The following is a 58,168-nucleotide window of genomic DNA, read 5'->3' as shown; positions in this document are numbered from 1 at the left end:
GCCCCCGCGGTCAGCTCCGCCCCATGCCCCGCCCCCGAGGCCAGCTCCGCCCCGAAGCCCGGGCCTTCGAACCCCAGGGCTTAGAGCCAAAACTGAACGGCGGGTAAAAGTACCCGCGGGCTCTTCATGGGTGGGAAGACGGGCTGGTCCCGCAGCCCCGTCCGTGGGGACTGGGGCCCGCGTCGCTCACCGGCCTCGCTCTGGTTGTAGTAGCCCCGCAGTGTCTGCAGGTCCCCTCGGAAAGTCTGTGCGGTGTCCTTGGCGCCCCGCGTCTCCTGGTCCCAAAACTCCGGCCCCTCCTGCTCCACCCACGGCGCCCGCGGCTCCATCCTCCGACTGGCAGAGTCGCTGTCGAACCGCGCGAACTGCGTGTCGTCCACGTAGCCGACTTCCACGTACCGGGGCTCCCCGCGGCCGGGCCGGGACACGGAGGTGCCGAAATACCTCAGGGAGTGGGAGCCTGCGGGCGCGGAGGAGCTGAGACCCCGCCCGACCCTCCTCCCGCCCCGGGCCCGGGGCGCAGGTGGAGGCTGACTGGAGGGCAGGGGGAGGGGGCACCGAGTGGGGGAGAGCAGGGCGGAGGCGGGGAGGGACGGGGCGGGGGCGGGGCCGGGGGCGGGGGCGGGGGCAGCGGAGAGGCACCTCCCCGGGGGTCCCGGATCCCCGCCCGGCAGTCCCCTCGTTCCCGCCCCAGAGACACATCCTCCCGCCCCCGCACTCACCCGCCCAGGTCTCGGTCACCGCCAGGGCCCCTGACAGCAGCAGGAGGAGGGTTCGGGGCATTACGACTCGCATCCCTGGGGTCTGGAGAATGTAAGTCCCGGCAGGTCGGTGGTACTGACAGGCCGGGAACCGCGGTGACGCTGATTGGCTTCTCTAGAAACGGACACGCAATGGGAGTGCGCGCTGAGGCTTCGTCATGAGTATCCAGGCAGAAGGACCTGACACAGGTTGTGAGAGCGGGAAGCGAAATGCGCGGAGTAAGGGACTCGGCTTCCGTCCCCCAAACACCCCAGGCTCTCAGGCCTGGGACTTTCAGAGCCAGGACTTCCAGGAGACCCGGGACTTTGTCCTGATTCCTCTCCACCTGCACAGAGTGCTTTTTGTCTCACCGTCTCCCTGAGGCCTGGCCCATTGTCTTTCTGGGAGAGACACCAGGCTGAGATCAGCTCTTTTTTGTCCCTTTCGGTTCCTGGAATCCCTCCACTTGAGCTGAACTCCTCCTCCTTAATTCTCCTCCGGACCCTTCTAAAAGAAAAGTCACCCCCAAGAAATTGGATGCCAGAGAGTGAGCTTGCCTTGGGAATGGAGATGAAGGGACAGGGATTTTCTCTTTTAAGCCTGAAGTTACGATGATTGAAAGCGCCAGGTAGAGATTCTCATAGAGATCAGTTTCCTTTTTGTTAATTAACGACAGTGGTAGCACAATCTTGATAAGCCCTGAACATCAGAATCTAATTGGTAAAGTGGTTTTGCCCCTTCGTGCAGAAATGTCTAAACAACATTGCAATCAAGACTCACAAAGCTCCTAAATTGTACTTTGTCAGACAGCGTTACTGTGACTCCAAACTGTTGTTTTGTTTTGTTTCGGTTTGGTGTTTGAAGTGAGAAGAAACTCACTTCACATTTAATGACACAGGTAGGTTGAAAATAAATGGATGTTGGGGCACCTGGGTGGCACAGCGGTTAAGCGTCTGCCTTCGGCTCAGGGCGTGGTCCCGGCGTTCTGTGCGTTCTGGGATCGAGCCCCACATCAGGCTCTTCCGCTATGAGCCTGCTTCTTCCTCTCCCACTCCCCCTGCTTGTGTTCCCTCTCTCGCTGGCTGTCTCTATCTCTGTTGAATAAATAAATAAAATTTTTAAAAAAAAATGAAAATAAATGGATGTTTTTATATAGTAACACAGGTTACATGGAAACCAAAATTAAAAACACAATGTTATTTACAGTTGTTACAAAGAAATACTGTGTATACACTTAACAAAACACATAAAGGATCTGAATGCTGAAAATTACAAAATGCTAATAAAAGAAATCAAATTAAGTAGAGCCATAATATGTTCATGTATAAAAAGATTCAACTTGGTAAAGATGTCATTCCCTCCAAATTGATCTATAGGTTTAATGCAATTCTTGCCAAAATCCCAGTAAGGTTTTTTGTAGACATAGACAAGCTTATTCTAAACTTTATATGGAAAGGCATAGTACCTAGAATAGCTAACACACTCAAAAAGGAGAGATAAAGTGAAAAGAATCACTCTATTTGGTATTAAGACTTATGATTTAGCTACAGTAATTAAGACAGTGTAATATTGGGAGAGAAATAGACATATAAATCAATGGAACAGAATAGAGAACCCAGGAATAGGCCCACACATATGCTCAGCTGATTTTTGACAAAGGCACAAAGGCAATTCAATGCAAAAGGATAGTCTTTTCAATAAATGGTGCTAGAGCAATTGGACATCCATAGACAAAAACACATAAGCAAACAAAAAAAAAAAACCCTCAAGGCTAAATCTCTCACTTTATAAAATTAATTTAAAACGTATAATGGAACTTATGTAACATTTAAAAGTATAAAATTGTTAGAAAAGTGGTGTCTGGATGGGTCAGTTGGTTAAGCGTCTGCTTTCGACTCAGGTCGTGATCTCTGGGTCCTGGGATGGAGCCCAGTGTTGGGCATCCTGCTCAACGGGGAGTCTGCTTTTCTCTCTCTCTCTCCCTCTGCCCCTCCCCACAGCTTGTTCTCTGTCTCTCTCAAATAAATAAAACATTTTTTTTAATTATTAGAAAAAAAGACAAATCTTTGGGATATATCTTGACAGCGGTTATAGATAGACAAACCTACATATATGATAAGATTCCATAGAATCAAACACATACCCAGATGAGTACAGGTAACACTGGGGAAATCCGAATATGAGCAGTGGATGGTACCAGTGTTAGTATCCTGGTTGTAATACTGACGACAGTTTTGCAAGGTATTACCATTGAGTAAAAGTTACTCAGGATCTCTATTATTTCTTATAATTGCATGGAAGTCTTCAATTAGCTCAAAGTAAAAAACATTAATTTTAAAAAACACTTACAGAGCACCTGGATGGCTCAGTCATTAGGCGTCTGCCTTTGGCTCAGGTCATGATCCCAGGGTCCTGGGATCAAGTCCTGCATCAGGCTTCCTGTTCAGCAGAGAGTCTGCTTCTCCCTCCGCCTGCCACTCCCCTGCTTGTGCTCTCTATCAAATAAATAAATAAAATCTTTAAAAAAATAAAACACTTGCAAAAAAAAACAAAACAAAATCAAAAACAACACAACTCTCATGGCTCCAATTAAAGCCCAAACTTTTTAGTTTCATATTCCTAACTCCCTACAAACAGACCCCAAATTCCCTTTCACATCTTACCTTCCTCAAGCTGTCTGCACACACTGGCTTAATAATTGGATTTTCTTGGGAGTTCCGTATGTCTGCTTCCCCACTCAGCTCATCCCCCAACCCAGTCCCCTCATCCACACACCCCAGTTCTACTCTTCTTCAAGGTTCATTCCCAATGGTACTTCCAGCTGGAAGGAATCCCTCCGAGCTCCCAGGCCCCTTCTCACCGCCTAGTAAAGCTTTGTAGGTACTTGTTTTCTATTTCCCACAAAGCTCTGAGTTTTTGTCTCACAGAGCTGAGATAATTTAGCTCTGACTCCTCACAAGTGCTGGTAAGCACCAGCAGGTAAAGCTATTTTCTTTTCTTTAATTATTATTGTTTTATTTATATTCAATTAATTAACATATAGTGTATTACTAGTTTCAGGTAGAGTTCAGTGATTCATCAGTCTTATGTAACACCCAGTGCTCATTGCATCTCGTGCCCTCCTTAATGCCCATCACCCCAGTTACCCCATCCCCCCACCTACCGCCCCTCCAGCAGCCCTCAGTTTGTTTCCTAGAGTTCAGAGCCTCTTATGGTTGGTTTTTCTCTCTGATTCCATCTTATTTTATTTTTCCTTCCCTCCCCCTATTATCCTGTTTTGTTTCTTAAAACAATCTTCATTCCATAGCCCTAAATTTGTGTGAGTTCCTCTCATATCCTCAACACATTGAGGCACAGGGAAGCACAGATTGATACTATATATCTCAGCCGGGAGTATGTACAAACTGGAAGCACCTCGAAGTTGCCATGTTCCATATTCACCAGGGCTGCTGCATTGCCATTGGTATGCATTATTCATGCCTGAGAAGTGTGCATATTTTATCTAAACACATATTTTATCTAGATAGATTTTATATTTTATCTAGACATGTGTTAAACTGATTAACATAGGGAGGCAATTGGTTTTCAGGCAGCCCGACAGAACATAGTAAATACTAAATGCAAAGAATATCTTGCTAAGAACTGTAGATATAGATTTAATAAAAAATCTATATAACAACATATTTAAAACTGAGAATTACACCTTAGAATTCGTTCCCTTTGCTTCGCTTCCTCATCCTGCATCTCCAGCCCTTTCTGTGTCTCTCTCATCCCTCAGGCCCTCTCCTCCCCTCAGTCTCCACCACCTCTCAGTCCTGAATTGGGGCCCTGGTGCCTACCATCACCTGCCACCCAGGGCCCTTCTCCCCACAGGGGGCAGTGATTCTGCTCATGTGAGTCAGGTCAGGTCACGTCTTCACTGAAAATGCTCCAAGGGCTCCATCTCACTCTTGGGAAGCCTCTAGAATGTGAGGCACATGAGCACAGGGACTTTGGGCTATTTCTGTCTGTTGCATTCCTAAGAAATAAACCTGTTCCTGGTACGCAGCGGGAGTCCTCAAGCACAGTCATCCATCAGAGCAGCCCCTGTGTCCCAGAAGTAAGCCTGCCTTAGTTTCCCTCTGTGACCAGTCACTGGCTGGAAAGAGCCCATGGATGCAGGGCCTCTGCACAAATGCTTTGGAGATTTCCGGGCACAGGAGGGAGTGTCCTTGTGGCTGACTTGGGGAATATGACCTAAACCTTACGCCTAAGGAATCCGGGCCACTAGAAATCAAACCCTTCTCTGTTTGGTTGTTCGGCATGTCCGTTCACAGTTGCAGTGGAGCAAGGGGGAACCAGGAGACACCCAAGTCTTTCAGGATTCCACACATATTCCTCCTGTCCCCATGGGCGCCTGGGTGGCTCAGTCGGTGAAGCGGCTGCCTTCGGCTCAGGTCATGATCCCAGGGTTCCAGGAGCGAGTCCCGCATTGGGCCCGTTGCTCAGCGGGGAGCCTGCTTCTCCCTCTCCTGCTCCCCCTGCTTGTGCTCTCTCTCTCTCTGTCCAATAAATAAATAAAATCTTAAAAAAAAAAATTCCTCCTGCCCCCATTGCGGGACAACAGCCCCTCCCCATCATGCACACGAGGGTCAATAACTCCGACCTCAACCGGAGGGGACTCCTCTCCTCTGCTGATCCGGGCGCATGGAGTCCGAAGTGCCTGGAGACAACCGTACTGTATAGGACCATGGGACCCTCGTCATGTCCCCTTGTAAGAACGTCTCCCTTTTGGGAACCCGGACCTCTCACTTTACAGACTCCAGAATTGTGGTGACAGAAAGTGCAAAACCCTTCAGCGGCTGATCCCCCAGTGACGGGAATTCAGGAGCCACACCCCTTGGCCCTGGACGCGCTTACTCTTCCTGTTGGGAGCACATTACCACACGGAGGTCTCTGCCCCCTTGGAGTTATTACAGTCATCGTGGCCTCTGGCTTCACAGGTTAACTGTCACCGCTTAGCCTCTCTCTCTCCAGGGCCATACCCTCCCCGTGGACATTAATGAGTCAACTTTAGGACCCCCCTCTCCTACTGTCATCCCAGCCTGCAGAAGACACAAGACCCCAAACTCCCTAGTGATGCAAGCCCTCGTATGATCACCTTCCCGATGGCTGGCTTCTGTGAAAGGAGAGCCTCTGGGTCCTCTTGTGGTACATATCCTCTGGTGGGTCTTCTGGCTTCACACAATTCCTCCAGTCCTTCAGACTCTATCCCACACTCTACCCTCTGCAGGGCAACCAAATCACGTTTACCTCACTGAGAGTTGGACATCATTGTTTCCGGGCTATGAAGAGCCGCCCCAGCCATAAGTTTGCCCCACGCCCTGGGGTCCTTGATAAACCCATGTCCTGAGAAAGTACCTCCAAGCCGATGAATTTTTGTTTGTCCAGCCTGACATTCTCGCCCTGGTTCAACACCTCAAAATCCAGTCCAAGGAGAACTTCTTAGGCTCTTACAGGTATCAGCTGGCTAGTTCTTGCAAAGATACACATTGCCTCACAGAGGTAACCTTTCTGCACCACCTTCCAGCATAGTGAAAAAGCTGGCCATTACTAGAGAAGGGGGAGCCTCTATGTATGCCCAGAGCGTCCAGGATAACTTTGTTCCAGTTCACAGAATCTTGGGTTTTCCCCTGACTTTCACACAGTAGGTTGGCCTTGGCTGGGTGTCTAAATATCTCTAGAGCTCTGATCCTCACATTCTGTCTTCGGCTCCCACCCAACTCTATCTGACCTTCCTCCACAGGAGACAGAGGCCTCTCTGGCAGCTGTCCCTTGAGCCAGCCGGCTCTCACGTCTCCAGAGCATTCTTGCACTCTAATCAACTTTGCTGCTTGCACTGCTAAAAAAAAAAAAAAAAAAAAATCAAAAATTTAAAAAGCCACAGAAAAAAAAAGCCAGAGGCTGTCACACTAGCAGCAAAGCTTTGTTAAGAGCCCTCAGATTCCCGTGATCTTTCTATGAGGCATCACCGCTCCACTGATTCTACAGCCCCCCCCCACCCCATTATTTTCCACTGGCTTCTAGCATCCCACCTGCCACAGCTTTCCCCCAGACCAGGACAGTTTCTCAGCTCACCTCCAGCAACCCCTGCAGCAGCTCAGCCTCCCTTTGGAACCTGGATGGTGGCCTCCAGGCAGTGAGTGAGCTCGTCCCCAATCCCCATCTTTGTGCCTGCATTCTTGGGCCATTCCTCATGCCACTTGTGTTTCAGCGTCCTGGGAGGAGCAGACACCACTACGGCATGATAATGCCAGGAATTTGTTAGGAGAGACCCTTGTGAGAAGACATGGGGAAGGAGCCAGAAAGGCTGGGAGAACAGCAAATCTTGATGCAAGTCTGAATCTGAGGGAAGGAGACAGAGAGGGAAGGTTGGCTGGAAGCGTCCTAGACCCAGTGCAGAGTGAGGCAAGTTCGTCAGGGTGTCAGGGAGCCCCGGAGCCTCAGTCAGCCTGCAGAAGAGGAAGAGCCCTGCCTCAGTTTCCTCTGTTCTCAAGCACTGGCCGGAGGAATTCCACAGGAAGGGTCGTCTCAGAGCAAACATGGCATCAGATTTGAGAGCACACAGCTGGGGCCGCGGATCAGTCACACTCCCTCAAGCTGAGGGTCAGGATGTGTCTTCTCATGGCCCCCACAATAATCTAGTTGAGAACAAACAGTGATGATGAAAAAGAGAACAGGGGAAGAATTGACGGACCAGTACCTGTAAGTAGGCAAGAAGGCATGAGGTTAGGGGAGCAGCGGAGGGACAGGCTCTGACTGGCGCCAGCACGGATGGGTCACCTGTGCTAAAGAACTGGAAGGCTCATCACACAGGGACAAATGCTGGGACATGAGTAGATGGTGGGAGAAATCTGTACATTTGTCCTCTAACACGGTCAGTGTGCTCGGTGACGTAGAAACAAGATCATTAGCAGAACGAAGAATGAAGAAGGGGGTTGGATGTCCTGAGGGCACACCCACCTCTCAGCCCAGGGGTGCCAGGTCCATGGGAGAGGGGACACCCCGTGGGAGAGGACTGCACAGCGAGCCGGGTCCTGGGGGGGACCTGGGTTCTGTCAGAGCTGCGAGGTGAAGGGACCATCCTGAGAGGACTCTGGACATTTGCTGATCATGGCTGAGCATTCCACAGGACGCAATGGAAGTTTCAGGAACTGGGGAGGGGGCGTGAGAGGAGGCAGGACAGGAGTGTGCAGAGCCTTGTGGAGTGAGAGTGCAGGATATACTGGGGGACCAGGGGTGACTGACACAGGTGAGGAAAGGACATAATGACATGAGTCCTGATGGTCTCCAGGCAGATGGTGGTGGTGAGTATGTGAGAGGTGATGGGGAGGAGCTGGGGCTTAGGGTGCCCACTTGGGCTCTGTTCAACGGGATGAGGAGGTTTGGGTGGCTGGGTCTTAGTTCTATTATGTGGAGCTTTTCTCCACCCCCAGATTATGGGGGGCAATCCCTGGGGTCAAGCGAAGTCCATGGGTCCACTCTTGACCCTTGTGGGACAGGAGTGCACTCACACAGGATGTCAGCTCTGCCTGCCACCGGCTTTGGGAGAGAAACTTCTGGGGCCGGGTGTAAGCCCAGCACAGGTACCCCTCTAATGCCTTCCCCAGGGTCAGGAGGCCTGGAGGAGCTGGGATCTTAGTCCTGTAACCCTGCACATCCACACTGTGGAATAGGTATAGACGGTGAGCATCTGTTCCCAAAAAGAGACGGTTTTGTTTTTTAAAAAACTGAGTTTCAAAAAACTGAGAAGTAGGGAATAGAAGAAAATGCTTTTACTTTTCAGTTTTCCTGCTGTTACCAGCAAGGGCCTAGAGAGACGGCTGCCTGGAGGCAACGGAAACCTCAGCATGGGCCCTAGTGACCCTGAGCTCCCCTCTCCTCCAAGTAGAAGACTCTCAGCGGATAATTAAGAGAATTTTATATTACTTTGACATTTTATATTAGGGAATTACACTTATTCCCTTCAGTATAACAATATTGTGTGGAAAAAGTTTCTAAGAGATGAAAACGAAGTATTTAGGGATGAGGGTCATGATGTCAGCAAGTAATTTTCAAAAATTTCTGCAAAAATTACAGAAATATAATTTATTACATATATAAGGGAAATACTAAATTGATTAAATCTAGAGTGCCAGGTACTATTCTTTCAAACTTCAGGTATCTTCGAAATTTTTACAACAATTTGGAGAAACTTTTTAAAATAATGCGTAACGACATGGGACATGTTCACAGCATAATGCTGAATGAAAATTAGGCTTCACGTGCATGTGTGTAAGAAAGTGCTGTCAGGATGCTTATGTGTATGTATGCGTCCGGACCCAAGTTCAGCTGCTCGTAGACTGAAAGATCTTTACTCAAGACGGGAGTTCTGACTGGAAAGGAATTTGAGCTTTATCCAGGAGGCCGGCCACCTGGCAGAAGGGCTCTTGTCCAAAAGCCAGCTCTGAGGTTTCTGCCCGGCCCAGGGGTTTCTAAGGGGTTGGGACGGTTAGTCAGCAAAGGGAGTGCAGTGGCCTGCAGCATTTCTTGATCACGTGCGGACTTGAGACGGTCTCCGTGTGAGGAGAGGAGGTCGGGTGAGGGGGGCTGGTGCTTGTCTCATGATGTCCCGGGGACTCTGTTCTTTCTGGGAGGGAGGTCAGTAAAATCATCCGTGTGACCTAAATGAAAGAAAAACATTTGCTAAAAGAACTGCTAGGCTAATCAGAAAGCCAAGGCAGCTTCCAACACACTGCAGCCTGGGAAAGTTCTGGTCCTTCACTCCTCAAGGCCAGTGGTCTGCAAATCTCAAAGAGAGTAAATTAATTCTGTTACAGATCAAGGGCCTTAGGTCAGCAAATAAGGTGTGTGCTAACCCTTGAGACCGGCTGTGTGTGTGAGTGTGGGTGTGGGTGATGGTTTACGTGTGTTGGTATGTAGCAGTGTGTATGTCTGTGAGTGTGTCAGTCTGAACGTGCATTCACTAGTTCATTCACTCAACAGATGTTTTAAAATCAACAACCAGGCACTTTCAAGACCATGGAAATACATCTGTGAACAATCAAACCTCTATCCTTGTCTTCATAAACTTATATTCTCAAGGAGGGACGGACAATAAGCAATTAAATATACTTTAAAATGTGCTTCAGGGCACCTGGGTGGCTCAGTCCATAAAGCATCTGCCTCTGACTCGGGTCATGATATCAGGGTCCTGGGATCAAGCCCTGTGTGGGGCTCCCCACTCAGCGGGTAGTCTGCTTGTCCCTCTCTCTCTCTCTCTGCCCCCACTCGTGCTCACTCTCACTCTCTCTCAAATAATTTTTTTTTTAATGTGTGTCAGTGAGCAGGGTCTGAACAAAAGCAGGGCAGGGCAGAGGTGAGAGGGAGGCGAGAGATTCCACAAGCAGTGGGTGGTGCAGGGAGGGCCTCTCAAAGAGGACAGTGGAAGAGAATGTCAGGGAAGGAAGTGCTGCCTCTGACAGGTTTTCCGGCCTGGAACAGCACTGAAGGCCCTGAGGTGTGAACACCCTGGGCGTGCTGGAGGAACCAGGCAGTGGAGGGCTTAGATCTGGGCCCATCCCACAGACACAGCTGTGTAAACTGGATGTTAACTGGCAAAGGTCATGCAGATGAAAGGATTTTTTTTAATGTAAAATATTTTAAAGAGATCATTCAAGACATTCCAAAGGGCTTGCTGTAGGAAATTTTCCTCCCTTCCAAGACCCCAGGCGCCCAGGACCCTGCCAGAGATGCACATTACCAACTCCTCATGTATCCTTCCCGAGAAAAATTTATTCAGATGCTATTGTTGACACCAAGAAGGAGTACTGGAGGGGTGCCTGGGTGGCTCAGTGAGTTAAGTATCCAACTCTTGACCTCGGCTTAGGTCTTGCTCTCAGGATCGTGAGTTCAAGCCCTGAGTTGGGCTCCACGCTGGGCATGGAGCCTGATGAAGAAGAAGAAGGAGAGGAAGAGGAAGAGGAAGAAGGAGGGGGAGGAGGAGAAGAAGAAGAAGTAGTAGTAATAGTCGTAGTAGTAGTAGTAATAGTCGTAGTAGTAGTAGTAATAGTCGTAGTAGTAGTAGTAGCAGTACTGGAAAGAAATAGGAAAAGCAAATGTTTCTTTACGGTTTTCCTGGGTGTTGTCATCAAGTTGCTGGAGAGAGAGGTCACAGTGGAGAGGCAGAAACCTCATAGATGGCTCACCTGAGCTTTCCTCTCCTTCAGTCCTTGCCCCATTCCTGACCTTGCCACCTGTGGAGTCCAGGGCTGCTCAGAAGCTTCTTCGTACCCCTATTGATGCCAGCCTCCAGGTCAGCCTCCCCCAGCCACTTACAGCCCAGACCTTCCCAGGCTGCTCAGTCAGAATTCAGGAGCAGCGCAGCAGCGCCCTCGTGTGGTCACAGGGATGAGGTTGGAAGACCCAGCTCCCCTTTCTTTTGCTCAGACAGGACCTCCCAGGATCTCCCTCTACTCCCAGCACCAGAGCAAGGCTTTTGTCTTTGTCAGGTTGGGGTGCAAAATGTTTCCCAAAATCCAAAATAATATCGATGTTTCCATAGATGTTTCCCTTTCGTGACCCTTGATTCTGCTCTTAGGATACAGCAAGGTCTCCAGGCAATAACAGCTGGTTCCCGGGTCTGGGGTGGACCCCACAAAGAAACTGAGTGCCCTGTCTCCAAAGATAGGACCCAGGACTCCTAAGTCCCTGTCACTTATTTCTGCTGCTGCCTCTGGGGCTGGACTCAGTTCGTAAGTCTCAAGACATGGCATGAAGGATGAGGGGCAGAAGCCCACAGTGCACTGGGTCTAGAAAGGAGAGGATGCTCCTGGGGAAGTGAGGCTGGGGTGTAAATAAGGACATCAGAGGGGAAGAGGTTCCAAGGAAGGAAGAAGGAGTCAGGGAGAAGAGTGGCATGGAAAGGGCTAGCCTAAGGAACACCTGTTTGTTTTCGGAGAGGGCTCTCTGGGTACTGGACTGGGTACTAGAGAGTGAAGGGTAGATGCAGTGCCAGCCCTGGAGGGACCAACCCTGGGGTTTCAGGGTCCCACTCCCTGTGTTAGTACCTCATGACCATGGCTGAGGCCAGACCAGAGCCAGCCAGTTGTCATGGCCTTCAGCTGTCCCTTCCTCCTCTATGACAAGCTAAGGAGCCCCTGAGGACTGTGTGCTGAACATGCAGTGTAGGCCGGACACCAGTGTGGGCTACAAGGACCTCAGCAATGGGACCCGGGGTCCTGACCGCCCATTTCCCAGTAGCAGTCCTACCCCTTCCATAACTCACTGCCGAGGAGTCTGGTCCTGCATCTTTCCTTGCCCCAAGCACCCGGACCCTGAGACTGCACCCCCAGGCCCTGGTCTCTGCTACTCCTAACCCCTGCACATAGACACTCATGATGCACCCCCAGTCCCAAATCTCATTTCTACCCTGACCACTGACCCACCGCTACCGCGGTGCTATAGACTGGACGTGCACCACCCCCCAGATTCATATGTTGAAATCTGGTCCCCAGTATGATGGTATTAGAAGCTGGGGCCTCTCGGAGGTGATTAGATCATGAGGGTAGAGCCCTCATGAATGGGATTCAAGTCCTTAGGAAAGAGACTCCAGAGAGTATGTTGCGTAAGCCCCCCAATCTGTGGTGTTCTGCGATGAACACCCAAACAGACTGAGACAACCTCCAAAACCAAACACCACCAAGCTCTTTCAGGCTCAGACCCACTTTTAGGAATCTGGTCACAGCGTGTATTCATTTATTCACAAATATTTAGTGAATGCCTCTGTGCCAGGCATGATTCTAGGCCTGGTAATCATTTAATCAAAACAGACAAAACCCTGCTCTCCTGATGCTTACAGTCTGATGGGAAAGACAGACAATAAATAAAAACATAACAACAGCATTATTATGGTATTATATAGTATGTGTTCCTGTTATCGATTGCTGGTTAACAATCCCCAAATAAAGCTACCCTTTTATTAGCTCTCATTGTATGCATTGACTGGCCTCGGCAGGCAGCTCTTCTGCTCCATGTGACATGGTCAGGGCTGTAGTCATCTGGAGGCCCATCTGGTCCAGAACATTCAAGACGGTTCTCTCATGGGGCACCTGGGTGGCTCAGTCAGTTAAGCATCTACCTTTGGCTCAGGTCAAGATCCCGGAGTCCCTGGATCGAGCACCACATGGGCTCCCTGCTTCTCCCGCTGCCCCTCACCCCACTCATGCTCTCTCTCTCAAATAAATAAACAAAACCTTTAAAAAAAAGGAAAAAGAGGGTTCTCTCATGAGGCTGCAGGCAGTACTGTCAAGAGCCGGGAGCTTGCCAGGGCTACTGGCAGGGTGATCTAGGTTCTCTTCCACCTGCTTCTCCACATGGCATGGTTGTTCCCAGCTCAACACCTGGGTTCCAGGAGGGAGTATTTCAAGCAGCCAAGTCAGAAATCACGAGGCATCTGGGCACCTGGTTGGCTCAGTCGGTTAAGAGATGGACTCTTGGGGCGCCTGGGTGGCACAGCGGTTGAGCGTCTGCCTTCGGCTCAGGGCGTGATCCCGGCGTTATGGGATCGAGCCCCACATCAGGCTCCTCTGCTATGAGCCTGCTTCTTCCTCTCCCACTCCCCCTGCCTGTGTTCCCTCTCTCACTGGCTGTCTCTATCTGTCAAATAAATAAATAAAAATCCTTAAAAAAAAAAAAAAAGAGATGGACTCTTGATTTCAGCTTAGGTCAAGATTTCAGGGTCATGAGATAGAGCCCCACGTCAGGCTCCCCACTCGGTAAGAAGTCTGCTTGAGAGTCTCTCCCTCTGCCCCTCCCCACCCTCTCAAATAAATAAATAAAATCTTTAAAAAAAATCACAAGGCATCTTATGTCAGAACCTCTGAAGTCAAGCAGCGTCACCTTCTCATGTTCTAGTAATCAAAACTAGTCACGGACTAAAGAAGAGGGGATTAGGCCCCACCTTTAGACAGATGGTGAGGTCACATTGCAAAAGAGCATGAGGGGTGGAAAATGTTGTTGAGGCCATCTTTGAAAACGAACCCTTCAGAGTCTGTTAGATAGTGATTGGAGACGTAGAGGAAAAGAAGTTGACGATCAGTGCAAGGCGGTGGGAGAAGCGGCGCTATTAGATAGGGTGGTAATACAGAGACTGCCGCGTTTCTACACATTAGCAATGAAGCAACAGAAAGAGAAATAGAGAAAACAATCCCACTTACAACTGCACCAAAAATAATAAAATACCTAGGAATAAACTTAACCAAGGAAGTGAAAGACCTGTATTCTGAAAAGCATACAACGCTGATGAAAGAAATTGAAGATGATACAAACAAATGGAAAGACACTCCCTGTTCGTGTATTGGAAGAACAAATACTGTTTAAAAGTCCATTCTACCCAAAACAATCTACAGCTTTAATGCAGTCCCTATCAAAATACCAACAGTATTTTTCACAGAGCTAGAACAAACAATCTTAAAATTTGTATGGAACCACAAAAGACCCTGAATAGCCAAAGCAATCTTAAAAAAGAAAAATAAAGCTGGAGGTATCACAATTCCAGATTTTAAGTTATATTACAAAGCTATAGTAATCAAAACAGTATTTTAAAAAAAACAGCATGGTACTGGCACAAAAATAGACACATAGATCAATGGAACAAGACTGAGAGCCCAGAATGAAACTCAACAATTATAGAGCCAATTAATCTTTGACAAAGAGGGTAATAACTATGCAATGGGGAAAAGACAGTCTCTTCAAAAAATGGTGTTGGGAAAACTGACCAGTTTTTTTTTCTTTTGCTATGTGCAAAACAATGAAACTGGACCACTTTCTTTTTTTTTTTTTTTAAAGATTTTATGTATTTAGTTGACAGAGATAGAGATGGCCAGCGAGAGAGGGAACACAAGCAGGGGGAGTGGGAGAGGAAGAAGCAGGCTCATAGAGGAAGAGCCTGATGTGGGGCTCGATCCCGTAACGCCGGGATCACGCCCTGAGCCAAAGGCAGACGCTTAACCACTGTGCCACCCAGGCGCCCCTGGACCACTTTCTTACATCGTACACAAAAATAAACTCAAAATGGATTAAAGACCTAGATGTGAAACATGAAACCATAAAATTCCTAGAAGAGAGCATAGGCAATAATTCCTCTGACATCGGTCGTAGCAACATTTTTCTAGTTATGTCTCCTGAGGCAAGGGAGACAAAAGGAAAAATAAACTACTGAGACTTGATCAAAATAAAAAGCTGCTGCACAGCAAAGGAAATAATCAACGAAACTAAAAGGCCACCTGCTCAATGGGAAAAGATACTGGCAAATGACAGATCTGATAAAGGTTAGTACCCAAAATATATAAGGAACAGCTCGACACCCAAAAAACAAGCCAATTAAAAAATGAACAAAAGAACAGACATTTCTCCAAAGAAGACATACAAATGGCCAACAGACACATGAAAAGATACTCAATATCACTCACCATCAGGGAAATGCAAATCAGAACCACAATGAGATATCACCTCACACCTGTCAGGATGGCTAAAATCAAAAACACAAGAAACAACAAGTAGTGGGCAAAGATGTGAAGAAAAAGAAACCCTCGTGCACTGTTAGTGGGAATGCAAGCTGGTGTCGCCACTATGGAAAACAGTATGGAGGTTCCTCAAAAAAATTAAAAATCGACCCACTTATGATCCAGTAATCACACTACTCAGTATTTACCCAAAGGATACGAAAACACTAATTCAAAAGGATACCGCTATGTTTATTGCAGCATTATTTACAATGGCCAAATTATGGAAGCAGTCCAAGAGTGTCCATCAATAGATGAATGGATCAAGATGTGTTGTGGGGGTGTGTGTGTGTATATATATACACACAATGGAATATACTCATTATATTACACAATGGAATACTCAGCCATAAAAAATAATGAAAACTTGCCATTTGAAACAACATGGATGAACTAGAGCATATAATGCCACATGAAACAACATATGTGGAATTTAAGAAACAAAACAAATGAGCAAAGGGAAAAAGCAGAGAGAGAGAAGCCAAGAAACAGACTCTGAACTATTGAGAACAAACTGATGTTTACCAGAGGGGGCGGGATGGGTCAAATAGGTGATGGGAATTAAGGAGTACACTTACCATCATGAGCACTAGTAATATACAGAGTTGTTGAATCACTGTGTTGTACACCTGAAACTAATGTAACACTGTATGTTAACCATACTGGACTTAAAAGGAAAAAAAAAGCAAGGGAAATCAGTACAGAATAAGATAGATAAGGTGATCAGCATGGGCCTCAATGAAGTAACATTTGAGCAGACTTGAAGTAGGTGAGAAACTGAGTCACAGAGGTATTTGAAGGGAGAACAATTCCGAATCAAGCTCTGTACATACCCAGGCTCTGCACCGGGCAGGCACTAAAACTGCAATGGGAATGGAGGTGCGCACACTTATGGACAGACAGACGTCTGACAGAGAGTTCTGGAGTCCTCCCTTTCCTACTCTGGCTTGTAGGAATCCTGGAGCTGGGAGAGAAAGAAGGCACTGGCGTGTGGAGGAAGAATAGGAGAGGAGGGAGGGAGCAGGGATGGGAAGCCCATTCCTCTGTCTGCTGTATCTCTCCTACATTCAGAGTCCTCCCAGGCTTGTGGTGACTGACAGGAAAGACCTTGAGGACAATCACACGGAAAAGCCGAGAATTTGCTTCTCACCTCCCAACATGCTGACCCAGCTGCAGAAAGGGAAAGAGCTGACTGTGGACTCAGGGGGATTCAGCTTGGGGGGAACAAGACACACTAGGGCTGGGCAGCTGTAGAGATCCTCCATGGAGAGGAGCCAAGATACACCTGCCTGTGGAGCACCTGAGTCTGAAGGAGCTGTCCATGTGACCGGGGCGAGGTAGTATCACGACGGGGTAAGGGTGGGGGTGAATCTCATCCAGCCCCAGCCCATGCCCTCTGCCCCTGTACCCAAGGCCCATTGCTACCCCCCCCTAAATGGAGACTCTGGGAATGTCCTCGGTAGCCCTCTGATCTCACCCTCATTCAAAAGTCCTTCTTGCTCCAACCTCCTTCATCTCTGCTGTTTCTTCCATCATAGCCTCAGGCTCTGACCTCTCTCTCTCTCTCTCTCCTTTTCTGCCCTCCAGGGGTAGCAAGGGCTCCTTTCCCGCTGAGGAGCAAGCTCTAGGGGAGAAGCTGGGCTCTAGCTGAGGTTGGAGGAAGGAAAGGCTTAAGGGCCAGGAGTCTGGGAGGGAGAATGGGAACAACCAGAGCAGAAGCTGAAGGGCTGGGGGAGGTGATGAAGATGTTTCCGTATAATTTTTCTCTCATAATCTGGGAAAGCCATCTTTCTCCCAGGCCCAGGGACATGGAAAGAGCAGCAGAAACAGAGAACTATTCCACATGAAGGAAAAATATAAGTGATTCTCCTCTCTGCTCTCTTTTTCCTTTTGCCCATTCTGGCCAATTTTGTAAATGAAACTTCTTCAGAAACTTGATTTTTTTTTCTTTTAGTAAAGTCTCCAAATATTAGGGAATTAAATTGTTAGGTCTAAGCCCTACAGACTGAAAACACAGCAGCTTTAGCAAATAAAGACATGTATGGAGAACTGGCCACCAAACATCGGGCGCTAAAAGCTGCACAGAACAAACTCCAACGCGGCGCTGAAATGCGAGCCGCTTACTTGCCTGTGTGAGCTTGAGCAGCTCTTGGACCTCTGTGTCCTCTTTAGAAAAGTGAAATGAGCACCCAATACCCAGATCTTGGTCTCTAAATGTCATTCTCCGATAAAAGGAACCAGAGTTCCTTAGAAAAAAAGCTAATTCTATGTCCAAGACAGAAAAAAATACAGGATGAGCCTGGAATATCTTGCAATGCCAGAAAGGAAGTGTACCTCCCCCAAAAGGGGGGCATGTCAAAGAGACACAGGAGCCAACCTGAAAGAGCTCCCTGTGAACAGCGCTGCAACAGTATGAGCAGCAAAATAACCACAGTTTGGATTATAACCCAAAATATTTTTTTTAATATTGAGTTCATACAGGAATATATAAATGATTGATAAATTTGAAAATGGGGAGAGAAGGAACAAATCTTCCTTACAGAATAATTTCAAGTAATATGAAGAGAATTCCCTTTCCAGGAAGTGGAGCTTGATTGCCCTCCCCTTGAATGTGGGTTGGACTTGGTGACTCACTTCCAAAGAATAGAATGTGGAAAAGAAAAAATTACTACTAATTGCAAAGTTACTACTTTATAGTACAGAAACATGGCAGCAATAAGCTTAATCACGTGTTAAAGTTCATGTTGAGATCATGCACCCCCTGAGATGATGTGATGAGAAGGGCACTCTACCTCTATGGTATTTTTCCTTAAAATCTATTACCCAATGTAGTCATGAGAAAACATTAGACAAATCCACACTGAGCGACATTCTACAAATTATCTGTCCAGTAGTCTTCAGAACTCTCAGGATCATGAAAATAGGTAAAAACTAAGAAACTCAACAGATTAGAGGAGACTAGGGAGACATAACTTAACGCATTAAGATGCCCTGGGCTATTAGATACTTCCAGTATAATGATCCATTGCAAAACAGAAAGCACCAGGCCCAGATAGATTCAGTGGTGCATTCTACCAAACATTTACGTAAGAAGTTATAACAATTCTCTACAATCTCTTCCAGAAGATAGGTGCAGAAGAATACTTCTAACTCATTCGATGAGGCCAGTATTACCCTAACACTGAAACCAAACAAATATTACAAGAAAGAAAACTACAGATCATTATCTATCATGAAACACACATGTAAAAATCCTCAACAAAATATTAGCAAATCAAATCCACAATGTACAAAAGAACAATACACTGCAACTAAGTGGGATTTATCCCAGGCACACAAGGCTAGTCCAACATTTTTAAATCAATTAACATAACCCATCATATCAACAGGCTAGAAAGGAAAAACCACATGATCATATCAATAGATGCAGAGAAAGTATTTGACAAAATCCCAACACCCATTCATGATTTAAAAAAAATCTTAGTGAACGAGGAGTAATCTCCTCTTAGTGAACAAGGAACAGAGAACTTCAACTTGATAAAGAACATCTACAAAAAAGCCCACATCTAACATCATACTTGACAGTGAGAAGCTAGAAGCTTTCTTGCTAAGATCAGGATCAAGGCAAGGATGTCCCCTCTCACCACTTTTCGACATCCTACTAGAAGTCCGAGCTAATGCAGTAAGGCAGGAAAGGAAATAAATGGTATACAGATTGGGAAGGGAGAAATAAAACTGGGTTTGTTGACAGATGGCATGATCCTCGGGGCGCCTGGGTGGCTCAGTCATTAAGCGTCTGCCTTCGGCTTGGGGTGTGATCCTGGGGTCCTGGGATCGAGCCCCACATTGGGCTCCTCTGCTGGGAGAGCCTGCTTCTTCCTCTCCCACTCCCCCTGCTTGTGTTCCCTCTCTCGCTGGCTGTCTCTCTCTCTGCCATATAAATAAATAAAACCTTAAAAAAAAAAAAAAGATGGCATGATCCTCTATGCAGAAAATCCAAAGAATCAACAACAATAAAAATTCCTGGAACTAACAACAAGCGATTATAGCAAGGTTGTAGGATATGAGGTTAATATATAAGCCAATCACTTTCCTCTGTAGATCCTCAGCTTACAACAGGGTTATGCCTCAGTAAGCCCATAATTTGAAAATACTGTTAAGTCAAAAATGCCTTTTTTTTTTGGCTTTTTTTTTTTAAGTCTTTTTTTCAATGTCCGTCCCCCAGTGACCCCATCCCTGTACCCCCCTCCCCTCCAGCAACCCTGTTTGTTTCCTATGATTAAGAGTCTCTTACGGTTTGTCTCCCTCTCTGACTTCGCCTTGTTTTATTTATTCTTCTCTTCCTCTATGATCCTGTTTTGTTTCTAAAGTTCCACATATGAGTGAAATCATATGATAATTATCTTTCTCTGACGGACTTATTTCAGTTAGCGCAATACCCTCTAGTTCCATCCACGTATTACAAATGGCAAGATTTCATTTTTTTGACGGCTAATATCCCATTGTATATATATACCACATCTTCTTTATCCATTCCTCTGTTGATGGACATCTCTGCTCTTTCCACGGTTTGGCTGTTGTGGACATTGCTGCTATAAACATTGGGGTGCAGGTGCCCCTCCGGATCACTACATTTGTACCTTTGGGGCAGATACCTAGTCGTGCAACTGCCTGGGTCTAGGGTAGCTCTATTTTCAATTTTTTGAGGAACCTCCATACTGTTTTCCAGAGTGGCTGTACCAGCTTGCATTCCCACCAACAGTGCCCTCTCTCTACATCCTCTCCAACATATGCTGTTCCCTGACTTACTAATTTTAGCCATTCTGACTGGTGTGAGGTGGTATCTCATTGTGGGGTTTTTTAAGATTTTATTTATTTATTTGTCAGAAAGAGAGAGAGAGAGAGCACACAGGCAGGGGGAGCAGCAGGCAGAGCAGGCAGAGGGAGAAGCAGGCTCCCTGTTGAGCAAGGAGCCCAATGCAGGGTGCAGGGACTCAATCCCAGGATCCTGGGATCATGACCTGAGCCAAAGGCAGACGCTTAACCAACTGAGCCACTCAGGCATCCCCTCATTGTGGTTTTGATAAAAAATTCATTTAACACACGTAACCTACCAAACACAATAGCTAAGTCTAGCCTACCTTAAGCATACTCAGAACACTTCCATTAGCCTACACTTGGGCAAAATTATCTCACACTGGGACAAATTTATAATAAAGTGTTGAGGGGCATAATAAAGTTTGAGGGGCTCAGTCAGAAGAGCATGTGACTCTTGATCTCAGGGTCATGAGTTTGAACCCCATGTTGGGTGTAGAGATTACTTACGTAAATAAAAACTTTTTAAAAAGTGTTAAATAAAATATGTAACTTCTTGAATACTATACTGAAAGCAAAAAACAGGATAGTTGTATGGGTACAGAATGGTTGTAAGTGTATTGGTTGTTTACCCTCACAATTACACGTCTGAGAGCTGTGGCTCACTGTTGCTGCCCGGAATCACAAGAGAGTATTTACTACATCACTAGCCTGGGAAAAGATCAAAATTCAAAATTTGAATTATGCTTTCTACTGAATGTGTTAAAGTAAAAAAATTGGAAATCAAACCATAGTAAGTCAGGGACCATCTGCATACTAGCAATGAACAAGTGGAAGTTGACAAAACTCTGATGAAAGAAATCAAAGAACCGAACCAAAGAGGCAAAGGATCTGTACTCAGAAAACTATAGAACACTCATGAAAGAGATTGAGGAAGACACAAAGAAATGGAAAAATGTTCCATGCTCATGGATTGGAAGAACAAATATTGTTAGATGTCTATGTTACTTAGAACAATCCATATATTCAATGCAATCCCTATCAAAATACCATTAACTTTTTTCACAGAAATGGAACAAATATTCCTAAAACTTGTATGGAACCAGAAAAGAACCTGAATAGCTTAAGGAATGTTGAAAAAGAAAAACAAAGCTGTGGCACCACAATTCCAGACTTCAAGCTCTATTACAAGGCTGTAATCATCAAGACAGTATGGTACTGGCACAAAAACAGACACATAGATCAATGGAATAGAATTGAGAACCCAGAAATGGACCCTTAACTCTATGGTCAACTAATCTTCAACAAAGCAGGAAAGAACATCCAATGGAAAAAAAGACAGTCTCCTCAACAAATGGTGTTGGGAAAATTGGAGAGCCACACGCAGAAAAATGAAACTGGACCATTTCCTTACACCATACACAAAAATAGACACAAAATGGATGAAGGACCCAAATGTGAGACAGGAATCCATCAAAATCCTAGAGGACAACACAGCCAGCAACCTCTGTGACCTCAGCTGCAGTAACTTCTTACTAGACACATCTCCAAAGGCAAGGGAACCAAAGGCAAAAAACTTTTGCACAGCAAAGGAAGCAGTCGACAAAACCAAAAGACAACTGACAAATTGGCAGAAGATATTTGCAAATGTCTTATCAGATAAAGGGCTAGTATCCAAGATCTATAAAGAACTTACCAAACTCAACACCCAAAGAACAAAAAACCAATTAAGAAATGGGCAGAAGACATGAACAAATATTTCTCCGAGGAAAATATAGAAATGGTCAACAGACACATAAAAAAATGCAACATCACTTGGCATCAGGGAAATACAAATCAAAACCACAATAAGATACCACCTCACACCAGTCAGAATGGCTAAAATTAACAAGTCAGGAAACAACAGATGTTGACTAGGATGTGAAGAAAGGGGAACCCTCTTACACTGTTGGTAGGAGTGCAAGCTGGTACAGCCACTCTGGAAAACAGTATGGAGGTTCCTCAAAAAATTGAAAATAGAGCTACCCTACAACCCAGCAGTTGTACTACTAGGTATTTGCCCCAAAAATACAAATGTAGTGATGCGGAGGGGCACCTGCACCCCAATGTTTATAGCAGCAATGTCCACAACAGCCAAACCGTGGAAAGAGCAGAGATGTCCATCAACAGAGGAATGGATAAAGAAGATGTGGTGTGGGGGCGCCTGGGTAGCACAGTGGTTAAGCGTCTGCCTTCGGCTCAGGGCGTGATCCCGGTGTTCTGGGATCGAGCCCCACATCAGGCTCCTCCACTATGAGCCTGCTTCTTCCTCTCCCACTCCCCCTGCTTGTGTTCCCTCTCTCGCTGGCTGTCTCTCTGTCGAATAAATAAATAAAATCTTAAAAAAAAAAAAAAAAGATGTGGTGTGTATGTATACACACACACACACACACACACAATGGAATATTTCTCAGCCACCAAAAAAATGAAATCTTGCCATTTGCAATGACATGGATGGAACTAGAGGATATTGTGCTAAGTGAAATAAGTCGATCAGAGAAAGATAATTATCATATAATTTCATTCATTTGTGGAACAGGATCATAGGGAAGAGGAAAAATAAAACAAGATGAAATCAGAGAGGGAGACAAACCGTAAGAGACTCTTAATCACAGGAAACAAACTAAGGGTTGCTGGAGGGGAGGGGGTGAAGGGATGGGGCCACTGGGGGATGGACATTAAGGAGGGCACTTGATGTTATGAGCACTGGGTATTATGTAAGACTGATGAATCACTGACCTCTACCTCTGAAACTAATAATAAGCTATATGTTAATTAATTGAATTTAAATAAAAATCAAAAATTTAAAAAAAACAACGAAATCAAAGAACTAAATAAATGAGAAGATATTCTATATTCATGGATAGGAAGACCTGATATTGTCAAGACATCAGTTCTTCCCAACTTGATCTTTAAATTTAACTCAATCCCATTCAAAATCTCAGCAAGTTATTTTGTAGATATTGACAAGGTGATTCTAAAGTTTATATGGAGAGGCAAAAGAGCCAGAATAGCCAGTCTACCATAAGGACACAGAGCTAGAGGATTGATACTACATGACTTCAAGACTCATTATAAAGCTATAGTAATCAAGACAGTGTAGGGCACCTGGGTGGCTAAGTCAGTTAAGTGTCTGCCTTTGGCTCAGGTGATGATCCCAGGGTCCTGGAATTGAGCCCCGTGTTGGGCTCCCTGCTCAGTGGGGAGCCTGCTTCTCCCTCTTCTACCAGCTTGTGCTCGCTCGTGCTCGATGTCACTGTCACTGTCTCTCTCTCAAATGAATAAATAAAATGAAAAAAAAAATTAAAAACAGTGTATACAGTACTGGTGAAAAAACAAGTAGACTAATAGAACAGAATAGAAAACCCAGAAATAGACCCACATAAATATAGTCAGCTGATTTTTCACATGGAAGCAAAGGCCATATAATGGAGAAAAGGTAGTCTTTCAACAAACAGTGCTGGAACAAGTGGACATCCACATGGAAAAAAAAAGTGAAATGAGAAAGCTCTCTTGAAAGGTTACCGTAAGGGTCACCTACGACAAGAACAAAAATTGCCCGGCAGGTTCAGTGGACTTCAGTATTTCTAAGGACCCAGCTCCACAAGAGTGTCATATGAAGGTACAGTAATTTATGTCAGTCACCTCAGTCCTGCCAACCCACTGGGTTGGATGCAGGATCAGCATATTGGCCTCAGGAAGCTCTGCAGCCCTTTGACCTTGTGGATGGTGTTTCCCATAATCCTGTTTGTCTCTGGCTGAAAACCAGGCTTCTCCTGAAGAAACCAGGCCCAACTCTCATTTGATTAAGTGTCTATTAGACATAAACCCTTTTCTTAAAGGAGGCGGGAGACTCTAGTAAGACACTGTGAGAGGGGTGCCTGGGTGGCTCAGTCAGTTAAGTGTCTGTCTTCAGCTCAGGTCATGATCTCAGGGTCCTGGGATGAGCCTTGCATCAGGGAGTCAGCTTCTCCTTCTCCCTCTGCCCCTCCCCCTCCCTCTGCCCCTCCCCTCACCTCATGCTCTCTCACATGTGCTCTCTCTCAAATGAATAAAAAAAATTCTTTTTAAAAGACACAAAATACCTAGGAATAACAAAAACATACAGTAACATGAAGTTAAGTGTCTGGCTTATATGTTTATCTTCACTCCTTCACTTCCGTGATTATGAGATCCAAACCTTATCCAGTGCATTAGAACTGACTCAAACAGCAGCCTTCCCTTTGTATCAATTCTCACAGACGAACCAAACCTCAATCCACAGACTACTTTAACTTGTGCTTTAGGACTACCTACTGTGAATTATTGGGAGGCTAGTCCGTTTTGGAGTTCATAACCTACAACAGAAACTCAGATGGTAGAAATGCCTAGTTTTCGGGAAGGATACTTCATTAGTGCCTCATTTAGATTGCCTTACAGAAGTGTCATTTGCTGTATTTTCTTAACGGCTACAAATCTTGATTTTAATTCATCGATGTGGTGAGTTTAGCTTCAATATTAATTGCCTGTAAACTGTTTAACCTTATACTGGATCGTTTCCCACAACCGTAACAACATTAGTTTGGGCCTCTTATGTTCCAATAATTAAGACTTTAAGCCATGCATATACTGCAAATCACATATAAATCATGCATACCCTATCGCTAAGAAACATGAGAAAGCTTCTCTTCCCCCAAAATCCTACTGAAGTTCTTGGTTCTTTTTCCACTGAAAAGTGAGAACATGTCAGCTAATGGGGAATGTGGGGTGTTTCGCCCCATCTAAAGGTGCTTCAGCAGCACCCCCGCCAAGTTTGAGAGCCACTGACCTCCAGGGAGATCACCCTCCCTGGTTCCTGGATCCCCATGCTATGGCAGAGGCCCTCTTCCCTCCACATTCAGCATGATGTCACAAAGATAGTGAGCTGGTTAGCAACTGCCCGCTCTCCAGCCATCTTGTTTTCTGAGATACTTTTTTCTGTCTGAGGGGCTACCTTTCTCCCAGATGATCAAAACTGGGACCACTCACTCCCTTCTGAGCCACCTCCACCCACAGGGATGCAGCGGTGCTCCAGCCACAGGACGGTTCAGAACATGCTGTGGCAAGGCCAACGCCCACACAGGAGGTTCACAACACACACACACCGTGAGTGAACAGAGCTTTTGTTCTACTACAGATTAAAGTGAGGGCTCGTGAGTTCAACAAAGCTTGAAACCTGTTACCAGTGTCACAGTCTTTTCAGGAGCCAAGGGTACAATGACACAACAGTGCCCTCAACTACCAGAGAACGCAAAACCCTACAACATGCAATGCAGACAAGAAGGAATGTCATTCTGGGCCACCAAGAAGGAAAAAGTGGAAATAAAGGGGTGATCAATACTTGAGCCAGGTCAACAGCTATGAGCTTTCAAGTCAGCTGGGCATGAATCCTCCAGGCTTTTCCACAAACCAGCTGCGGACCGAGTCCTGAATGAAACCCTTCTGAGCCAGTTTCCTGCACACCAGCAATGTAACTTGTACCTTGCATATTTGAGACAAATGAGAAGGCATAGTGCTAAGAAAAAGACAAGACTTAGGCTGGGCACCAGTGTCCTAAAGCAAGTTCTGCCTGGGGTGCCTGGGTGCCTCAGTTGGTTAAGCATCTGACTTCAGCTCAGGTCATGATCCCAGGAGCCCTGCTCAGCGGGGAGCCTGGTTCTCCCTCTCCCCTCTGCTCACTTCAATAAATAAATAAAATCTTTTAAAATAAATAAAGCAAGTTCTGCCTCAACTGGCAGGAATTTTTTCACATAAGGAAGACTCTGTCTGGGGCCAGGTTGGGAGGGAGGTAAAGGTAGGGGCAGTGCCCTGGGCAGGGCCAGTTACTGAAGCGAGGCCAAGGCCTGGAGAGAAGGAGCCAGTTCCTGGTGGCTGTTGGGCAGTTCAGACCGTTCCCTGCTACACCAGCCATGGTACTCCCTCTGCCCTGGCTCTCATGCTGCTGCCGTCGCTTCCTCCTGCCTTCCTGGCCCCTGGCTCCCCAGGGCTCCTGGAGGTGCTGCTCCCAGAGCCCGAAGGCAAGCACAGAAGAGCAGACCAGCTCCACATGCAGCGGGAAGATAAGGTCATCTCCAAGGGTAAGTGGCACCACGAGTTGGGGCAGAGGGTGGGGGGAGGAAGGTGAAGGAATCCCTTCAATCTTGTGTCATGGACCTGCTCCCAGTAGATACCACCCCCACCCCCAGAGCTCTTGGCCTAGTTCCAACTCCCAGATCCCCAGCACCTTCCCCACCCCCACCCCTCTCTAGACCTCAGGGCTCCCTCTCCCCACAGCCCTCCCTCACTGCAGAGTCCATGAAGTCCTTGGACAGGAATTTCCCCTCACTTAACAGTTAATTATTTCTTAGTGGGGGGAGGGAGAGCCAGTCATCTCCTCTCCATATCCTTCCTTGTACAAGTCCAGTTATAACCCCTGAGCAGCAAACTGCCCCCCAGAGGCTTATGCCTAAGACCAGAAGCTACCTTGGCTTCACAGTACAGATGACCTTAATATAATGGAGTTGAAAGGTGAGAGGCAGAACTGACCTCCAGCGGGCCTCAGCCCCCCCCCCAGCCCAGGCTGATGCTCCCTCCCCTCTGCCCGCCTCACTCAGGATCCCAGGCCCCGCCCCACAGCTGAGCTGGCCCAAGCCGAGGAGTTGCTGGAGCAGCAGCTGGAGCTGTACCAGGCCCTACTGGAAGGGCAAGAAGGGGCTTGGGAAGCCCAGGCCCTGGTGCTCAAGATCCAGAAGCTGAAGGAACAGATGAGGAGACACCGAGAGAGCCTAGGAGATGCCTAAGCTTTCCACCAGTTCCCACGTTACCTTCCAACACTGGAAACGCTACACACCACCCACACTGGGCCTCTGGGCCAGAAAAGTCCCAACCCCTCCCAGGCCACTAGGGAAAATGGAAGACACCTCCACAAAGGGCAGAAATTGGAAGTAGCAAGGAGCCATGGCCTCTGCATTCTTGGTCACATCGCCCTCCCCCCTGACCCCTCCGCATTGACCTGGACCCCACGGCAGGGCACACAGTCCTTATAGGAATATACACTCAATCGTGGCCTAACCTCACCCCAAATTCAATAAAGGGATGAAGCACTTACAGACACCACAGACACATATGTTTTTTAGTTTTGTTAAAAAAATTCAGACAATTCAGGAAATAGGGGTTTAGGAGTGGTGGTGATGCAAAAGGGGGACGCCATGGGGTGGGGGTGGGGGATGTCAGGGGCAGGTGGCAGTAGTGTCTCCTTCACCCCATGCCTGCTGTCATCTCCTGAAGAGGGACAGACTGTCACATTCCAAAATGGGTGGGTGAGTCCTCTACCGCGTCTGTTCAACTGGAGAGAAAACATGGCACAATTAGGACAAGACACGGAAAAGGCAGGGCTGGCAGAACCACCACCCGCCCCCATACGTGCAGAGGTCTGCAGTCTGTGGGTGCAGAGGATAGGCTGGGGGTGGGGAAAGATAAAGTTCGTCAAGAGAAAGAAACCTACAGGTCAACTAAACATCCCAACAGGGGCATCAAGATCAGGGGACACGAACTCCTCAAGTGCCTGTTAGGCACCAGAAAACCTTACGTACATAATGAGATTTAAGACAAACACACTAGGGAACAAGGAGACTCTGAAGAGTTGAGGAGCCAGTTTCCTGAGATCCATACTCACTGTAGGAGGAAATGTCTATCTCATCGGGCAGCTCACTAATATTGACTTCAAAGCGATCCTGCACATCGTTGAGGATCTTGGCGTCATTTTCATCTGACACAAACGTGATGGCCAAGCCCTTAGTGCCAAACCGACCTGCTCGGGCCACCTGGAGAGAGAGAGAGAGAGAGAGAGAGAGAGAGAGAGAGAGAGGGTAGCACTGGGAAGATTCCCAAGTAGGAAGACACCCAAAAGGAGGGGTGAGAATGTCGGGTATGAAGACACAGAAAATCAGGGAGCAGGAGGGAACACTGGGATACCCGTGTGGGTGTGGAGCTTACCCGATGCAGGTAGGTGTCGGAATCCTCAGGCATGTCATAGTTGAAGGCAATGTTCACCCGCTCAATATCCATGCCTCGGCCAAATAGGTTGGTAGCCACAAGAATTCGTCGTTGAAAATCTTTAAACTGCTGATACCGAGAAAGCCTTTGTGAGAAAGGAAATTAGAAAAATGTTGAGTCCCTTCTCTCAACGGTCTCTTTTCCTTCCCAAGAACACAGAACATCCTTCCATCTCTGACTCACCTCTCCTCCTGGGGCATCCCTCGGTGGATGGCAATGGCTGGGAAGTTCTGCTCCACCAGGAGCTGGGCCAGGGCAATGCAACGCTGCACAGACTTCACAAAGATCACCACCTGGGTGTGTGACAGTTAGGTGATGTGGGTCCGTGTGGGATGTGTGAGAGATCATGTGCGAGAAGAGTTCTCAGTAACTACACTCTTCTTAACAAATTCCTTCAAATCGCCATCACATATTCCTCTTCTGTTCTAAATACAACTTAGCCTTTCTTACTCAGCTCTGGTTCTTCCCGAGCAGACATGCCGCAGAGAAGGCGCAGAGCACAGAAACCAAAACTACCAGGTATGCTGGGAGACAAAAACGAGGCTAACAGTAAAAATGAGAAAGTGATAAAAAGTAAAACTGAAGTCTGGAAAGATCGCGACCAGTATTTTCTGCTCATCAGAAATAAACATAAGCAACCTACCTTAATTTTAGAAAGTTTTTGGTGCAAATAAACCACACAACAGGTAAGGTGATGGAACATTTCTTCTCGGTAAATAGCACGAGAAGAAACAAATTTAAAGAACCTAACCAACCCAAGATATTTTGGAACTTCCACAAGCTTATGAAATCCCCTCAAGGATTTTCTTTATTGAGCTTTTTCTTTACTGAATACCTGGCTGTGACAGCCACAGAACAGAAATGCAGCTCTCACTTATATTTAAATTCTCATTTAAAAGGATCTCATTTAAAGAAAATTTCTCCACCATTCTTCTCACATCACGTATGTACTATCCTCAATAAAAGGGTACTTAACCAGGTTTCTGCTACAGTTGGAGACGTGGTCGTCCCCCTACTGGACCTTGAACAACTGACCTGATTGAACTCAAGGACATCGAGAAGGTCAAAGAGCTTCCGGTTCTTCTCGTTGTCCTTCAGTTTCACGTAGTACTGCTGCAACCCGTGCAGCGTCAGCTTCGTCTCATCATCCACGAAGATCTCCATTGGCTGGGGGGGGAGGGGGGAGTAGGGGGTGGGGAACGGGAGGAGGGCAGAGTGGGGGGGTTAAACCTGGGGGGGTGGAGGAACTTGATCTCCAATACACCCCATGGGGGGATGGGGAGAAGAGAAGACTGAAAACCCCACCACACACCCAAAAATACCCCCATCTTAATATGGGCTCTTCCACATTAGCTCTAATTTCTTTCCTATCAGATGAGTTTTAAGACTGCCCAACCTCAAACTGTCACAGGAAGGGAACTTTGCAGGGAGGAAAAGGAACAGTGAGACCACCCAATGGCAAGATGCCATTACCTCAAAGGGAGGTGGCAGAGGAAAGAAAACAGTGGGAGATGATCCCCAAAGGGAGAATGTGATCCATACGCCTGGGAATTGGTAGGACAGGGTGACCCAAGGTCAGAGTAACTCCACCAGAGCTGGTTGTAAAAATACAGGCGGGAAGACAGGGATTGCTCCATTTGAGTATTCTCTCAACTGAGAGTGTCAGGGGGTGCCTGGGTGGCTCAGTGGGTCTCCCTTCGGCTCAGGTGATGATCTCAGGGTCCTTGGATAAAGCCCCATATCAGGCTCCTTCTTCAGGGGGAGTCTGTCTCTCCCTCCCCCTCTGCCCCTCCACCTGATTATGCGCGCGCTCTCTCAAATCAGTCAATCAATCTCTAAAAAACAACACAAAACTACTAAGAGAATCAGACCCACATCAGGAGGGTGGATATCTGTTAAGATCAGAATGCTACAATGGACGGTCTCAAAAATGCCACAGAAGAGAAGCAAAAGTTACTCAAGATGAGTAACAACTTGCCCTCAGACCACAAGGGACAGTTTAGATGGCACTGGTCTCTGAAATAAGAGTCAAACCAACTCTAGTGTTACAGGGATGGTACCAGTAAATGGTGTGAGGAACAAATTCAGAGCAGCAGATACACGTTCATCTTAAAAAAACAAAAACACACCACTACCACACACACGCACACACACAAAACCCTTGAAGGGGAGGAAGGTAGCATAAAATATATAAATGGACACAAGACTCAACTCCTGAGTCCAAATTTCCTAGCACTCTTCACTAACCTGGGGACATAATTAGCATGAACACCCAGGGTCCAAGATTTCAGGAAAGGATGTGTGGCACAGGAGAAAACCAGAAGCCCGATCCCAGAAAGTAGGCTAGCAAAGGCAGGCTTTTCAAGAAGTTCCATGGCCTCTTCAAATGTAATCCTAGCCCCAAATATAGCTAGTTAACACCCCATGGGAAGGAGCAGTACAGGATGGGGAGAGAACACACTGCACTGTTCATACAACAGGCCCCGTCTAGCCCCAAACCCTAACACCCACCTGGTTACATCCAAGTGGAGGTCCTCACTTTACCTTTCCCACATCCCTCTCCTTTGAATATTAAAAAATTGTTTTAAAAAAGAAAAAAAAAATCTACCCCCCCTTTCAGGACACCCCTCCCCCCAACACATATGGGGGGGATGGGGAGCACGGCACGCCTTGGATTCAGGAAAAAAACCGGGAACGGAAAAAGAGGCTGGTTTGGTCCTCAGCTTCCTGGTCAGGTTTCCCCGCGGCCTCCGCTGCCGCCATCCACCGCTGGGTGCCGTCCGCATTTCCCCCGCCGCTCCACGGTGCTTCTCCGCTGCCGGCTCACATCAACCGAGATTCCGGATGGGTGCGAGGAGGTATGGATGGGAAGGAGTAAGGGATCGGGGACTGAGGTGCCAAAGGCCCCCACCCCTGGAGGTGGGGAGGGAGCGGATTCATTTGTGCTGTTTGCTCTTCTTTTGGACATGCCCTGCCATCTGTCTGTCCCTCTCTTGCTCTCCTGCCACCGGGAGGTTATGAGTTTTGGGGAGCAGAAGGCTCCAACTGTCTGCTCGATGCCACCTTGAGGGTGCGTGGCTGTAAAGGGGTATGTAGGAGACGATGAGTGGGTGGTAGGGCAGAAAATTTTGCCCTCCCCCAAAAAGGAAGAAGAGGTTCAAAAATGCTGTGATGGAAAAAAAAAAAAAAGGTCGAACACTACCCGCTCTCAAGTTAACCCGACCAAGTCTTCCGGAGTTTCCCTGGCGCCCGCGCAGACCCTAACACTAGCTGTCTCTGCCTCTGTGTGTCTCTTCAAGGAGTCATCACTCCCAGATGGGCACGTGCCCCCTTCTTGGCATTTGAAGGACAAGGGAGTCTGGAGGAAGAGGGCGCGGAAGGGGAGGAGGCAGTGGGCGGGGAGTGGAGGGAGAGAAGGTAGAAGGGTATTTACGTCTTGCATGAACTTGCGGCAGACAGGACGGATCTCTTTGCTCAAGGTAGCACTGAACATCATGACCTGCTTCTCATGGGGGGTCATGCGAAAAATTTCCTGGACATCCCGACGCATGTCTACAAGAAAAAGGAAAAGAATCATAGGAGAAAAGAAGCATATGTCATAGACAGAGAGCGGAGACTGCCTCCCCAATGAGGTCAAGATTGCTGGAGATAGGTAAGCAAGATTCATTTCACAGATCAAGATTGGTCTCAGGTACTCTATTCACTTGAACCACCAGAAGACCACATCCACTGCAGTTAACACAATGGAAGTAACACAATGGAATTTGAAATAAAGACTTGGGATACAGATTCCAGCTTTGTGTTTTCACTAGGCAAGATGACGACAAAATCCCAAATCTCACAATTATAATATGGAGATGAAGCCCACTGCAGAGGCTTGCAAGCCTAAAACCCTTGAGAAATGCTTTACAAGGCCCTTCTCCCTACCTTCTCCCCACGCCCCAGCTTCCCACAAATACTGCACACCTAATTACATCTAGCTGCCAGAGTCCATTCCCTGCTTCCTCTGGATCACACTTTCTATCCGCCAGGTAACTGAGATCTCCCTACCTGAAGCCCACCTATGGCTCATCATCTATAATAGCCGAAGATCATTTGGAACAACTTATCCCTGGGACTATGTCCATCCCCACTCTCTCATTTATTAAATATGAGTTCTTACAGACAGTTTTCCTTTCTTGTGGCATACTGGATTACAGAAAATCCTATAAACTCTCCACATTAATCCTCAGGTCTATTCAGCTATAAATTCTGATATGTGCTACGCGGAGGACGCCAGAGAGTAAATGGTCTTCCTCCTTCAGTTTATTACCTCCCCGGACACCCAGCATAAAAAGCTATACAGGAAAGAACAGTGGTGTGACTGATGTCTAAAATCTGCAAAGTCACTCCTCTCATAGAAAAGGAACCCTCCATCACAGAAAGGAAGAACAAAACACTATTCCCCCCGATCACCAAGGTCACTCAAAAAGCCTAATAAAACCAAGAGGGGAGCCAGAGCCATCAGTCATGGGTGATAGATTAAGAGTCGTCCTGGCACTGAAGTGCTCCTGTATCAAATAAACATCATTTGGCTCCGAAGGGCAACTCCCAGGTCACTAGCCCCTGCCAGCACCACCACTCACCGAGCTGTTCAAGCATCTTATCACATTCATCCAAGATAAAGTGTTTAATGTGTTTGAGATTGAGGCTCTTATTCCGAGCCAGGGCGAGGATGCGGCCAGGGGTCCCCACAACAATATGCGGGCAGTTCTTCTTCAGCACCTCTTCATCCTTCTTGATAGACAGACCACCAAAAAACACCGCGACCTGTAGTAACCCAGGAGAAAACAGTGTCTCACAAGGAAAGAGTCCAATCTCCCCACAGTTCCCATCCTTTCAATTTCATCTGAACGAATTCTTAGAACGTTTCAAAGTTAGAAGTAACATCAAAGGTCACCCAATTTAAAATTATTATGTTCCCCAAACGCTGAAGCTAAGAAACAAAAGTGACTTGCCCAAAGTTATGTGGCAAATCAGGACAGTCAGGACTAGCATTTTCTTCTGACTTAATCATCTTCCTTCCCCTGGTGCTATGGCCAGACCTCATTCTAAGAATGAGGACAGCAAGGGGTGCCTGGCTGGCTCCATCAGCAGAGCCCGTGACTCTTGATCTCAGTGTTGTGAGTCTGAGCCCCATGTTGGGTGCAGTTATAAACAAACAAACAAAAGGACAGCAAGAAATCACCAGAGTGCAAAGCACCACAAAACGCTCATGGAATATCAAGTTTTCCTAGCTAAACTCAGATTTTTTTCTTTTCTTTCTTTCTTTCTTTCTTTCCTTCTTTCTTTCCTTCTTTCTTTTTTCTTTCTCTCTCCCTCTCTCTTTTCCTCCCTCCCTCCCTTCTTTTTCTTTCTTTCTTTCTCTCTCTCTCTCTTTCTTTCTTTCAGTAGGCTCCATGCCCATTGTGGAGTCCAATGCAGGGTGTGAACTCACGACCCAGAAATCACGACCTGAACCAAGATCAAGAGTCAGATGCTCAACTGACTGAGCCACCCAGGTGCCTCCGAACTCAGATCTTTAAACGTCTTTTTGAACAAACCCTATGAAATTAGTGATTCAAAATAAACATATTATTCCATACTAAAAACATTAGGGAAATAATTTGTTGAGGATCTAAGCCTTAGTACAATATCAAATGATACCAGAAACTGCCTTCTAGTTTCAAAGAGAGGAAGATCAGTCACAGGATCAGACTGTCACAATAAAACTAAAATCACTAATTATGGGACAACCAAGTTTGTAACAGAACAGGAGATACACAGCATATCAACTCAAGAATTCTTGCCAAAAATGTCTAACTTCAATTAGTTGAGGTTTCAAATATATATTTCAGTTAAAGGAAATACGGGGGAAAAAAAAACCTTAAAACACCACCGTTAAGGGAGTAACCAGACAAATCCAGAGGTAGGATACTCTGTAGAACCAGCCCAACCTCAAACAAGTCACTTTAACACAATTTTAAACAAAAGAAAACGTCACGACAGTTTGTATTTGATCTTAACACCAAGAATATTCTGTTTGGGGCACCTGGCTGACTCAGCTGGAAGAGCATGCAACTCTTGATCTTGAGATTGTGGGTTTGAGCCCCAACCTGGGTGTAGAGATTACTAAAAAATATACAAACTTTAAAAAAAATTCCCCTTTGAGCAGCATAAGCTGGTGAATTGGCCCTACAGAGGAGGAAGTGCAATCCTCACTCACTAATGAGCCCAACAATAAATGTTTCAATAATCGTAACAAAGGCAACTGTTTCTGGTTTTCAACTTTTCAGAATCAACCAGCAGCAAGACCACTCGATGGAAGGACAGAAAGGAAATGCCAGTGACACTGACATCGTTAAGAAGCGAGAGACGCAAAACACAAACACACGCATATGTGGCATTTAAATTATTTTTAAAGAATTAAAATTAATTTTCATATAACAAAATAACATAAACCAACTGATCTTTCATGGAAAGAAATCAAAACACCTGGAATTTGATAAAATGAGAGAACAGTGCCTAATATTTGACACCACAGAACCATTAGGGAAAAAAGGAAAAACAGGTTAACTAATGATTACCTTCTGTGAAGTGCGATTAGAGATAGGAGAACACAAATCTTTTCATTATGAAGCCTTCTAAATTACTCCAGCATGTTTACCCCACACAGATACTGCTATTACCACTTCGGTTTTTAAGACTACTTTCAATTTCAGTTGAAGACTACTTTAGGTTAGCTTAGTCAGTTAAGCATCTGACCTCTGCTCAGGTCATGATCTTGGGGTCCTGGGATAGAGCCCCAAGTGGGGCTCCCTGCTCAGAGGGGGGTCTGCTTCTCCCTCTCCCTCTGCCCTACCCCAGCTCATGCGTGCTCGCTCTCTCAAATAAATAAATAAAATCTCTTAAGAAAATAGCTTAAGGCTACGACTCAACACATAAAGCAATGAGTAACAGGAGAAAAGCGCAATAATCTAAACGAAAGTACTGTTCTTCACCACATCCTAGGCAGGAGGGTAGGAAGTTATACACATCAGTGCTACCTGGAGATCCTGTTAGACTGCATATTCATACTCAGTAGGTCTGGGGTGCTACCCACATAATCTGCATTTCCATCAGGCTTCCAAATGATTTCCACTCCAAAAATCAAGGTTATATATGGAAAAACGCAAGCCTATTCTGTTGTGGCCCCCAAACACCTTCCAATTTTCTGCCGTTTTAAAGAATCCTCAAAATTCACACACCACACTAGAGATATTTTGGAGCTTCCAGCCTTCTTTTGCCACACACCCTAAAATTCTCAAACTGTCAAACACAGCACAGTGAAATCACTCAAAGTCAGTATAAACTAGTAAATAAAAGTGCGGTATTGTGGGAAGCATCCTCCACAGACCATTCACGCAGTCTCCTGCTGCACAGCTTTATGAACACAGTGTGTTAAAAACCAAGGCAAACTAAAGCTTCTCCAAAATTAGAATAGAGCAAACATCTCCAAAGTTACAATATGTATTCAAATGAACCTTATAATGTAAATCTCTTGCACACCAAAGTTTGCACAAACTTAGCAGCTATTACGTGTAAATGACCTTCATATAAAGGTAATTTAACAACTGTGGACACGAAGACTGCTGGTCTACAAGTCTTCAATGCCTTCAACGCCCCACACACCCTCACCCTCCCAGGTCTCTTCACCCTGGCTTACCTTGACGTTGGGCATGTATTTAGAGAAGCGCTCATACTCCTTGCTGATCTGAAAAGCTAACTCCCGAGTGTGACACATCACCAGCACAGACACCTGGGGGGCGGGGGGGAGTAGATGGAGACAAACGGTATATCCCATTACTATCCCCTCTGGGGAAGCAAACTGTCACAAAAGCACATCTGGCAGATCATAAGTGACTTCAACTCTGAGATCTAAACCATTAACCCCACGATTACTACGTAATATCCCCCATGGCCATCAAAGGTGACAGAGGTCATCTTAGCAACAAACACTCATGGCTCCGAATGCGTCACAGAGCTAAGACAAACACCCTTCTCAAATATTTCTAGCCAAACTGTCTTCCACAGCACTCCCCCAAGTGTACCTGTCCAGTAACTGGCTCCAGCTGTTGCAGTGTGGCCAGCACAAACACTGCTGTCTTCCCCATGCCTGACTTGGCTTGGCATAGGACATCCATTCCCAGAATGGCCTGAGGGATGCACTCATGCTGGACTAGAAGTGGAGGGAGAGAAAAGATGAATTAGACTTCAGTCTCCAGATAACTCCACCACCTTTTTTCAACCATGCCAAACCCATTTCTCACCATTCAATTCATTAGTGGTTATCAATTTCCAGATCCTTTCTACCTCTCTACTCCCTCAATCGAATTCATCCCAAAAGACAACCCTCCTAGTTCCTTCTTGCTTTACCCTCTGACTCCAGTGCCCACTCCTCCATCCTGCTATAAAAACCCTCTTGCAGAAGCGCCTGGGTGGCTCAGTCGTTGGGCGTCTGCCTTAGGCTCAGGGCGTGATCCCAGGGTCCTGGGATCGAGCCCCCCATCAGGCTCCCTGCTCCACTGGGAGCCTGCTTCTTCCTCTCCCACTCCCCCTGCTTGTGTTCCCTCTCTCGCTGGCTGTCTCTCTGTCAGATAAATAAAATCTTTAAAAAAAAAATTAAAATTAAAAAAATAAAAACCCTCTTGCACTACCAACAGCTCACCTTTGGTGCTCCTGACTCTGTCCCTATTTTCCTTAATCTGTAACTATCCATGACATGTGAATGACTGCCCAGGTCATTTCTCCTACTTAGCTTGCCACGCTTTAGGTCATGTAACCCTGCAACTCTGAAGGGCTTGGTAGCTGACCCAGAAGCCACCCACTTTAGATCAGCCATTAAGGTTTCGAGAGACCAGAGCTGGCCTGGCTCAACAGAGAGGGACTAAAGGTCCAATGGGCTCCTCTCCGGAAATTCAAAATTAGAAACCTAAATGACAAAAGAATAAACAAGAACAAAAACCAGTCACAAGAACAAATGGCAGACCTCTAAGTTGCTTTTCAAGTCACTAGCTTTTTCATGTTATCATGTAGGAAAAACCAATCTGTATAAATCTCTCCTACTGCTACAACAGTTTTTGACCCTTTATTGCCTGATCTAGCCTAAATAAGTATGTATCACCTGAGGGACTGTTTAATACACATGTTTCTTGTATCCTTAGAAAGCCTAATGAATACTCTATGCCAGGCAGAAATTTACCTTCTGATGGATGCTCAAAGCCACAGTCAACAATGGCCCGGAGCAACTCTGGCTTCAGCAGGAAGTCACGAAAGCCAGAGCTGTGGATGGAGACATAGGAGCCCTTGACATCCTTCTTGGCAGGGGCCTCAGCCCCATCTCCCCCAGCTGCTGTCTCCACCTCATCTTCTTCATAGTCCAAGAGCTCATTGTCCACATCATTCTCTGCCATAACTGGGCCGACAGGGGGAGAAGGGGAGGGGTCTCCGGATGGGTTCACGCAGAATAAGTGAAAACAAGGAAGGAGAGTGGGGGGCTTGAACAAGTTAAAAAAAAAAAAAACACACCCTAGTGTGTGATAGAAGAGCTAGGAAAAAAAAAACAGATGAAAAACTTATTAGTCACGAGCAGAGCTTTCACCACCTCTTTTCCATTTCCACACTCTTCCCTACTTCCCTAAACTATAACACCTTTACCTGGAAAAAAAACTAACAGGATCACAAAACATAAAAGCAAGAACAAACATAACACAGGGGTCCCAGGTGATATGGTTAAGACACAAATTCCCAATAAGATTAGGATCAGGGTAGCATAAACCAGAAAGTAGGAAGGGAAGACCCAGCATACGAATTCCTGATCTGTAAGTTAACAATAATGAAGAAAACAAAAAGCAAAATATGACAAGGAACTGGAGAATGGAGATGAGATAAAGACAAGGCCTGAAAAATCCTCAAAGTAATGCTATGCTTTCCCTAAATCTCCCTAACAAGCAGCCATCAGTCAAGGGTGATAGATTAAGGTCATCACTGTGCAAAGCGCTCACTTCTCAAAATAAAACATCATGTGGCTGCCATCCACCTCCCACTCCTCAGTAATCTCCTTCTGATGCTTAAGAAATCCCTGTGTAATTGATGGGGGGTGGGGGGTGTAAGAGAAATGGCTGGGTCAGAAAAGTATTCATCTCTTCCCCATACAATAAGGAAAAGAAGGTTTATTTGAGAGATACACTCGCTCCAGCTTTAACAGAAACTTTAGCAAAGGGTCTCACATCACCCTTGCATTACTCCTCGCGTGAGACTCCCTTCCGCTAATCACACAATGACATCATGCATAAACATTTGGAAATTGTTCCAAATAAAAGTTGGTAAGTCCAGATGAGAAAAGTCCAACTAGGCCCAGAAGCCAGCTCCTCCTCCTAGTCCCACCTTGGGCCATTAAGAGGACCCAGAGAGGACAGGGAAGGTGAAAAGAGCCCCGCCCTCCGCAAATGCCCAGGACTGGAGGACGCCTAGCGCCGCCTCTCACCATCGCTAGGGCCTCCGATAAACGAGGAGCGTAGCGAAGGCGCAGGGAGCAAAAGGAACACAATGGCGCCGGGGCCACCATCTTGGATTGGGCCCCCTAACATCCCTACCTCTCCCCACCCCCCGCCCCGAAAGCCTCAGAACTCTGAAAAGGAATGCAAGCAATAGAAATAATGACCCAACTAGGCCCCAGGGACCAGACTATAGCCTGTGGAAAGGGTATCAGGAGTCCATGGGACAGGATGACCGCAAAGAAACGCAGATGGAGGCGGATGATACCGAAGGCCAAAGCTTACCTGAGCAAGGCGAGCGCATATGGCGGCGGCAACAGCGACGAAGGAGGGAATCTGCCTTCACTTCCGGTTCTCAGCTTCCCTCTTACCCGGGCCTCCCGCCCTCTCCCCTGCCAGCGCGCAGGCGCAAGAGACCGGAAGAAGATCCTTCCAGATTCAATAGCTCCGCGCGCGCTGGGGTTGCCTTTAGAAAATGCCTGTGTGAATTTTTTGTTTTTAAGCCACTTCTAACTCCTCCTCTACTGCAGGTAACAAAAGGCATAAAGGAAACTAGCATCATCTCCCACTGTCATCTTTTTTCTCTTGTCCTCGTCTACTCCACGTCCCTCACCTCTTTCTTTAGGTTCTTGCCGAGCAGGTCTTCTCTCTGGGCACCCGTCCGTGGGCGCCTCACTCGGTGGAACAGGATGGCGGAGGCTGAGAGTTCCCACGGGGTCCTTGGCCCAGTAGTCAAGGTGACCCGGGTGTGTCAGCGCTGGAGCTAGTCTGACCCCTGCTGAAGGGAAGGAATGAACCTGGGGCGCGCACACGGGTCTTCTCCCTACCCTCTCCCCAGCGGTGGAGACGGTGGGCGGCATTTGCCCGAAATAATGTTGGCCGGTGTGGTTGATGCCCCAAGGACCCTGAGGCTGATGGTCAGGAAATTCGAGGCAGGAAGTGTTCTGAATCCACTGAGTGGGGGACGGGGGTCTAGATTCTGCCTCAAGTGTTAAAGATAAATGGTAGGTCTGGATTCTGCCTCAAGTGTTAAAGATAAATGGTAGAGCTTGAGGGTTACACGGCATCCCATAAATCTTAATTCGACCAGAATGTCCTTAGCGCCGCTTCCAGCAAGCAGCCCCATTGTTAAGCTTGAATTTTTTCCTGAATGAAACCTTTGATACCCCAGTCTTTGATATGCCTCAGAAGTCAGATGTGATGTCAACAAAAATGACAGCAAACGTTTGGCTCTTTACCTGTTACCACAGTTAACCGTTTAACACCAAGGAATAGGTATCATTCTCATTCTAGAACAAGCAAACAAATAAAACAACATGTCCAAAGTAACAAAAAAATAAAGTGACAGAGCCTGGATACAAATACTTTTATTTCTCTATTGTATCCTGCCTCCCTGCTTAAAGAGTCTGTCTAACAACACACTGTGGATTACCTCATTGGTTTAAGTCTTTGGTTTGGTGAAGTAGGCACCGCTTTCTGTGGCCAACAGAAATAACAGTGATCCAAGGATGGTGTCATAGAAGGGCTGTTTTTCCGACCCTAAGTATCCTAAGCTTTGGGGCACCTGGGTAGCTCAGTCTGTTAAGCATCTGCCTCCAGCTCAGGTCATGATCCCAAGGTCTTGGGATCAAGTGCCTCTTCGGGCTCCCTCCTCACTGGAGAGCCTGCTTCTCTTTCTGCCCCTCCCCCCATGCAAGTTCAAGCTCACTCTGCTCTCTCTCTCAAATAAATAATCTTTTTAAAAAATGAATGAAAAAGAAAGCAAGATAAGGGACAAAGAGTGCTTGTCCCTACACTATAGCTTTTCTCTATAGTTGCCGTCTATAGTTCTCAGGTTCCCAACGAGTAACCATATGTTTCTCACTTTAGAGAAATAATAACTTCCTCACTTTAGAGAAATAATAACACACTAATTCCTTCTGTTTTTCCAACAAGTTTCAAAGAACAGCCCTTTTGGGTGTTTGGGGAATACGTAAATAAGGAACAAGAGAGTGACTGAAAATGAGAAATGATGAAGCAAAAGGAAGCTGCTTCCACACACCAGTTGATTTGCCCATAGTTTTTTTTATTGACACTTTTTCATTGTTACAAAGGGAAAGGTGTTGAGGATGTAGAAAGGAAAGCCATGCATACAAGGGAACATAGCATCATTTTATATCTCAGGAAGCAGTGAGCATCTGAGGGGTCTTTGGGGGAAATCGGAAAAAGGGGAATCCAATAAAGAGAAAGACCAACTTAGAGACAAAAAGACTAAGAAATTCAACATCTTCCTGGAATCACAGTAGAGAGGCTAAATGAGGTCTTCATTATTTTTCAGGTATCATAAACCTCTGGGGAAAGAGAGGTGGGAAGAACCAATTCTTCAGAGAATTACTAGGTTCACAGAATGAGTAGAATTAGAGAACTGTTGACAAATGTGAAGAAACAGCTGTGTTTAGGTTTTGGCAGGTGGGTAGGGAGTGGTAATAATACCATAAAGCTGCCATTTATGGAATCACAGCTACTACATACCAGAAACCACGCTAGGCTCTTTACAGAGTGATTCCAAATCACTGCAGCAACTCTATAACGTAGGTATCATCATCATCGTCATCGTCATCATCATTTCAGTCCTGTAGATGAGGACATTGGACTACAGGTTAAATAGTTTGTCCTGACCCAGCATGTGGCAGGGTTGGGAAAGGGACCAAAGCCTGCCAGGCTCTGAAACCAAAGTGTTTTCCACATCCCTACTTCTCCATGCTACAAATTTCAAAGAGGGGTTGGGTGAGGGTGACTTGGGAGTTTATAAGGTCCCGGTGAAGGTGAAAGAACAATAAGGAGATTCATATCTGAGCAGGATAACTTTTAAATTTCACAGAATTATTGGATCTTGCCCCTAGAATTTCCAGGGAATGGAGAGCAAGTGGGAAAGAAGCAGCGAAGATGGGGGGAGGTAATTTTGATTAGGGGATTTCTTTGAGGAAGGGAACTGGAAGGGAACAGGCATGCCCTACGGTGGATCCTAGACAGCAATCCGGTAGTTGGGGTGGACCTGGGGCCTGACGTCGCAGACCATGCCAAGAAGTTGGGCCAGGACACATTCTCGGTTTCTCTGCTGGGAGCTCTGCATGCCCTGCACTTGGCGTCTTGTAGCCTGTTCCACCTCAGCCGACAGGTTCCCCTGGGAGCCCATGGCCTGGGGGGATTGGGAAAGGGACGGAAGAGAGAAAGGCAAAAGCAGAAATAGAGAAAGAAGTGTCCAGGCAGGTAGAGAGAAAGATCCTGGAGCAAGGCCAGGATGAAAAGCCCTTGCCAAACAACCCCCATTCCATGGAAATATCCAGACATCAAAGAAAGCAATACAATTCCCTTTCCTTTGAGACTTGACATGCAACTTCATCCTAAAACAGACTGTAAAATCCCCACTACCTCACTACACATGACCATAAAGCTCTGCCTTCCACCCCAAATGACATCATACTCCATGTAGACAGTGGCAATCCCCTCACAACCTGTACAAGTCTTTCAAACTCTCAGATTCTCTTCCTTATCACACATCTTTATCCGTAATGTGGTCCCTGCTGAGGGTCCCCTTCAGCCCTTTATCACCTTATTTTCATAGTCACCCTGTCCGCACCTTATCAGATACACCCACCAACTTGCACCCTAGGGTCCCATCTCAACTCTCCCACAACTCACCGCCTGCTGCTTGCTCTGGAATTCCTGCTCTCGCTCTCTACGGTACTGCTCCACCTCCAACTGTGCCTCCTCCTTTGCCTGCTTTAGACGCCGGGCCTTCCCTGGAAGCAGAAGAAAGGACAGGGGTTGGGGGTAGACTCCCTCACAAAATGTGATAGTAATGGTCATTCCTTTCCAGAAAGTTTTTCTGCCTTCTCTCAGCCAACCAGGTGTTAGATTCTAACACCCACCCATTTCTTCCCTCCTAATCAGCCATCCCAGCCCCAGCTTTCTCCCCACCAGCCTTGGATTTTCCCAGGGACTCAAATGTTTGCTGTCCCCCCACCCCAATTTTCTTTCTAGACTCTTAAGGGAGAGAAGAGGAGACTCACTCTTTCTGGCATCTGCCACCTTCTCAGCTGCCCGCTTCTCAGCTTGCAAGAGCTGCTGGATACCCTGGGACTGGCTGGCCATTTCTGTCGTTATGGCTGATGCTGTTTCCGATGCTACCAAGGTACCAGATGGCTCTCCCCCCACCACCCCACCCCCAACACACACACACACACACACACACACACACACACACACCCCGCCTACTTCTCCTCTTCCACCAGCTCCTTGCTGCAGTCCTCCACTACCCCTGGGTCTTAGTGCTCCCCTTTTCCGCACAGCCTCCTGCACCAGGTGTCTCCCCCAAACTGATCCTCCCATTGATGGCTGGTCTCTTCTCTCACATCTACACTGGCAGTACCCAGAAGGACCACGTGGGAGCAGCAGAGACCAGGCCCAAAGCTGCCTGCTACCACCATAGCAGGTGCAAGAGTGGGGGCAGGGGCAGAGAGGAGTGAGAAGGAGGCATAGAGGGGTTGAAAATGGTGTGAGAAGGTAAGGAAGTCAACATGTGTCCTGTATTGGGAGAAGAGGATGCTAGGTTTCTCTGAATTCTTCCTACTTCTCTTCCCCCTTTTTTTTCTTTCCCTCCCGTTTCCATCTCCCTCTTTTTATCTTTCCCAGGTCTAAATTTCTGCATTCATTTATTTGCCTTCTCCTACAGTTGTTTCTTGAGGTCTTTCACACATGTCTTTTGATCTGGCCCTGTTGTCGGCCTCGTTGTGGTTTTAGTTTTGGTTTTCCATTTTCACTATGATTTTTAATCCTCTTTATCTCCCCTGTGTTCTCTCTCTTCTCATCTTCTATCTCTGGACCATCTCCTCTCTCTTCCCGGTTGGGAGAGGAGAGGATAAATCTCTAGATCTCCGTTTTTACCCTCCCATGCTCGGCTCCTTTTCCTCGTTTATCGTCCAGTCTTCCGGTTTCAGGCGGGCCCTTTATCCTAAGTTTTCAAGTCCCCCCGCCCGAGGCCAGACTGATGAAGCACACACACACCCACACACACCCCGCCCCCTCGGAAAGAGATGACATCCGGCAACGCGTCCATTTCCGCCCTTTACCTGCGTCTCGGCTTGCGNCATTTCCGCCAGCCTAGAGTGTCTCCGCCCTTCCCGCCTCCCTTCCTCGGAGCGGCTTAAACACAGGCCTCGGGCCTACAGCTCTGGGGGTACTTAGGGGGGCGGGGGGCAGGTCTGATGAGTAACCCCTCCCCCCAGGTCCCAGAGGGAGAAGCCTCCACATCTGTCTGCCGGGTACATCATATTCCATTTCTAAATCATTATTTGAAATTATCTGTGACTTAAATTCAGATTGCTGCTGATAAAAATTTTCCCCATCATGCTTTATTTGTCTTGTTCAGAGTCTCTTATTAAAAATTATCTGGGCTAATGAGCCTCAAAGCAATTATTTATCCTTTTCTCAAATTTTACATGAAAAAATCTGTGACCCAAGCCCCCTTCAAAATTTTTTTCAAACCTATCATCTGGCTAAGGGATGAGAGGAGAGGCCTCATCTCTTGCTGAAGATGTAAGAAGAAGGGGGACCGAAGGGAGGAACAAGAGGGAATGTCAGGGATGGGGGGGAGGGACCGGGCAAGGCTGGGGCCCTGACCGCTGCCTTTTTGTCCTTCTTCCTCAGCCCAAGACTTCCATGGCCTCCGCTTCCCGCCGCCAACGCCGAGAGCGTCGCTTCCGTCGTTACTTGTCTGCAGGACGCCTGGTCCGGGCCCAGGCCCTCCTCCAGCGACACCCAGGCCTTGACGTAGACGCTGGGCAACCCCCACCACTGCACCGGGCCTGTGCCCGCCACGATGCCCCCGCCCTGTGCCTGCTGCTTCGGCTTGGGGCTGACCCTGCCCACCAGGACCGCCATGGGGACACGGCGCTGCACGCTGCTGCCCGCCAGGGCCCTGATGGTGAGTTTGCCTGGTGGGGAACAAGGTCGTGAGCCACTAACTGACCAGGAATGAGATGAAGGCCAACAATTGAAAAATAAGCTAGTTATACCTGGGAAGGTAGTTGACCACGTTGGCATGTGGCAGTCATTTGTGACTTTACATTACTGAGCTACCATTGTCTGAAGAACCCAATATTCTCAAAACAGCGACTTCAAATTTCCCATCTTTCTAGATTAGTAGCTACTTTGTCTCTTGACTGGTTGTTTGCCTGCAGTGTGAAAAGTAAGATAGAGGGTGGGTTCTGCAGTTTGATTGCCTGGGTTCAAATCCCACTTAACAGCTGTGTATTCTCGGGCAATTTACTAAACTTCCTGGAGACTTAGTGCCCTCGTACAAAATTAAATAAGAACAACTCTTGCTGTGTCCCGGCACTGCTCACAAAACAGCCCATTTAATCCTCACAACAGTAAGTACTAATATCATCCCCTATTTCTCAGATGAGGAAAGAGCACGGAGAAGTTAACTTGCCAAAGTCACCCAGCTACAAAGTGGTAGAGCAGGGATTAGACCCCAGGCGGCCTAGCTAGACCGTCTGTACTCTTAACGACTGTGTTATCCTATGTGATACATTATAGAATTATACAGTGATAGCACCCATGTTCAAAGCACCCTTGCTGTCACATATATTTTGAGCATCAACCGACACAATATGTAATTAGAGCACCTGGCATGCGATTAGCACACAGTAGATGTTGGTCAGTAGTGTTCCTGTTACCAACATATCCATACGCCCTTACCCGCAGCTCTGCAACTCAAAAACACTAAGAGCCAAACCTTTTTCACCAGACTCGTTTGGTGAGAAAACCTCAACCTGAACTAAAGCGAGACTATCTGTGAATCGCTTTTATCCTACAGATGTCAATGTTCATACGTTTCCCTGCAGAAACATTCATGTGTTTGGTTACTGGAGCTGCCCAAGCCCTCCCCAGCTACTTAACATACAGTGTATGTACCTTCAGATCAGCCCTGCCAAATCCCAAAAACATCTGAGTTCTGAAAAACCTCTGACACCGAGGGTTTCAGATGGGGACCTATGGACAGTGAGGGCAGCTCCGTAGAGATAATAACGCTTCGGAAAATAAAACCCTCTAGTGATTCTCCCCTGCTAGAAATTTTTCTTCTAGAGTAAGAACACTAGCGGAAAATCCCTGGGTTGGGATGTACAACCTTAACTCAGTTTGATTGCTGCTATTACCATCTTCCAGCTCCCCAACAGAAACCCCTCTCACCCCAAAAACTTCCCCCATGTAGGGGAAAAAATAAAGACCCTTTTCTTTAATTCCCCTTAATATAGTGAAATGGGCTGGCATATTCAGATTTAAAAAAAAAAAAAACTTAAAAAGAGGAGGTTTGCAAAACATAGGCATCTAATTTGACAGCTGACATTACACATGGCAAGAGAGCAGCGAACCCTGCGGCAGATCTCAGACCTCCTCCAGGTTCAAGCTCTACCACCTACAGGCTGTGTACCAGGGACATGCGACTTAACTTCCATGAGCCTAATTTGCCTCTCTTTTTTTAATTATTATTTTTTATTTTTTAACTTGCCTCTCTGAAATGGAAGTTGTGACAAGTAAATGAGGCAAGCACTTGGTACAGGTCTGGCACCCACCAGATGAAAAGTATTGTTATTTTTATTCTTCTGTTACCCAATTATGGGTTTTTGAGTAATAAAAACCTCTCATAGTATAGTAGGATTTTTTTTATTATATTGACATTTAAGAAGCATATGAGATCCATACTATTATCCTATTACAGATGAGGAAATTAGGGTCCAGAAGATTCAGGAACTTCCTGAAATCTCATAGTCAACAGGTTGTTGTCTTCCTAGAAGGGCCTGCCCTCAGGTCCTTCCCAAGCCCTGGTATCCTCTCAGGCCTTATATCCTCCTGTTCCCCTGACAACGCTGCCACCAGGTGGCCTTCTGGCTCTTCGGTAGAATGGCCCATCTCATTCAGCTTCGAGCTGCCTTAGAGACCATTAGGTCTTAAAATGCAAATATTTTCTTTGAACAGATGAAATGACCCAGGATCCCCTGAGGAAGGGGAAGTTGTCCCCCATTCCCAAGTTAGATACGAGGGCTGAGGCAGTTCGTGCTGGATTGACTGGGCTATGTGGTGACAACCAATGAGATGCCAGTGAATGGCTTATGGTCACTTCCTTTTGGGACCCATCACCTCATGGGGAAGGGCTCTTAACTGTCAAAGGCCGCCATACAAACATACCTTAGTCAGACAATAACCATTCTCTACACACAAGAATTAGTGAACACTAAGAAACAACAGGTCATCTTCTCACAGTCTTTGCAAAAAGAAGAAAGTCCAAAGCCAGCCTGGTTTGGGGTGTTGTTGTTGTCGTTGTGTAACATTCACTGCGCTTCTGCTCTGTGCCAGCACAGGAGCAGACATCCGCCATCCACTACTCACTTTGAACTGCACAGTAAGAGTAAGCTGTGGCCCTGTTTTGCAGACAGCTGAGCCGTCTCGTTTATGTTCCATTTGCCTTTCCAGCCTTTCCTACCATAGCACAACCACAAACCTGTAGCTCCAGCTTCATAGCTCTGTCTTCAGTGACCCCAAAGGTGTTTTTCACAAGACTGCCTGTCTCTTACTGCCTTCACAAGACTGCCTTCCCATCCCCCTGATTTTCACTTTGCTAAGTTATCCTCCCTTCCCAGCCCAACATAAGCCCCACCTCCTCCTTGAAGCCCTATCTGACCCCCCGCCCACTTTTACCTTTTCTTCCTCTGTGCCTCAGTCGGTCATCACTCAATATAAGCTTCCAGTATTGGTGTTTTTAAAAAATGTGTCATGCCAGTTAGTGTGAACATCCCTTTAAGGTAGAAATCATGTCTCATTATGGAGAGGGGAAGAACAGTGCTTCTGTCACTAAGACAAAGTACATGTTTACTTCAAGTTTTTGTCATACAGATTTTTCCTAATATAAAAAGTACAACATACTAATTAAAGAACACTGGGAATTTGATCTGTACTGCTAAACTGATGATAAAAGTGGCATTTCAAATCACCAGAGGGCAGTGAGCTATTTAATAAACAATATTGAAGCATTTGGTTCATCTGGGGAAGAGTCCTACCTCACACCTGACTCAAAAGTAAATTACCTCTGCTTAAATGCCTAAACATGACAGAAAGGGTGCATACCAAATTCATGGGAGGAGTTTCCTCTGGGGAGGGGAATCAAATTTGGAAGGCAACATCGAAGAAAGCTTTAGCTTTATCTATGATAGTTTATTTCTTTGAGACAAAATAATGTTGCAAAAATTATAGAACAGTAACATACTTTGTGGGAGGAATAGGGGTGCTTATTGTACTATACTTTTTACAATTTTTTTTTAAGATTTTATTTATCTGAGAGAGAGAACATTAGCAGGGGGAACAGCTGGCAGAGGGAGAGGGAGAAGCAGGGGGGAGCCTGCTTTGAGTGGGGAGCCTGACGCAGGGCTCGACCCTGGGACCACATAAGGTAGACACTTAACCGACTGAGCCACCCAGGCACCCCTACATTTTTTTAGATAAATTTAAAAATAGTAGGAAAAAACATGAGGGTATTTTTATAATCTTTGAGTGGAGAAAGCCTTTCTAAGGATGAAATAAAGCCAAAAGCTATAAAAGAAAGTATTGATATAGATTTAACTACATAAAAACTTTTCAAAGATGGGAGAAAATATTTATAAATCCTTGACACAAGGGGTTGATATCTATAATATATAAAGAGTTCTTGTGTCTCCATATATAATTTCCAGGAGAAAAGTAGACAGTATGAATAGGTCATTCACAAAAGAAAGAAAGAGCCAGGGGTGCCTGGGTGGCTCAGCCAGCAGAGCTTGTGACTCTTGACCTCAGAGTCGTGAGTAGAGATTACTTAAAAATAAAAACTTAAGGGGCGCCTGGGTGGCTCAGCCATTAAGCGTCTGCCTTCGGCTCAGGTCATGGTCCCAGGGTCCTGGGATCGAGCCCCGCGTCAGGCTCCCTGCTCAGTGGGAAGCCTGCTTCTCCCTCTCACACTCCCCTTGCTTGCATTCCCTCTCTCGCTGTCTCTCTCTGTCAAATAAATAAATAAAACCTTTAAAATAAATAAATAAATAAAACCTTAAAAAAAAGAAAAGGCAAAAAAAAAACACATATAAAACAAAGAAAATGTCATTAATGAAAGCATTTTTTTCCTCTATCAGATGAGCAGAGTTAAAAAGGTTGGTTGGTGATATTCGGTCTTGGTAAAGGACGACAAGGCGCTCTTACATTCTCTGTAGGAGTGTATGTTGGCACAAACTTGAGAGCAGTTCGGTAAAATCGCACATGTTCTTTGACTCAGAAATTCCACTTCTGAGAATCTACCCCACAGAAATACTGTAAGGAGCCTACAAAGGCATATGTAGGAGGCCGAACATTTTTGGAAACAGTCTGTTGACTGGGCGTGGGGAGATGTTTGTTTCATACACATAGTGGAACGCTACACAGTCATAAAAAAGAATGAGGTAGACTATGTACGCTCCTGTGGAAAAGTACAAAAGACGCGGGGTGAAAAAAGCAAGTTACTGGACAAAACATATATCATGATTACGTGTCTCTGAAAAAAAGTCATCCTGTGTATGCATTTAATACACAGCCAGACAGGACTGGAAGGGACCATAGCAAACTGTTCAGTGATTAAATGTATTCTTTGTTCTTTAACAAGAAAAAAAAAATTTCAGATTAGTTATGTCCCTTTCACATTAAAATATTAATGAGGGGCGCCTGGGTGGCTCAGTCGTTAAGTGACTGCCTTCGCCTCAGGTCAGGATCTCAGGGTCCTGGGATCAAGCCCTGCATCAGGCTCCCTGCTCAGTGGGAAACCTGCTTCTCCCTCTCCCACTCCCCCTGCTTGTGTTCCCTCTCTCGCTGTCTCTCTCTCTGTCAGATAGATCAATAAAATCTTTTTTTTTAAATAAAATAAAATATTAACCAAATAAGATTGGAGGACAGCCACCCATAGTCCTACCACCCAGAGACTAGGATTTTTACATATTTCCTTCTAGTCTTTTTTTTTTCCTCTCTTTTTTTTTTAAAGATTTTATTTATTTATTTGACAGAGACAGCCAGCGAGAGAGGGAACACAAGCAGGGGGAGTGGGAGAGGAAGAAGCAGACTCCTAGTGGAGGAGCCTGATGTGGGGCTCGATCCCAGAACACTGGGATCACACCCTGAGCCGAAGGCAGACGCTTAACGACTGCGCCACCCAGGTGCCCCTAGTCTTTTTTTTTTTCAACCATAGGATTTGGCCTCTTCTTTACACCATTATGATTGGATCCTACGTGTAGTTTCGTAGCCAGCTTTTTCCACACACAAACATCATTTTTAGTGGCTATTGAATATTCTGTACCATATTTTACTTACTATGTTTTATAGTCAGAGGCCTTACACCTTAAAGCCCATGAATTTAAAAACCTCCTATGCAAGCCTGAACACCCACCCACCCTCGTACCTGCTGTGAACCTTGGTGGGGAATAAGCAGTTGAAAGACAGGACTAGGGGGGCGCCTGGGTAGCGCAGTCGTTAAAGCGTCTGCCTTCGGCTCAGGGCGTGATCCCGGTGTACCGGGATCGAGTCCCACATCAGGCTCCTCCGCTGGGAGCCTGCTTCTTTCCCTCCCACTCCCCCTGCTGTGTTCCCTCTCTCGCTGGCTGTCTCTCTGTCACATAAATAAATAAAATCTTTAAAAAAAAAAAAAAAAAAAAAGAAAGAAAGACAGGACTAGGTATTCGCTGAGTGGGACAGGTGGGGAGGGCCAGTGGCAGGTCACATCAGTGATAAAGAGAAGTGCCCCCTCCTCCTCTCATCCTGATGTGGTTTGAGCTGGGCAGCACTCAAGTGTACACAGAGACGATGGGGGGGGGCGATGGGCCTTCTAGCCAAGGTGGGCCCATTATGTCTTCCTACCTTCCTGGCAGTGACAGGACAACCCCTCCCTTGTCCCATCCTTTTGCCAGGTGGCCAGTACTTGGCAGCACCACAAAGTAAAGATGTAAGAACTGGCCGCCCATTTTCTCCTGCCCTACAGAGAGAAAATAGGTCCACAGGAAGAGAGGGTGCCTCACTCACCTTCCTCTGTCCCAGGAGTGACAGAGATGCTTGGTGGCCATAGTGGGTGGGCTTGGCGAGGGGTAGAGTGTTGGGTTGGCAGTAAGATGGGCAGCATGGCCTCCAGCTGATGCTAGAGTGGATGCAGTGAGGTCAGGGCTTAGGCAAAGGGGAGTTCAGAAACATTAGTCCCTCTTCTGTTTACCCCCAGTCTCCTGTGAGCCAGTCCCTGGGTGGAACCCTCTATCTCAGCCCCTTTCTCCTGTCCTAGGTCAGTAGTCAATTTGGAAAGAGCTTGCTTTGCTGCTGGGAACATTTCTATGGCTTAAACTCATTGCTGGTCTGGACCCTCTACCTCCCCACCCCCTTCCCGGTATGCCCTGTATGAGGTTGCCTGAGAGAAATTCCCCTCCCTGAAAACATTTATTTTACTCAGTTTATTGAAAAGCGATGTGAAAAGGTTCCTGTTATTTATTTGTTTATTTATAATGGTGCAGAGTAAAATGTTCAGGTATTTTACCAGTCTGAAGTATACTTTGGGTCAGAAACACACTAAGAGTTATAAAGTGACAATGTTTTCAAACCAAAAATGAAATACATAGAGGTTTTTGACATTGCCCAGGGTGGCTGGAGGCAGGCTGCAAAATGTCATTTAACATAGTAGAACTCCTAGGACACTAAAATAGTTTGTGGGGACACAGATCAGAACATTTTAAACTACCATGCTTCTCACGCATGTGGTAAACTATCAGTAAATATTTGTCAGTGACGTTGATTTCCTCATACCCAGGAGGCTTCTGTGTGGGCAACCCTTTTCATTGCTCTAAGTCCAAGGGAGTGAGTGACCAGCGGGAATCAAGATGGTAGCCGTGCCAAGGAGTGGGAGTCCCAGCTAATTTCTGCTCACTGCTCTCCCACCAACAGCCTACACGGACTTCTTCCTGCCACTGCTGAGTCGCTGCCCTTCTGCTATGGGAATAAAGAATAAGGATGGGGAGACCCCTGGGCAAATTCTGGGTTGGGGACCCCCCTGGGATTCTGCTGAAGAGGAGGAAGAAGACGAGGCCTCTAAGGAGCGGGAATGGAGGCAGAAGCTGCAGGGAGAGCTGGAGGATGAGTGGCAGGAGGTCATTGGGAGATTTGAAGGTGAGGAATCCGTTCCCATCCATAGCTGCCCTTCTTCCCCTTGACCTCTTTTCCTGTACCCACTGCATGAATGCTTCCGCTGGCCTCCTGTACCCCCTTCGTCTATACTGCCCTCCCCTCTTGCCTATCCCCTTCTCACAGCATTTCCCTGGCCACCCCCATCCTGCCCTCCCAAACAGATGATGCTTCCCATGAGACCCAGGAGCCCGAGTCCTTCTCAGCCTGGTCAGATCGCCTGGCCCAGGAACATGCCCAGAAGCACCAGCAGCAGCATGAGGCAGAGGGAGCCTGCCGACCCCCACGGGCTGAGGGCTCCAGTCACAGCTGGCAACGGCAGGAGGAGGAGCAGCGGCTCTTCCGAGAGCGAGCCCGGGCCAAGGAGGAAGAACTGCGTGAGAGCCGAGCCAAGAGGGCGCAGGAGGCTCGTGGGGACCGAGGGCCGGAGCCAGCCAGGGCTGGGCCCAGGGCAGAGCACCCAAGAGGAGCGGGGAGGGGCAGCCTCTGGCGCTTTGGCGATGTGCCCTGGCCCTGCCCTGGGGGAGGGGACCCGGAGGCCATGGCCGCAGCCCTGGTGGCCAGGGGTCCCCCCTTGGAGGAGCAGGGGGCCCTGAGGAGGTACTTGAGGGTCCAGCAGGTCCGCTGGCACCCTGACCGCTTCCTGCAGCGATTCCGAAGCCAGATTGAGACCTGGGAGCTGGGCCGCGTGATGGGGGCCGTGACGGCGCTTTCTCAAGCCCTGAATCGCCACGCAGAGGCCCTCAAGTGACCCCAGGGAAGGAGTGAGAAACTGCAGGGAATGCAGCCTTAGAGGCAAGGCAGTAGTGAGGGGAAGGTCAGGGATGGGGGTGACGAGGAAGAGGCTGATGCTCCAGGGGGAAGGATATGGGGTGGGAGCGAAACTTGTAACAAGTGGGAGTGGGGAGGATATGGGCCACCACCACTGCTCCTTGACTCCTCCAGTTCCTAATAAGACCTGGTTCCACATCTCACTCCCGCTGTCTCCTCTGCCTTTTTCCGTTGCTGTGGTTTTCATCATACGTGACATCTTTCCCACCCCGCCTGCCAAAACCCGCAGCTCCTACACACCTGCAGCACGCACGCACACACCAAGACGGGCTCTCAGCTGGAGCCAGGAAGGCCCTGCTTGCCCCCCCACCCAGGCAGCCCTGAGAAGACCCGCTTTGCCCACCAGTCTCACTGCACTCCCTGCGCTGGGCTCCTCCACTGTGCTGTCAGTGACTGGAGAAATAGATGTGAACAGAGACGAAAAAGGGAACAAAACCAGTTTCCCTCCTCTCCCCAGTTCCCCAGCCAGAACCACATCCTCCTCCCCACTTAACACCCCTCCCCCAACACAGGGCTTTCCCTTTGCTGAGTCACTGAATGATCTGAGTTGGGGGCAGCTGGAGCTGGGGGCCATGAGGAGGTTGTGGGAGGACGGGATAGAAGCAGAATGGACAGAGGAAGAGCCCTGTGGGGGAGTGGAATTTCGGTTGCTAAAATTAGGCGCAGGGGAAGGAGGTGGAAAGAGCCAAATTATGTAACCTGGGTTGTCTGTTCTTGGGCAACCAGGGATCCACACCCAAGGCTATCTCCCCTCTAGCTCCTCAGTCCTATGTCTCCTCCTCCGGGCCCCGGTCCTCTCCAGCTTCTGCCCCCATCCCACACTGGGCTTCATCTCTGGGCAGTCTAGACTTGGCCTTCCAGATAGACATCTTTTCCGGAAGTTGAGGAAAAGGCCCTGAGGGGCGGAGGGAGAGGGTCTGGCGCCGTCCCTTTTCACTGTTCTGTTCTCAGTCTCCACTCGAGTTCCCCAGAACTAGGAGAAGAAGTTGTAGACAGTACCAAACCCCCCTGCCATCCCCAGGACACAACAGGGAACTCCACGAAAAGAAAAGAGAGTTACAGGTATGCACTGGCCTGTGCAGTCTACATGTGTCTACATCAGAGAGTCTTAAGAATCAGAAATGAATTTTTTAGGTTTGGAGCCCTGGTCTACTCAAGAGAATCCTGAGGGCAGTAGAGGATAGGGAGGGAAGCCCACAGAAGCAGGGAACAGGGTGGGCATGAGACCCTGGGAGGAGACAGAGAGCCAAGAGACCCAAGGCCTCCCAGGGACCAGGCAGCTGTTCAGGGTCCGGAGGAGGAAGGGCTGCGGAGAAAGATCCTGTGAGAGGAAGCTGCTGTGATTCAGAGAAGAGCCTGCGAGCTGTGAGCAACCCAGGCGTCCGGTTCCTCTCACAGGCCGGAGATTTCGGAAGTGGCATGCAAAGAGCCCAGGTTGGAGTTGGGGGGAGTTGGGGTTAGGATCCCTAAGCTGGGGGTTGAGAGGTAAGCAATAGAAACCCTTGGCGTCCAAATTCGTTCCTCCATCCAGGAGATTTTTCTCTGGTTTTGGAGCACATCATTTCCCCTCTGCAAGAGTTACATAAAACCAAAGCAAAATAAGCCCTGATACCTGGCCCCCAAAGCTCCCTCTTTTCAACGTCCCTCCCTGGTGTCTGGCCCCCAGCCCTTTTGGGGGTTCCCCTGAGATGAGGGCTGTTCACTTTCTCTGACCACAGGGTTTCCGCTTCTGTGTCTCTTGTTTCCTAGGCTGATAAAAATACTGAGCCCTAGAGGCCCTGGCTTCCTCTGACCCCCCAGGGCCAGGCAGCAGGCATCCTGTCCACCGTGCTGGGGGCAGGGTGGGGGGCCCAGGGATCCCCAAGGGATGACTCAGTGCCTACCGTGAAACACTGGGGAGGTGTGAATGTGTGTGTCTGCTCTCTAGAGCTGGAACGAGGAATCCGTTCTCGGTGAAGGATGATGCGTTGGGGTTCAGTTAGAAAAACAGGATTAGGGAACAAGACTAGTGAGATCAAAGAGGGTCAGTTGGGGGATTGGGCTTGGGGCTGGTTTGAGTTAAGTTGGGGAAAGGATCTGGGAAGGACTCTATTCAGTATAGTTCGGGTGAGCAACAAGTAGCCCAAAGGTAAATCCAAAGCAGCCTAGCAGGGGAGCCAAGACCCAGGCCTAGTTGTCGTTCAGGGCACGTTGCTGAGTAAATGTTAGAGAGTAAGACATAGTGGGTACAGAGAAGGGGGGCGCTGAGCCAGGAGAGGGCATTTGACTGGCGCTGATGAATGGGCAGAACTTCTGTGGGTGGAGGTGGATGGAAAGGCTCCGTAGACAAATGAGATGGTTTCAGCGGAGACCAGGACTCAGAAAACAGTATATTGAGGAAAAGATGAATGTCCTGAGGTAGCTGAAGCACAGGTGTTGAAGAGAGGCCTGCAGGAGGCCAAGGCAAAGGGTCTGGGACCTCACCCTGTGTGCCTCGGCGCTAGTGGTGGCCGTGCAGAAGAGGGGGAGAGAACAGGAGAGCGCTGCAGGGGCCACAGAGAACCTGCCATGTCAAGCCCTTTCCTAACAGGAGTAATCCTGCCAACAACTGTTCAGAAGGGGGGGGGTGGATCTCCATTATAAAGAGGAGACCGGGGCTCATAAACATACTGAACTTGCTTAAGGTCACACAGGTAAAAAGTAGATCAGCGCTAAGCGCATCTTACTCCAAAACTTGTGTGCTTTCACTTAGGTCCGAGTAACTCCAAATAGCATTAAAGGAGGGAACAGATCTTAAAAACTTTGAGAGGAAAAGTCATTAGCACAAGACAACTGATGGGGCAGTGGGAGGAATCTTAGAAGAAGAGGAATTTTAGATGACTCTGAATTTTGAGCCTAGGGGATTAGAAACATGATGCCCTAAGCGTAGAAGGAGACACCCAGCTGAGGGGAAAGATAAGGAATTCAGCTTCAGACATTGAAGCAATACATTTTGACTAAGCACCTGATAGGGGCAGGGCACTCTGCTAGACAAAAGGTTTAAATGAAATATAAAGTCACTGCCCTCGTAGAACTTGCAGTCTAATGAGATAAACCATACATAAGTAACAACTACAGGTAATAACGGGAGGTGCACCTGCTTGGAGTAATAAAGTGTTCAAAGAAGGCCTGCTGAGTTTGACGTGCTAACATAACAGTCAGGTGGAGATTTCCGGCAAGCAGGTCCCGAGCTCAAGAGAAAAGTGTGAGTTCGAGGGGTAGATTGGGCATCATTCCCTTCCTAATGGAGATTGAGCCTCTGCACAGGATCCCCGAGCGAGGGTGACCAGAAAAGCCCCTGAAAGATGGTCGAAGCAAGAGGAATCAATAAGGGAGGGAGGTGGGGAAGCGGTCGGAGAAGTAGGGCAAGGGAGGGGTGTGCCAAGCAGAGACAGGGCAGCCACATCTAATGCTTCAAAGAGGTCTAGTAGGGTAAGGTTGAAAGATCTTTGGGTTCAGGAACTAGACAATTACAAATTTTGAGAAAACAAGTTTCCACTTACCAGAGGGACAGAATCACTTTACATAGGTTGAGGAATGAGTGGGAGGTGAGGAAAGGGAGGTGGTAGGTATAAAGTCATAGAATGGTGAATATGGAAGAAAATTAAGAATCATCTCCAGTTCAACCCACAAATTTTACAGATGAGGAAAATGTTACCAGTTCCCAAAAAAAGTGGGTAGTTAAAGAGGCTAGTCTCTTGAGACATCACACAGAAAAGGAAGGTGAGAGATGAAATGGCAGAGGGGAAAACAGAGTCCAGGGAAGGATTTTTTTATTTTCAAGAAATAAAATTGAATATGTTTGTAAAGTGAAAGCAAGGCGCACAGAGAAAGATACTGAATATATGAGGGGGGAAGGAATATAATAAAGACACAGGAAGTGGAATATGGAGCACAGAGGACCAGCCTTGGGCAGGAGTAAGAGTCCTCGGAGTCAAAAGAAAAGAAAGATGAGCCACCTGGGTGGCTCAGCTGGTTAAGCATCTGCCTTTGGATCCGGTCATGACCCCGGGGTCCTGGATCTAGCCCTGCGTTGGGCTCCCTGCTCAGTGCGGAGTCTGCTTCTCCCTCTCCCTCTGCCTGCCGCTCCCCCTGCTTGTGCTCACTCTCTCTCTCTTACTCTCTCTCTCTCAAATAAATAAAATCTTTTTTAAAAAATAAAATACAAGTTGTATTCAAATTTCTTTTTTAAAAAAGACAAAATGTAAATAAAATGAAGGAAAAAGAAGGAAGTGAAGAGATCAGCTTGGATGGCCTTAAGCTCAATGAGATAGACGACAGCTTCACCAACTGAGAGTAAAAGAGGTAAACCTGAGGTGTAAGAGGCACAGAGATTTAGAACATCACCTGCAGGAGTATAACAGGGAATCAAGAAAAAAAGATTGAGAAATACCTCTCAGGTTAGATGGCCAGGATGAGCAGAAGGTCTCTTCTGGCGACATGACTCCCGCAATGTGCGGCAACCCAGGAGAAAGCCCCAAGAATGGGACAATTGAGTTTACCCAAATCAAGTTTTTCAAGGTCATCTTGGTAGAACGCCAAGTGATTCTAAAGTGCTAGTGAAGGGCTGCCTGGGTGGCTCAGTCGGTTAAGCACCTGACTCTTGATTTAGGCTCAGGTCATGATTTCAGGGTTCTGAGATCAAGCCCCACATTGCGCTCTGCTCTGGGCGTGGAGCCTGCTTAAGATTCTCAGTCTCCCTTTGTCCCTGCCCCTGGCTCACGCTCTCTCTCAAATAAATAAAATAAATAAAGCGTTAGTGAAAGTAGTTGAAATTTTTGACCATGCAGTGCAAGTTAAACCAGATGGACGAGGAAAACAAGAAAAGAAGAGGGGTTGGAAATCTTGGTGAGAATGGAGAACTAATTTGATGGGAGGGAAGAGTGGGGGGTGTGAAAAGTGAGTGGTGATTGTGGGAGGGAAATTCAGAGTTCAAGATCGCAAAGCTGTAGACCTTCCAAGTGGTGCCGAGGTCTGACATCGGACCTTGCTCGGGGTGCCTGAAGGGGAGCAGGGGAAGGGGCTGTGAAGCTATTGTAACCGAGAAAGTTGAAGCACTGAGAGGACAGTGTGAGACCATTCTGTGTGGTTTTGAAGTCTCTAAAGATGTTGGTGGGGATGAGATATGAAGAAAAACTGAGCTAGATATAAAGTTCTTAAGAGTGTGATAAAGAGGGGCGCCTGGGTGGCACAGCGGTTAAGCGTCAGCCTTCAGCTCAGGGCGTGATCCCAGTGTTATGGGATCTAGCCCCACATCAGGCTCTTCCGCTATGAGCCTGCTTCTTCCTCTCC

General features: G+C 47.2%; 5 protein-coding genes and 2 non-coding genes across 11 annotated transcripts in view; 2 read left to right on the top strand and 5 right to left on the bottom strand.

Moving 5' to 3' along the window:
- Positions 1-882, bottom strand: part of LOC103682344 (patr class I histocompatibility antigen, A-2 alpha chain-like) — an 18,533-nt gene extending 17,651 nt beyond the window's left edge. The window contains exons 1-2 of the mRNA XM_040644868.1: positions 723-882; positions 191-460 (exon numbers count right to left, since the gene is read on the bottom strand). Coding sequence (XP_040500802.1) covers positions 191-460; positions 723-795 — 343 coding nt within the window. The 5' untranslated portion in view covers positions 796-882. The remainder of the gene's footprint in view (positions 1-190; positions 461-722) is intronic.
- Positions 883-25,984: 25,102 nt separating this feature from the next.
- MCCD1 (mitochondrial coiled-coil domain 1) lies at positions 25,985-27,285 on the top strand. The gene is made up of 2 exons (XM_008711931.2): positions 25,985-26,272; positions 26,789-27,285. Exons 1-2 carry the CDS (start codon positions 26,105-26,107, stop codon positions 26,972-26,974), a joined length of 354 nt encoding a protein of 117 aa, XP_008710153.1. The 5' UTR covers positions 25,985-26,104; the 3' UTR covers positions 26,975-27,285.
- Positions 27,286-27,300: 15 nt separating this feature from the next.
- On the bottom strand, positions 27,301-37,834 carry DDX39B (DExD-box helicase 39B). Its single transcript, XM_040644866.1, has 10 exons — positions 37,489-37,834; positions 36,338-36,465; positions 35,953-36,045; positions 32,855-33,038; positions 31,663-31,781; positions 29,265-29,396; positions 28,413-28,522; positions 28,170-28,314; positions 27,850-27,997; positions 27,301-27,519 (listed from the first exon to the last, which is right to left on the bottom strand). Exons 1-10 carry the CDS (start codon positions 37,697-37,699, stop codon positions 27,503-27,505), a joined length of 1,287 nt encoding a protein of 428 aa, XP_040500800.1. The 5' UTR covers positions 37,700-37,834; the 3' UTR covers positions 27,301-27,502.
- Positions 32,728-32,804, bottom strand: LOC121106131. The gene has a single exon (XR_005838881.1). It is a non-coding gene; the product is annotated as a small nucleolar RNA SNORD83 (small nucleolar RNA).
- Positions 37,835-38,238: 404 nt separating the features above from the next.
- On the bottom strand, positions 38,239-38,315 carry LOC121106130. The gene has a single exon (XR_005838880.1). It is a non-coding gene; the product is annotated as a small nucleolar RNA SNORD83 (small nucleolar RNA).
- Positions 38,316-40,826: 2,511 nt separating this feature from the next.
- Positions 40,827-56,937, bottom strand: ATP6V1G2 (ATPase H+ transporting V1 subunit G2). Of its 4 annotated transcripts, none has more exons than XM_040644864.1 (4): positions 53,202-56,937; positions 50,888-50,999; positions 42,464-42,564; positions 40,827-41,960 (listed from the first exon to the last, which is right to left on the bottom strand). In XM_040644864.1, the coding sequence occupies exons 1-4, from the start codon at positions 53,430-53,432 to the stop codon at positions 41,787-41,789; spliced, it is 618 nt and encodes a 205-aa protein (XP_040500798.1). In that variant the 5' UTR covers positions 53,433-56,937; the 3' UTR covers positions 40,827-41,786. The 4 variants fall into 4 exon arrangements, with proteins under 4 accessions (XP_040500798.1, XP_040500799.1, XP_008710134.1 ...); XM_040644865.1 differs by having other exon boundaries at positions 40,827-41,394; XM_008711912.2 differs by having other exon boundaries at positions 53,099-53,317.
- NFKBIL1 (NFKB inhibitor like 1) lies at positions 43,921-53,001 on the top strand. Of its 2 annotated transcripts, none has more exons than XM_008711914.2 (4): positions 43,921-44,085; positions 44,471-44,747; positions 51,791-52,012; positions 52,192-53,001. In XM_008711914.2, the coding sequence occupies exons 1-4, from the start codon at positions 44,029-44,031 to the stop codon at positions 52,776-52,778; spliced, it is 1,143 nt and encodes a 380-aa protein (XP_008710136.2). In that variant the 5' UTR covers positions 43,921-44,028; the 3' UTR covers positions 52,779-53,001. The 2 variants fall into 2 exon arrangements, with proteins under 2 accessions (XP_008710136.2, XP_008710137.2); XM_008711915.2 differs by lacking the exon at positions 43,921-44,085 and adding an exon at positions 44,124-44,359.
- Positions 56,938-58,168: the final 1,231 nt, after the last annotated feature.

The sequence above is a fragment of the Ursus maritimus genome, unplaced genomic scaffold, assembly GCF_017311325.1.
Source record: "Ursus maritimus isolate PB19 unplaced genomic scaffold, ASM1731132v1 scaffold_30, whole genome shotgun sequence".
In the NCBI taxonomy this organism is placed as follows: domain Eukaryota; kingdom Metazoa; phylum Chordata; class Mammalia; order Carnivora; family Ursidae; genus Ursus; species Ursus maritimus.
The sequence above is the reverse complement of the archived record's forward strand: the minus strand, read 5'-3'. Positions and strand labels throughout refer to the sequence as shown.

Bases quoted from the DNA above. Each gene is read 5' to 3' on its own strand.
- NFKBIL1 (XM_008711914.2), top strand. From the start codon at position 44,029: ATGAGTAACCCCTCCCCCCAGGTCCCAGAGGGAGAAGCCTCCACATCT. The intron at 44,748-51,790 runs GTGAGTTTGCCT...TCCCACCAACAG, and splicing joins TGCCCGCCAGGGCCCTGATG to CCTACACGGACTTCTTCCTG. The intron at 52,013-52,191 runs GTGAGGAATCCG...CCTCCCAAACAG, and splicing joins GGTCATTGGGAGATTTGAAG to ATGATGCTTCCCATGAGACC.
- MCCD1 (XM_008711931.2), top strand. From the start codon at position 26,105: ATGGTACTCCCTCTGCCCTGGCTCTCATGCTGCTGCCGTCGCTTCCTC. The intron at 26,273-26,788 runs GTAAGTGGCACC...CGCCTCACTCAG, and splicing joins AGATAAGGTCATCTCCAAGG to GATCCCAGGCCCCGCCCCAC.
- ATP6V1G2 (XM_040644864.1), bottom strand. From the start codon at position 53,432: ATGGCCCCCAGCTCCAGCTGCCCCCAACTCAGATCATTCAGTGACTCA. The intron at 51,000-53,201 runs GTGGGCAAAGCG...CATCCACTCTAG, and splicing joins CAGGGAGTGCAGTGAGACTG to CATCAGCTGGAGGCCATGCT. The intron at 42,565-50,887 runs GTGAGTGAGGCA...TTCTGCTTCCAG, and splicing joins CACTCCTGGGACAGAGGAAG to GGAAGGCCCGGCGTCTAAAG.
- DDX39B (XM_040644866.1), bottom strand. From the start codon at position 37,699: ATGGCAGAGAATGATGTGGACAATGAGCTCTTGGACTATGAAGAAGAT. The intron at 29,397-31,662 runs GTAAATACCCTT...CTCCCCCCCCAG, and splicing joins GCCGCAAGTTCATGCAAGAC to CCAATGGAGATCTTCGTGGA. The intron at 28,523-29,264 runs GTCAGTTGTTCA...TCACACACCCAG, and splicing joins ATGTCCTTGAGTTCAATCAG to GTGGTGATCTTTGTGAAGTC.